Source organism: Thunnus albacares, chromosome 3, assembly GCF_914725855.1.
Source record: "Thunnus albacares chromosome 3, fThuAlb1.1, whole genome shotgun sequence".
In the NCBI taxonomy this organism is placed as follows: domain Eukaryota; kingdom Metazoa; phylum Chordata; class Actinopteri; order Scombriformes; family Scombridae; genus Thunnus; species Thunnus albacares.
Genome location: NC_058108.1, coordinates 16,305,073 through 16,377,161, shown reverse-complemented (window position 1 = coordinate 16,377,161; position 72,089 = coordinate 16,305,073). Strand labels below are relative to the sequence as shown.

At 38.9% G+C, this 72,089-nt stretch overlaps 1 long non-coding RNA gene across 1 annotated transcript; it reads left to right on the top strand.

Moving 5' to 3' along the window:
* The first annotated feature begins 28,657 nt into the window (after window positions 1–28,657).
* LOC122976490 lies at window positions 28,658–46,105 on the top strand. Its single transcript, XR_006400945.1, has 4 exons — window positions 28,658–28,754; window positions 31,205–31,213; window positions 40,837–40,842; window positions 46,094–46,105. It is a non-coding gene; the product is annotated as an uncharacterized LOC122976490 (long non-coding RNA).
* The last annotated feature ends 25,984 nt before the right edge of the window (window positions 46,106–72,089 follow it).

The window sequence follows — 72,089 nt, the reverse complement described above, 5'->3', positions numbered from 1 at the left end:
AGTTAGTGAGCGTATCGAGCCCATGGCAAGGAGGTGAGGAAGGTGGAGTGACGATGAGAAAATCGTCAAGAAGATGGAGAATGTAAGGGAACCTGTGGTTGTTAGTAAAGATCCAGCATAGGGCTTCCGACAGAGAATCAAAGATCTTAGGACTGCTTTATTCTTGTTTTTTATGTCAGCGGGCCGAGGAATGACGGGAGGTGGGGGTGTGGCAGGTGACAGGCGGTTAAAGACTGTGGTGTTGTGTGAGGAAGAGGGATGTGAGCGAGGTGGTAGAGCAGTGACAGTGCATGCTGTGGCAGGGTGGGAAAGAGCACCGCATAACTCACAGGAGAGGGACATGCGGGCTGCAAATATGCGACAGTAGAGTTCAGAGTCGAGGACGCCCCAGTATGTTCCCTGGTTAAACTGCTGTGGCGGGCAGCTGCCTGGTTAGCGAAGTGCACATGGTAACTGTAAAACCTGTCCCTCCAAAACGTAAGGCCATGTCGAATACGAAGATAATCATCCAGCTCCGCTCTCCATGTGGGAAATGCAGAACAGATAATGTCACGGTAAAGAGAAAAAGCAAAGGCAAATTCTGTGGGAGTTAGGTCTTTAGGCTGTGAGGGTAGTGAGTGACGGAGTTGCATGGAAAGACCAGTTGGAAGTGAAGTAGGAGGCTGAAGATCACCAAGTTGGTTAGCTGGTGGTGGGACCCCTTGAGTTGCTGACTGAGGCTCTCCTGCTGCTGCATTGGCTATTGAAGAAAAAGGAGGAGCAGAAGCCATGTTGCTGGGAAGGGCTGAAGGAAGGGTAAAGGATGGGATGATGGGATGAAAGGATGTATGTGTACAGGGATTTTGTGAAGCCTGCAAAGACAGGGATGAAAAGAAAGCTGAAATCATCTGAGAGAATTCAGAAACAGAGGGAGCAAGCACGGGGCGGGGGGACATACAACCTGGCCCCCACTAGAGGGGACTGATGATGATCATTGTAAACATTGTTAACTCAAATTTAAATTTCATTACACAACAAAAATGACACAAATTACTGTATAGCTGAACTTGCACTTGATAAAGTGTAAATTTGGGCATATTAACATGGGGGTCTATGGGGATTGACTTGCTTTTGGAGCCAGCCTCAAGTAGCCATTCAAGGAACTGCAGTTTTTGGCACTCTGCATTTGCTTCATTTTTCAGCCCCGGAGGTTGCTGCTTGGTGTTAGCTTGTTGTCAGCTTGTTGTCCTTTGCTATTGGTAGTAGCTAAATTATTGTTTTTGTCAAAATAAATCTGCAGCACTGAAATGCATCCTAAAAAACAGGGAATGGACATAAGGAGATTTCTTACAATGAGTCAAGAGTGTCAGTAAGAACAGTAGCTACATGCTTGTGAGCTTTCTTTAATTAACGTTAGATTAACAACAGTGCTGCTAGCTAACTCGCTAATGTTAGCCCTGAGTTTAAAGCCTTTTCATTACATTGTCTTGTTCAGTATTGCTAGTAAATGAAATATATATTAATAAGTGTCATTCAATTATAGCTGTAGATAGTTACTGATAAGGGAGTGGTTTGATCATAAACATAGGGCCAATATAATAAGGTAATGTTAATGATAATAGATAACAGAAAACAACTGAGTTTGGTGTGAACATTAACATAATTCATTGTGAAACTGTGTCCCCTCAAAGAAATTACTCAATGACACCCCTGGCCAGGAGCATATCTGTTGTTGATCTTCTGCACTCAGTGCTCGACCTGTTGAATTCCACTCTGCACTCTGATTGAGGGCTGCAGTATGATTAAGCCACTTGTTGAACTGCCTGCAGTTTTCATCCACAGATTTTGGACTCTGTTTCTTCCAGTCTCAATGCCAGGTATTCAAGCCTTGTATGCACTGTGTCCCAATGTTTGCTGGAGAACAACTTTGAATTCCCCTCACAGGCCAATACTTAATGTTAGATCTTTTTTCTAAGCTGGGTTTTGTAAAATCATCCATTGCTGATGATTGAGTTGGATGTACATATACAGCAATTTAGATGAACTGACTTTGCTGAGGAGGAGGTGCTAAGTATTATTGATATCATAGTTCTTTAAAAATTATCAAAATAAACTAAACCACCAATAGTGGTAATAATAAAAACACTATCATACAATTATACTAGAATTGTCTTTTTCTGACATGCAAAACTCCTTCAAACCAAAATAGACACTTGAGAGACTGACTTAAGATAGAAACAGAAGGATGTTCTCAAGGTCAAAATAAATAAATAAGTTCAACAAGATGTTTCTGAAAAACACAAAACACTTCAGATCTCAGCTCTGCATGTCCCCCCAAAACTTGTGGAGAAGCTCAAAACTGTGAATTTCAATAAATGTAAAATCTCTCTCTCTCTCTCTCTCTCTCTCTCTCTCTCTCTCTCTCTCTCTCTCTCTCTCTCTCTCTCTCTCTCTCTTTTGCTCTCTCTCTCTATGTGTGTGAGTGTGTGTGCACTGAAAAAGTGTCACCTCTTTTAATGGTAACAAAAATTATCATGACAGAAGTCTGCGCAAACAAGCAAACTAGGAGGGCTTCAAGATGCTTGGTTTTAACAAGCACACTTCACTATGTGTATCTGACATCTTTAGAAACAGCCTGTGTGTGTGTGTGTGTGTAATACATGTATGTGTGTGTGTGTGTGTGTGTGTGTATGACAGTATTGTGCCACCTACTGCTGTGATGCTGCATTTTAAACAGAAGCAGCATCAATAAGTAATGACAATCCCAGCAAATGGTATAATGAACACACAACCAGTACTACACACACACACACAGAAGTTTGTGCAGATTGTTAGAATGTTGCATTGACTTCCATTCATTGCGGACAGCCTAACCCAAACCCTAACCTTAACCAGGACCTCAGAAATGACGTTTTGCCTCATTAGGGCTTTGGTCCCCATGAGGACTACTGGTCCTGACAAGGTCGGTGTTTATACCAGAAAAGGTCCCAATGACGTAACACAAACACACACACACACACACACACACACACACACACACACACACACACACACACACACACAACACATTTGTTCTATCCAGAGTTGGGTTAAAGGAAATCAGCAAGATACCCTGCTTTTAGTCTTACTGTTGCTCTCTCTCCTTGTTCTCTCTCATCTCTCTCTGTCACCCTCTCTGTCATTCTCTCTTCCCGCATCTATATCCCATCTTCCCTCTGCTGGTTTCCCATGATGTCCTTCTCCTATTTCTCTTTAATTCAAAGATCAGCCTAAGATTATTTACAATATGACAAAGGTGTATGAACACAGTTTAAAGTTTAGTTTTGACAATTGTTCTTCTGTTGGCTTTTCTTCAGAACCAAATTTGAAAATGACAGTTTCCAGGAAAAGCATTTACATGACAACTAAATAAAGGCAATGCATAAAAAAGACCAGTTCTGCATGTGCATTACAACACATCAATCCACCAGCAAACTACTCAGGAAGTTAAAGTTCTTTCAGTACATTTGTTTTTGTGTTACCACTGCTTCTCAGTTTACTCTTTTAATCATTTTTTGCATGTTTGTTTTGGCCATAGCAAGTTGCATTTGGTTATACAGGGATTTAAACAAAAAAGACTTTGTTTAAAAGGTACCTTATGGAGTTTGACCACTAGTAGTGCTATAGAGCAATGTTTTCATGATCAACTACCAGAATGTATCCCTCTGCTGCAGCTCAGCGAGTAAATAAATTCCAGGGAAAGAAATAGGTGATTTTGTGCTAAATAGATTGTAAAAGGTTCAGAGCCAGTATGGAGAGTACAAAGTGTTACAGCAGCCAAGACCTATTTCCACATAGACTACATATGGGCACATCAGTATTGTAATAAGACAGACTTGAAAAAAAAAAGTTAAACCTAAAACCTGTCCCTTAACATAAGAGGAACCTTAACAAAAACAAAGCTACTCCAGGAACCCTGAATAGAAGCAGGGGCCTTCACGAAAGATACAATGTGCAAGATGCAATTTGCAGCAAGAGTTCATCTCCTCTGATTTTGACATGTTTAACTAATCAAATAGAACCCCATACTTGCTGTCCATGCATGCAATTTGCAAGTGACGATCATTTGTGAAACAGGTCATTTGTGATTTGTGTGTGAACAGTACTCACAAATTACTTTCATGAAAGAGGCCCCAGGTTCTTATATGACACGGGAGTTTCCAGTGTCAATATGGGCTACCAAAAATAAGATTACTTCTGAGGTTCAAAAAATCATTTTCAACAAGCACAACCTTAATTACAGTCTGCAGGAGAAATGTAATCACCTTCCAAACACAAAATGTAAATGTTGAGCATAAGATCTTAACACAGAAGTCCAACTGTGATATGCACGACAGATCCTTTATACAATGTGAACCCACAACCAGTCTGCAGACGGTGGGAATCATTTTCAGCTATACAAAATATTGCTTATGTTACAGGTAAATACAGTGCTGCTTGAAAGTATGTGAACCCTTTAGAAGTTGCTCTATTTCTGCATAAATATGACCCAAAAATGTGATCAGATTCCCATACAAGTCCTAAAACTAGGTAAAGAGACAAAGAGACTTTCAATCAATGGAATGACAGTCAAGCATGAGTCTGAGAGGCCCTGCCTTACTTAAAGAAGAGAAATCTGGGTCCTCACTCTCAAAGTCTGAGCTTCACAACACAGGTTTGTGGAAGTGTGTCAGGGCTCAAACAAAGGAGATTTCTGAGGACCTTAGAAGAAGATTTGTTGATGCTCACCAAGCTGGAAAGGGTTACAAAACAATTTCTAAAGAGTTTGGACTCCACCAGTCAACTGTCAGATCGTGCACAAATTGAAGATATTCAACACCATTGTTTCCCTCCGCAGGAGTGGTCGAACAACAAAAATCACCCCAAGAGCAAGGTGTGTAATAGTCCAGGAGGCCACAAGGGACCCCAGGGTAACGTCTAGGAAACTAAAGGTCTCTCATGCAGTGGTTACAGTCACTGTTCATGAATCCACCATCAGGAGAACATTGAACATCAATGGTGTGCATGGCAGGGTTGCAAGTAGAAAGGCACTTTTCCCCAATAAGAACATTGCTGCCGTCTACAGTTCGCTCAAGACCACGTGGATAAGCCAGAAGGTGATTGGAACAATGTTCTGTGGCTGGATTCTGTTTGGTGATGAGCAAACACTGCATTCCAGCATAAGAACCTTCCTTAACCTATCTGTGAAACAAGGTGGTGGTAGTATCATGGTTTGGTCTGCTTTGCTGCCTCTGAACCAGGACAGCTTGCAATAATTGATGGAGCTATGAGTTCTGAGTTGTACCAGCACATTCTACAGGAAAATATCAAGGTATCTGTCTGTGAACTGAAGCTCAACAGAAAGTGGGTCTTGCAGTAAGACAATGACCTTAAACAAGTCGTTCTACCAAAGAATGGTTAGAGCAGAAGAAAGTTAATGTTTTGGACTGGCCACGTCAAAGTCCTGACCTTAATCCTATAGAAATGCTGTGGAAGGACCTGAAGCAGGGCTGATAAACAATTACCGGAAACGTTTGGTTGAAGTTATCACTGCAAAAGCGGGTCACACCAGTTACTGAAAGCAAGGGTTCACATACTTTTGCCTCACTCAAATAAGTAAGACTGGATCATTTTCCTCAATAAATAAATGAAAAAGGTTTTTTTTTGTCTCATTTAATTGGGTTCACTTTATGTAGTTTTAGGACTTGTGTAAATATCTGATCACGTTTTAGGACATTTTTATACAGAAATACAGAAAATTCTAAAGGGTTCTCAAACAGCACTGCATATTATACATCTGTGGAAAATTGCACAAATTATGGACGGTTCTGAATCTTTAATAAAATATTCCCACATTCCATAATATCAAATAGCACATTATGCAGCCTACATATGCACAAGGGATTACCAACACTGCCAGAGCCCTTGGCACCCACTACTGTATAGATCAGATCATTATTTTGTAATAAGCCACCACCAAGCATGATCATCAGTTCTACTTGCTTTCCATGGATATGTTTCCACTGAACTGGTTTGGTTTTTTGACTACTTTAGTTTTTTGTAATGTATGTAATGGGTCTAGTCTATGGCAGAACATTGATTTGTGTTTGCTCTTTGTGTCATAAACATTATGGCACTCTTGTGCAAATTCCTAAGTTATTATTTCTTTCCACTGTAGAACTGCTGCTGTTCTTGTTTTCCTTGCATACAGAATATTTTGCATTAAGGGAGTACTCAGTGTAAATCAGAACCCTTAATGAGTCCTATCTGGTTGGGTGGCATTGGTCTAATAGTCTTACTGTAATAGCACTCTCCTATTTTGCAAAACCAAATCATGCTCTTTTTTCCAGTCAGTACAGAAGCCTCAGTATCTGTGTTGAATACACATTCTGCAGCACGGACTTATTTCTCTGGGTTTAAACAAGTCAGTATGACAAATCATCAGTTATTGTTGTTGACCCTTTTTAAATGAAAATAGTGAGAATGATAGATAATAAGTTAAAGACTGGCAAAATATCAGCAGCTTCATTGCTGAACAATCTAGTCATATCAGCCCCCAAAAACCATCAGTCAAAGCCTCATAAATTCATTTGACTACCAATTTACACACGACAGTTACTGTAGAATGATTCTAGCGATGGAAACAATGACTTTTCTTTGCAGCTGTTGTGTCCATGTTTCTCACATAATGAAATGTTGACCATGCCTCCTAGTGGGTATCCAGATAGCCATCACGGTGTATTGTCTGTTTTTACATTACACTCTCTCCAGGTAAGCCTCTGATTTGCACTGTAATCCTCTACTTGGCATGGCAGGCAGGCCGGCTACCTGCCTCTGTGCTTGTGTGTGTGTGTGTGTGTGTGTGTGAGTGAGAGAGAGTGTGTGTGTCTGGTGGAGACTGTTTGTTTCTCTGGTTGTATGTATAATAGTGTGTCAATGTGCCATTATGCATGTGCACAGGAGGACCCTCTGCATGACGATGATGATGATAATGATGATGATGATGATGATGTGTGTGTGTGTTTGGGTTTGTGTGTGTGCTTGCGTTTGTGTGTGTGTGTTTGTTTGTGTGTAGTGTGTACATGTGTTTGTGAGTGTGTGTGTGTGCTTGTGTGTGTTTGTGTGTGTGTGTGTGTGTGTGTGTGTGTGCGTGTGTGTATAGACATGCTAGGCTGCATTTCATCTCGGGGCTTAGGTCTCATCTTGGAATGGCAGGGACCCAGGTGTTATTTAGAATTAAGGCAGAGTAACACACGGTAGTGAACACTGATTATACCACTATCATTCTGTCTATACACAGACAAATACTCATATGAACACTCATACACACACAGCTTGTGGTTCTGCACAGGACAATGGTTTCTGGTGTATGTTTTAATAGAATAGCGAGCCAGCAGCATGTCAGATGACAGCTGGAAAATTTACCACTTCACACGTGTCTTCTACATCTCTCCATCTGGTGGACTGATGCAGTGTTCAAGAGGCCAGCAGGTCTTAACAATGTCAATCCATGTAGCAGAAATGTTGCTTCAGCTGCTGTCACCTATTGGTTTCATTTTCATTTCTAAAAACAAAAAAAAACAGGGTAAGATTTACTAAAAAATATGGCATTTCATTAATGTGCGCTGCAGTTGTCTGTGAGTTTGTGGCTGCAATCTGTTTGTATTCAGCGTCTGGTTTACTAAGACATCAGCTCATTACTCAGTCAGCTCCTGGACTGATTCAGGTACTGCTCTCCAGATGCACACTGAAGTGAAGGGGAGCCTCATAGAAACACATTATTGTTGTCTTGAGATGGAGTTGATATGGATGTTAATACCGAGCTAAATTCAGCCAAACACTCACTTAAATGTCTTAGCAAAAGAGAGAAAAGTTTGGTTGCAGCCTCTAGTGATTTTACAGTTCATTAATGCTCAGTTCAAATTTGAGTTTGATGAACCAAAACTACCAGGACAAAACCTATTTTCTTCATTTTTTCCCCTAATAATCAGGTTTTAGGGTATATTTATGGCATGTTTATTTTTTTCTAAAACAACTTGTGGCTCTTGTAATTCACATCTGCGCGCTGTTTCCCCTCAGAACTGACTGTAGAAAACTACATGATGTAAGTAAAGCCGGTTGAATACATAATCTGTTAACACGTCTCCTATTATTTGCACGATCCTCACTTAAATGCATATGCAATGAGGAGAGAGGCACACCTTGTAGACACACAAATGCCACTAGACTGCGACTCCAGGCTGCTGCGTCTGCTTGATAAATACATCACATGTGTCTGGGGCAGAATGTGTCACATCTGCACCTGAAAACAGGTGTAAAACCCTTAATACATCTGGCCCTGAGAATCTACAGCCACGCCAACAACTCTGTGAGGCTGTAGTCACAGTATGTAGTGCAAAGCACCACTGTGCCTAATGTCAGCATGCTTATATGCTCACAGTGATTACATGAGGATGTTTGGCATGTAACGTTTATCACCATCATAGTTAAGCATGTTAGCATGGTAACTGTGAAAAGGTTGCTCCTCTCTTTTTTTACTAGGCCCTGGTTCCCAACATTGTCAATGTTAGTGTGTTTCTTAAGGTCATGTTCTGCTGAAGGGCTCCAGTCCTTCTGTGATGTGTTGTTGTTTTTTTCTTTTTGAGTGTGTGTTTTGCAATGTTAAAGCAGATCATCTGCTCAATCAGTGATGGTAAAAAGAGGTGTGTATCATTGTTAGCAGTGAATGACTTGATGACTGAGAAAAGTTAAAACTGTTCTACAGTAAATGACATTCTGTATAATGCGGTGCATTCATTGCTGTGCAGGTGCCCATAGATAATTGTGATTGTCAGCAGTAACAGTAATCTTATATTAATGTTTGTTCTGTTATTCTGTTTTCTTTCTTTCTGAAAGCTAGAGTCTAACTCACCCCATGGTAACCTGAGCAGACTGCAGGTTCTAGTTAGGTGAGGCTTCTTCAACATCCCCTTTAAAGTTTTGCAGGCAGGTATTCGGTCATAACATGTTGGAGAAAGGGTCATTTGACAAAATGTTGACCTCATGATGGTGCAAGAGGAAAAGTCAGAAAAGAAATGGAGGAGCACAGGGAAAAAGAAAGAAAGAATGAAGAAGCAAGAAAAGAGTAAAGATGAGGAAAGAAAGATGACGGGGGAAAAAGAGAAAAGGGGGAGAAAGGGCAACAGGATTAGAATCAGGTAAGAGGAAATGAAGTCTTTCCTGCCGCTCACTCTTTTCCCACTCACTACGCCAATATACGCAATGCCGTATTCCTTAACAGAGTTACGCTACCAATAGTTTCTCAGGCAACGACACAGAGGTAGACTCACGTACCTGAACAGGGCTGCACAGAGACTTCTAAATGCTATTGATTTACGAATTAATGGATATTTGGCGTTATTTTTAACATAAAAAATATTTTTTTGGCCTGGCGGGAGTTCTTGTTGTGATAATTATAGGAGAATCACTGATTCGGTAAAAGCTCGGTAAACATTGAGTACAGTTAGACCTAGCAGTCTCCATTAGGTTGGGAGAGTTCAAAGTTGTGAAAACAACAGGGGTGTTTTGAATACACCCTCCCGCTGCAGGAAATAATGGATTAATCATGGAAGGCTGTTGATGAAGAACTTTTCTCCTTATGAAAGTAAGACGGCAATTATTCGACCAATAAGAATTTGGTCGGACAAGAGCATATCGACCAACTAATCGACCAGTTGACCAGGAGACTACAGCCCCACACATATCAGACAATAAATGATAGGGACATAAACAAGGAAAAATCACATGAAATCAGATCTTTTCTGACATGTTGTGGGCCACATTCATGTGGATATAGATCTGATAACAATCACATATCTGCAACTGTGACCTCATTATAAATACATAGATCAGAAAGCACCGTTTAGAAGTTCCCCAACCATGGGCTACTTACCCGACTGACCCACACCCGGGACTTAATCCAACCACCTCTAGCTTGAGTCCATTTACAATAGTGATATGATTGTGCTCATATAGTGGGTTTGACTCTCACTCAAGTTTATTCAAGTAATCATGTGAAAACACCCAAAGAAGACTGATAACATAAGAAATTCACAAGTAGTTGTCAAGATTCACAGTTTAAAGACTAAACATAGATTGCATACACACTGCTTTCAAACTTTGATTATATGCATGAATCTCTGGATTGCATGAGTTTGATTAATTTCTTCAGGCTAAATTGGGTAATTACAATTATTAATTGACCTATTCCTTAACTTTCATCTCAAACAGAACGACCATGTCAGTGATTTTCCTCCTCAGACTCTGTTATTAATTTGTTTTTCAGCAGCATCAAAGGTGATTTGATAATACTAGTGCTTTCTGAGGAGAAACTACCTTTGCAAATGATTTGAGTGCCAGTCGTACCACTTGACTGCAAATGAATCACACAATTTAATTTTCTGCAAAACGTACTGAAGGCCACGTGCTGGCTGGTTTTATGTAATGAGATGCAGAAATTCCCTCTTTCCCGGTGTTGCCGGCTTGTTCCATGAACCTCATTAGTGGCTGAGGTTGTGCTACATTACTTTTTCAAGCAGCTAAACAGATGAGGCTCATTTTCTTTGATGGTGCAGTGCTTTATTGTGTTGCCCTTTCCAATGCCATATTGCACTATGGAGTGCTGTCAGCAATGGAAACAACCAATTTGCGTTCAAGAACTGTTGACCAGATGACCCATCATCTCACCTTCATCTTTTGGTTTGGCTTTGGCTGAAAACTATCAGTTAACTAACAGTTATCTTAACTACCAGTTAACTGTGACTTAACTAACAATTAAGTCACAGTGTGGCAGATATTTTCTTTCCCTAAGCACTATATACTTTTAAGTCTGTCCATAAGGGTTTTGGGGGGATGATATGATGCAGTTTTGCTCTATCTGAATGCAATCTGATCACCAAGGGTGAATGTTATGTCAGTAGGAAGGCTGTCTGAGAGTCCTAATGAGAAGCTCGGCTTGGCTCTAAATGGAGCCACTGCTTTGAGAAATAACAAGGCCACTTTTGCCTGCCATCACTCAAATAAACCACTTCCCTGACGAGCAGATTGGACACCGGCTGCTTCAGCTTGATTGCTGGTGTTCAAATCCATCTTTAGTAATGGCATCTGCAGCTTGTTGTTGTTGCTTTCCATTTATTTATTTATTTTTAATTGCTTGGTTTGTTTTTTAACTTGTGAGCGGCAGGACTTATGGTCTGTCAGTCCCTCACTGCAGCCAGATTGTTTTGAAATCTGTGATGGACATTCACAAGAATGTTAAGAGGATAAATCCTTGGATATGTGTTGACTGATTTTTCAACTGGTACCACCGTCAATACCAGATTTTCCACTTGACCAACAAAAAAAAAAAAAAAAGCATGAAATAGAATTTATGGTCTCCATGAAATTTACTGTGGATACTGATGATCCTCAGTGGATGGACCTCATCTATTTGGTGACCTCTCTACATTTCTAGTAGTGCTATTCTAAGGCCAACGGCTGTATTTGTACAAAAGACAACCTTAAAATGAGTTGAATGGTGTGGTGATATTAAATACTTATTAAATATATGTTGTGGCTGCTTGCTCATTGCTTTTTCTTTCACTGTGTGGCACTATGTGTTTGTTTATGTGTGTGTGTCATATGGAAATAACAGTTTTAACTTGCCTGCTAGAGCTGTCACTTTTTTCAAAAAATCAAGTTTGAACAAATTAGAACTAACACTTAATTTGTTCAAATAAATTTGCATGCAACGTACATAGCCTAAGCCTGAAATATGTTGTAGAATCAATGCTGTTTATGTTCTTTTGCCTCATTGAAGTGAGAAGTGAACATTACTGTACAGCAGTTGTATTTTACAAGGCAGCAAACAGCTTCACCTTTTTCCACCATTTTCTGTGACGATTTATTGTTGTGTGATTATCCATTCAGCAGACCTTGCTAGTTTTCCCCATTTTGCATTGGCCAAGAGAACAACAATAGCCCAGTTTTCTGAGGGCAACAAGGTATACCAGCACAACACTGCCAAAGAGTTCTAAGAGGAATTTACAGCAAGCAGCTTAAGATGAATCATCACCACATTGTGCCTCTTTTTCCCATTTCCTCTCTCTTTCTTGAAATTCCATTTCAATTCAACCTGCTTCACTTTTATGACTGACTAATGAACAGCTTTAAAAAAAGAAAAAAAAGAAAAACATCAGTGTGTGTGTGTGTGTGTGTGTTTGTGTGTGTGTGTGTGTGCATGTGTGTATGCCTGTGCATACCGAGAAACTCCAATCCTGCTGCTGCAACAGTTGGTTGGACTGACAAATGACTGATCTTTCTAAAGGTCCTAATTACTGATTATTATAGCACATATAGAGGGGGCTGTGTGTCTTACCACACGTGTGTGCGTGTGCACTTGCATGTTATGTTTGTGTGTCTTTTTCGCTGCATGTATATACTGTACCTCACAATGTATACATATGTGTGAGAGCTCATGGTGGACTATGTGTGTGTGTGCAGCAGTGTGAGTACAGAGAATTATTGCTGGTATAAATCAAGCCCTCTAATTGGTCAGGAGCTATAACCGCAGCAGGAGGTCCCGCCTTGGGCTGCTGCTAATTGGCCACCTGCAGCGTAGCATGGCGCACCGTTGTTCCAAACTAGGAGTCACTCAACACCAGAGCATCAACAGGTGTCAAGTTTGTGTGTGTGTAAAAGTGTGTGTTTTTCTTCTGTATTTCTTCATATGTATGTGTATTGTGTATCCTTGTTTCACCTGTGTTTAGTGCTATGCAGTGTGTCTGTGTGTGTTCTTAACAGAGGCTAATTAAAGGTTATTTACAACACACTCTGTATTGTAAACTAACCTTGGTTTCTTAGGCCTTTTGCTCCTACAGAGCTGAGACAGACAGTGTGAAATTTAACTTGTAGTGAGTATGTGTGTGTATGTCTGAATCCTCAGATAAAACAAAATAATGAATATATAATAACTGTCAGACTTTAAAGTTCTTCATTTGAAGAAACAAATAATTCCATTTGTCAACTAGTGAAACTATAGACTCAATACTAGATATACTGCTCATTCTCAGCCAATGAGAATGTAGGAATGCCTGTCTATCAATATCAAAATTGGCAGTTAATCTTTAAAATGTTCCAGTGAGGAATTTGCATGATTTCCACTTTCAGTTTATTTACTACCTCTGTAAGCATTGGTAGGTTGTCAGTAATTACAGTAATTCTGGTATAAAGGTTCAAAGTTCATTTTTGGAAACAGCAGTTGACAATCTCAGCAATCTCACCTCAAGGTACATTTAATAACTGTTCTGAGGAGGACTTTTTGATCAAACTACTACATCATCCTCATCAGCAAGAATGAACTTTCAACTTTTCACTTTACATATTGCCTGTATGTCAAATTAAATTAAGGTTGATTTTATCCCAAAAGCCATAAGAAAATGGTGAGCCAAATCTGACTAAAATATTTGCCCCTCTAACAAAAGCTTTCAAAAGTTTTCCCTTTTATAGGTTATATCAAATCTTTTACATCATTCTTCATAAATCTGCATGAAATAATAATGTAAACACAAGGATCATGTAAATCCCAATGAATATGACCTTGTGAGATCTTATAAATTTAAGAGAAGAAGAACACAGATACATAACATCATTTGGCTGATGTCACCAGAGCAGATTTGTGTTAGCCTTAAAAGAAGCAGGCCACTGTTTATTGTGTGTGGGTAAGCTTTACATTTCAATCTGGTAGTGTATAGATGATATTTTCATCTGATGTTATATTTTTTGCCAAATGAAGCAGCATAATTAATTTAAGCTCCTATAGCTGTTTGCTCTCACTTACTAATGGGAATCATCACATCTGCTCCTAAATACAACTTTAAAACTGTTGCATAAATCAGTTTTATTCTTGAATGAAATAAAAGAAATAAACAAACAAAATTATGAAAAACATATTGAGCTGTATAATATCAGACCCTCAATAAACAGCTAAGATAAAATAAATGGTCAGTTTAAAGTCGATAAATTGCACTTGGACTTGTTGACATAATATTCCTCTGTAGTACTGGATTTCAGCTGTGGATTGGCTATTGCCTTCAACTATTGTGTCTTTTAACTTTTATAATAATAATAATAATAATAATAATGAAGTTAAAACAAAGACGACGCAACACAGCAGAGAGAAGACAGAAGGATGATGAAAGATAAAAACAGTAAAAGAAATAAAAAAACATAAAAAAAATGTAAATGTAAATAAATACAAATAAAAAGACAACATCACATAAAAGTCTATAAAAATGGGTTCTAATAAGTGATCTAAAAGAAGTCACTTATTCTGGGAGCCCTACTTCCTCAGGTAGGTCATTCCAAGGTGCCCTGATGGCAAAAGCATGGTCACCTTTAGATTTAAGCCTCAACTTTGAAACGGCCAGAAGGGCCCCCCTGAGGTTCTAAGGCTGTAAACTGGCTCATATGGGGTCAAAATGTAAGTTATTTAGCTTGGGGCCAGACCCAGGCGTGCTTTAAAAGAGATCAGTTAAATCCTGAAGTCAATTCTAAATCAAACAGGGAGCCAGTGGAGAGAAGCCAGGATTGAGATGATGTGATGTTGTCTGTTAAAACCAGTAAGAAGCTTAGTTGCTGCACGCTGAACTAGCAGGAGGCAAAGGAGTGACTTTTGGTGTATGCCAGAAAGGACAGAGTTACAGTAGTCAAGTCTAGAGAAAATAAGTGTGTGAAAGACTTTTTCCAGGTCAGAGTATAAGAGCATTGGTTTAATTCTGGAGTTTTTTTCTTATTTGAAGGAAGCAGGACTGGACAACTTTTTTGATCTGTGGTTCAAAGCTTAAATCTGAATCAAATAGTACTCCCAAATTTCTGGCAGCAGGCTTCACATTAGCAGACAAGGGACCAAAGCCACTCTCAGTGAAACTGATAGGGTTTAGGGGACTGAACAGTAAGAGTTCTGATTTTGAGTTGTTGAGTTAAAGAAAATGTTGTTTTTTTGGATCACTAGGTCTCAGGGGAAGGTATATCTGTGTGTCGTCTGCATAGCAATGGAAAGAGACAATGTGATGTTGGATGATTTGGCCAAATGGAAGTATGTAGATAGAAAATAAAATGCACCTAAAATTGAGCCTTGCAGTACATCACAGGTAATGTGAGTTGTAGAAGATGAGTAATTACCTATGGTAACTGACTAGGTTCTTTCTAAAAGGTAAGAATAAAACCGAGTGCAGTATCCTTGATGCCAACCCAGGTGCAGCCGACAGGACACACACCTCCCCTGCTCTCTTACCTACCACACACACATTTTTTTGTCAAACAACTAACTGATTAAGCAATGAATTGTTTCAATAGTAATTACAATGACCCTACATATTGACATACATACCCTACATATTCTGCCAGTCATCTGTGTGAATCTACAAGCAGCACTGATGAGATGAAAGCGATGAAGACAGAAAGTGAAAAGCTTGATGAGGCTGCCATGACAAGACCAACAGGATGTTGGACTAAGGCTCAAGCCCTTTAAGAGAAATTACATTTAATCAGTTTCAAATCTTGGGCTGAAAAAGTTGTATATACCCCCTGAACCAATTATGTATTTACTGCAATCTAATCAGTTAACAAAAGGCCATTCTCACCTTCCCACAGAGCAGTTAATAAAATCTAATCAATCATTTTCACTGCCTTCATTAAGCATTAATGGATGTTTAAACTGTGATGTATCTCAAGGCTCCAGTGTGTGTTTTCTCACATCTGTATGATTAATCTGTGTGTGTATGACAAAAATAATGTCAAAAAGGTGACAGAAAGAAAGGAAAGGAAGAAGTACAGATGTTATGTATTATCTATGGACAATCAGAAATACATTAAAACCAGGAAATACGATGGCTTATTAGTTGTGTGTTTAAAGGTGTGTGTGTGCCTGTGTGTGCCTGTGTGTGCGTGTGTGTGTGTAGCTCAGATCAATGCCTCCAGTCAATTAGTGGTGTAATGATTTAATCAATGTGCTGCTCTTCGTTAGGACCACCATTACATCTCAGGCAATTTACAGTACCACCATATGTGTGTGTGCGTTGGAGTTTGACACAGCTCATTCATGTAGACAGTGTGTAGCATGTGTGTGCACAGACTATATGATGAAGTACGAGAAGTGAGGTGGATCAATGACATTGATCTGACATTAACCAACAAAGAAAAGTGGACCCTGGATGTGTGTGTTTTTCCTGTAAATAGATTTATGTGGTTATGTCATAGGAAGACGTAAGATTAATAATCTTTAATAATACTGAGTGTTTATAACAGCATGATTGCAATGCCCATATTCTGAGAAAATCAATTTGTCAAATCTGTCTTAAAACAACAGTCAGGTATCCAAATGAACACTGACACATGTTTTTCTTGTTGTAATCATTCCTCCTGTTCCTACTGACCATTAGAAGATCCCTTCATAATGCACTTACAATGTAAGTGATGGGGGACAAAATCCACAGTCGTCCCTCTGTGTAAAAATGTATTTAAAAGTTTACTTGAGGTTTAAGTTGTCCAAATTCGTCATAATTAGTCTTTTTAGTGCCAAAGTCCCTCTTTTTGTAATTATTCTGTAGCTGTAGCTGAACAGAAAAACATTGCCACAAAGAAGGATTTTTGTATTAAAAAGACTAACTGTGGAAGACATTGACTTTATAAGACTAATTCAGGCGGCTGAGGCCTCATATCTTCAGATAAACTTTTAAATATATTTTTGTCACTAACATTGAAAGCACACAGGGGAGAGGTCAGTATAAACAGGAGGAATGATTACAACAAGAAAAACATGTTCATTTGGGCACCTGAATGTAATTTTAAGACACACTCAAAACATTTTGAACATATCCTTTAATGGTGGTTGTCTTACATATAGTTCACCAACAAAGTAAAACTGAGCCTGGCTTATGTCTGTGGACCAGCCTAATATTATCTATGTGAAACCAAGGTCTGGTCTAATGCAAATGAAGCTGCACAAAAATATAGACTGACTGACTCTGACAGACATGAGCATCCCGTGCCCCAGGCCACCTCACACCTATGAGTTGTCTTTCCACAGTGACAGTTAAAGACAGAGTCATCTGCTGATGATGAAAGATTTCAAAAAATTTCAAGATTTCAAAACAATTTCTAGTTTGCTGATAATGTTGCAAATCAAGCGATGAGAAGGCTGTACATTCAAAAATGAATAAACAGATAGGAGAGTGAGAAGAGCAAAAGAAAACAAAGGAGATGATAAGGTATTGTTATTGTTTCAATTTCAATGTATGACCAGCTGCTGGAAACTGAGAAATTGATTTTCCTGAAAGTTTCAATGTATCTGAGTTACAGAAGTGCCTGAAAAGGCATGTAATGCCTCACACCAGCCAGTCAATTTTATTTATATAGTCCAATATCACAAATTCGCCTCAAGGTGCTATATTATATGTACAGCACACAACACCAAACAAACCAGATCCCCAGGTCCATGGTTCAATGTAAATAAACCTTAATTTAATGGATACTGTATTGTGTTATACTGTCAATGTACAGTATTTAAAACCCTCACTCCACCAGCTCTGCAAGCACACAAGCATTGTGAGTTGTCTAATCAAGTTCATGTCAATTGTTAGGTGGTAGAAATTGTGGAGTCTTCAAAGTACTTTGGTACTATAATAGACAAGTTGATAGTCGGCTGCACCTGGGTTGGCATCAAGGATACTGCACTCAGTTGGTTTTATTCTTACCTTTTAGAAAGAACCTAGTCAGTTACCATAGGTAATTATTCATCTTCTACAACTCACATTACCTGTGATGTACTGCAAGGCTCAATTTTAGGTGCATTTTATTTTCTATCTACATACTTCCATTTGGCCAAATCATCCAACATCACATTGTCTCTTTCCATTGCTATGCAGACGACACACAGATATACCTTCCCCTGAGACCTAGTGATCCAAAAAAACAACATTTTCTTTAACTCAACAACTCAAAATCAGAACTCTTACTGTTCAGTCCCCTAAACCCTATCAGTTTCACTGAGAGTGGCTCCTTAATCCCCTCTGCCATCTCTCTATTTAAGGTGACATGAGCAAGAAATCTTAACATTTTACATTATGTATATATTTGTTTAACTGTTTGAGACAAATAGTTTTAACATACTCTTTTTTTTTTTTTTTTTCTTTTTTTTACTACCGTGCAGTGTTTTTCTGATCAGCCTTTAAATGCAATAATCTGTTACTCCAACCGGACTGCTGGATCATATTTCATCGTCTCACTTTAAATAACACGCACCAACACAGCCCCTTGTATTGTTTTACACAGCACTGTTTTCAGCCAGGGCGATCCATGGCTACTTTATTACAAACAATTCCACCATGTAAACCTGGAATCAATGTGTAACGGCTGACCTCTTTATATACAGTCAATGGTTTAGATGTGTAGCACACCACAGAACATTCATTACCGTCAGTAATAGTTTTAACATACTCAGTTTATATTCTTTTTGTATCAATAGGATGTGTCCATGTGCTTTGTGTTTTTATCTTCATGTTAAAATCCATGTGTAAGCAGCAGAGGAGGCTGGTCCATAGAGGCAGAGGAGGTTGCTCCTCTTGTATTTTTGAGAGGCAAAAGAGGGATCAAAATATAAAAAAGAGTAATTGGTTTGAAATAAACCATTACCAAATCTCAGCATCATTTGTGAATATTTTTTCTCTCTTCTTTGGAAAAAATCCATTATTGAAATGAGTAAAATGCTCAACGGTGACACGTGCAGGGCAGGCAAGAGGGGAAAGGGTAGTGTGTATGGTGATGAGAGGAGAGGAGAGGACAGGCTCCTGCTGCCCTCATTACATGTAAAATGAAAATAACAAACCTTGATCTGTATGTTCCCAGTGTCTACAGGCCTATATCCAAGCTGCCTTTTATTTCAAAAATTTTATAGAAAGTTGGTGCCAGCAGCTCACTGCTGTCTTGACTACACACATTTTAGACAAGTTCCAATCAGGTTTCCGTCAGAAGCATTCCATTGCAACTGCTCTTCTAAGAGTGTCCAATGACATAATGGACACTCAATAATGATAGAAAGGCTTAAACAGTGGGTGTGTGTCTCAGGGAGCACCCTGGACTGGTTTTCCTCCTACCTCTCAGATAGGAGTTTTTCTGTCACTCGGACTTGATGCTCTTTCCTGTGGTGCGCCTCAAGGTTCCATCTTGGGTCCTTTTTATTTGCTTTATATATGCTTCCCTTTGGTCATGTTATTAGCAAATTTAGAGATATATTCTATCACTGTTACGCTGACGATTTTCAGCTCTATGCCTCTTTTAAGCCTGATAACTTCAACAAACTGTCTGTGTTGCACAACTGTCTGACTGCAGTATTTCCGCTGATAACATTTTGGAGTTTGCCACCACAGCAAAAAAAAAAACAACAACAAACACACAAACACACAAAAGAAAAATTCCTGCCTCTGCGGACACATTACAGAATTCAGCGCATGCATTACGGGTCCAACTAACTATCTTAAATTAAAGAAAAGAAAATGAGCTTACTTAAGTATTTTCTAAGGAAAAGAAAAGCATGAGGTAGGTAAACAGAGCAGACATTTAGGAGGAGACAAATTATTTCTCTCTAATACTGATAACATACATGGTTTCATCGCTGCTGCTCTTATCCCAGATGACTCCATGTACGCTATCAGTGTTAGCGGTTGCTAAATAAAGTCCTCCCAGATTAACTGGCGTTCAACACGCGAGATGCTGCACAGTGGGCAAGATACTCCAGAGCTGCCGGACTGGACCCAGGCAGCCACCCAACATTCAATACACACACATCAAAGTTTAAAGCAAGAAGGGCCTAGCCTCATAAAAAAGGAAAAACGTGAACATAGCGCAGTTGTGGCGGTTTCTTGCCATTCCCCACTGTTGGCTTGTCTGTAGTGCGGTACTGCAAAATTGTGCTTATTGCGACAGCCCTAGTTATAGTAATAGTTACTGAAAGCACAGCCTTTCAGTAACTATTATATTACAACCTGAGCTTATCTACACACTACACACTCATTCTGCAGTCTTCTACTTCTACACAGTCCCACAGTAACAGTGCACAGCATCAACATGCACATTAAGCACCTCTGTGTTTATTAACACAACAGCTATTGGTGTAACCTAGCTTGTAAAAAAAAAAAAGTAGTTATTACTGTCACTGAAAAATAACTATATTAATTCATATAATTATTAAGTGTTTGTTTACCTTGATAGACAGAGAGGGAACATGGATTGAATATAGGGATGGAAGAGAACAGGAGAACTCAAGGAGTGACAGATGAGGAGAGAGAGGAGAGGAAGCAAGGAGAGGAAAATGTACAGGCAAGGGGAGCAGGAGAGGAGTAGGCAGAGGAAAGAGAGAAAGATGAGACAAGCTTCCAAAAAACCTCTAAACACAGGAAGTCTGGATGGGAACCAGATTGGCCTAATATACCAAGATACAAGCCTTGGTTGTACCATACTTCAAATGGTAAGTTTCAAATACAAAATTAGTGTGTAAAATAAATAAATTAAAAGATATGACTGAAAATATTCTTAATGAATCTATCCATCATTTTATAGGAATGTTCTGCCACTTATGTAGGCAACATAGACATGCTGCCAAGAGGGGAGTGTCAAAGCGGCCATTTATTGAAGAGGGCTCAATGGTTTACCGCCTAGACTGTTTAGACAGACACATGATAAGTGAATATCGAAGGGACAGTGTTAAACCCCATGCCATGCTGGGGTATTATGTTTCTTTTTATATGTTACAAATCCAGCACTGTTGAACTTGGCAGAGCTACTTGGTTGTGATTATTTTGAAAAGCTCAAAGTAAAAAGTTCTATACAATATTGAGCTATTTTGATGCTTTCATTATAACCTTATATGAAAATATTGCAAAAATAATACATGCTCTGTTTCATTTATAGATTGGAAGAAACACAAACTACAGATCTCATTTCATAATCGATGAAATGGTGGAGGTCCTTGCTGTGGCGGTGGAGGAGCCCGTCCTCAAAGCAATACAGGCATCTGTGGCCATAGGACTTGAGGCTGATGAGAGCACAGACGTTGCCATCATGGGCCAGTTGGATCTGCGAGACAGCTACTAAAAGCAAAAAATTGATGTAATTATCAACCGGTATTGCGGTAATCCCTAATTTAATAGTCTTCTATGAAAATGCTTTAATCATTTTCAGATACATGGACCAAGAGGGGAAACTGTGGAGTGTGTTCCTAGACCTCGTCACGGTGCCAGATGGGAGGTCAAACACAATAGTGGTTGCATTCAAGGGGGTTCTCCAGAAAAAGAACTTCCCCACACACAAACTGTTTGGGCTGGGGACTTATGGAGCAGCTGTGATGACACATCAAAAAATCTATTTACATACCTGGATTCTTACTAGTAGGCTATATTATGTGATACAAATATGTATTTACTCGATTAAAGCAGAACAGCATACTGGGGTTGCCAAACAGCTGCAGGACGAATTCCCATGGATGGTGTCTGTTGCATGTAAAGATGCATCCAGCACCGTGCCATACAGGGATACATTTAATGAGCACCTGCAGCAGCTTCAGATTTATTTCAAAAATAGCTGCAACAGGACTGCTGTCCTTCAAGCAGCATCAAAGGCCTGATTTGACTGTGTAGGTAATAGAAAATTTTAATAGTAATTTAATAGAAAATGACAAATGTCAATAATCATTATAAATAAGATTACATCTGTAATACAACTCCAGAACTGTTTGACCTAATCAATCTACCTTTATTGTTATCTCCTTAATTTACGCTTTAAGAGGTCAAAGACACTCGCTGGCTGTCCAAGCACCAGGCCATCACCAATTTACAACAGAACCTCAGCACTATGTTGGCAGCATTAGCTGAGGAGGTGGAGGTAAACCAGTGCCTGCTGGCAAAAGGGCTGTACAATTTTTGTGCCACATACTGATTTGTGGCAGCTGTATACATGTAAGCGGATGTGCTGCCCCACCTGTCAAGGCTCTCAAAGATCTTCCAAAAAAAGAGCAATTCAACTTTCTGGCTATTGGACAGCAGGGATGCCTACAACTACTGTACATTGTACATACAAGTACAGTCACCAATAATTAAACTATTCTTCAACTCAATATTGAAATTATGTAAGTTTCAAGCAAAAAAACTACAACAAAAAAACAGAAACATCTTGTTTTAGGTCCCTGTGACTATGGCTTCTAGAAAAGCCATTAAAAATGCCGGTGATTCCCAGCCCCCTGGTTCTTTCTTGGGAAAGTTACACCAGGACCTAGATGACCCCAGAGGTCTTGGTGTCTTCAGCATTAGGAATGAAGAGGAGAGGAGGAGCAGAGGAAAATAACAAAGACAGGGAGGGATGACTAGGGAGCAACTCTGGGCAAGGTTCAGGGAGCAAGTAAGATATTCATATTTATATTACTTTAAAGATTTATGTTAATGTGTGGATAAATTAAAATAAACTTGACCTATTGCTTATTTTGAATTACGTTTTCTGTCTATTCATTTCCTTGAAATCAGATCATGGATGCCGACATGATGCCCAAAATGATGAGTGGGGCCAGCTCTACCCATGCCTCAGCCAACTAGCAGCCATTGTGCTCACGGTGCCTGTTTCCTCTATGAATTGTGAGAGGGACTTTTCCACCATGAATAGAGTTGAAGCAATTGAATACGTGATTTATAATACTCTTTGTCCCTCCACCTTCTCTCATTATACTCCCTCTGCTTGCAGGTGAAGACAAACCTAAGGAACAGACTGCAAGGAGAGCACCTAGCAGCCTGCATTCGGCTGTCTATTAATGGGCCTCCCCTCAAGGACTTCCCATATCAAAGGGCCATGGAAGCATTCGATGAGAAGCCCCTAAGAGCAAAATGCTCCAACAAATCCTGCAATCTTTGTGTCAATAAACAATAATAAATAAAACATATCAAACAATGACATCTACCAGCGAGTACAGTGTGGTTTTCACCAAAAATTTGCGAATCCTTTTGTTTCATATTTTTGGCAAATGACCATGGTATAAGCGGGATAATCAACTTGTAGGTGTGCGTTTTAAGGCACTTCACAGGGGCCTTTGCTTCACATCAGGTGGTTCTGCACCTCCACGTTGTGCCTCAAAACCGTAAAAAGCACACCTGCTTGTTGATCCCTTACACACACACACACACACACACACACACACACTCACACACACACATATATATATATATATATATATATATATATGTACACACACACACACATATATATGTATATATATGTATATATGTAAGTGAACAAAGTGTCATTCCTTTCTAACCACTTGTTGCTTGGCAGCAGAATTGTTTCCACCGTAATTATGAGTAAAAACATTTCTTTTGACATAACTAGGGCTCTGATAATCCTTCACCCTGGGAATTTTTGAATTTGAGACTTCCGTTGGGCTCAGACTCCGTTAAATATGTAACAAGCCATTTTTGGGAACACACACATACACATACAGATATACTGTTTATTGAGTATACATATGTGTTAGTGGTCTTCAAAGCAGAGAAAGTTAAGCAACTACCTCTGTGGATCTTGGGGGTTGGGACACAACACCACAGAGAGTCTTGGCAAATCAACAGCCTCCTGGAGGGAAAGGGATCCAATGACAAAGCGCCTAGGGACACAGCGGGCCAATGAGAAACCACCTAGTGAGCTACACAGGAATGATGCTGTCATGGAGGGTTTGGTTTCACGGTTGGTGGGACATTTGAGCACCAAGAGACCAGATACAGACAGAGAAGCAGCATGGACCACAAATCCCAGTGAAACTTGGACAACTATATACTTTTGTTACTTATGTCCAGAATATCAGCAGTGTCCAAGTAACTGGTAAAACTGTAGGTGTGTGTAGAATATTTAAAACTGCAATGTCCTCGGTCATTAGATCATCCCATCACTCATGGTTCTCATTCATATGAGATGATTTTTAAAATTATCATATTTTTGCATGAAGTACATTTGTTGAAGGCAGTGTTTCTATTCTAATGCACCTCTGCAGACATTTAAAACATCACGCTTCTCCAACCAAGCATCCACTTGCAGGCTCTCAGTCTAGTTATTGTAGTCACTCCCCAGTCTCTGCGGTGTTGAGCTTGGTGTATCCTTGTGGAGAGTGAAAAGGTCAGATAATGCCAAATATTTTTAACCCTGAAATAACCATTCAACTCTAGGTAACACTACTTTATTCACTGTGCAAATCATCTCTAAATTTCTCACATGAACGTAACAATACACATAACACTATTACTGTCACCAGAGGGCAGACAATTGCCAGTACAAGGTCACAAGGAAGTTCTATTCAGTGAAACATACACAGGTAAAGGACATTCCCAGCATTTCTTATTCTTTGAATTCCTGTCCAACTGCTAAAGGTTGATACTCCAGGATTTACAGAAAGAATTTAAATGAGGTGCTAGTACTAGCATAGCAGTGTGTGGTTGAGTGCAGAAAAGTGATTGTGGATGCAAGCAGAGCAGAGGAAATGGTTAGCAGTAAGTTGTCAATCTGGCAGTAAATGTACAGTACAAACTACAGTGTGTCAGTTACTAAATGCTGCAGCTTCTCAAGACCAAGAAAATTCACATCTGTTATTTCCCTAACTGCTGGAAAAGTGGAGGGGGTTAGCTCCAAAGTTAGCAACAATGGGTTAGCCTGACCTGACAATGCTATACAGAGAATGGAGAAATGTGTGGCTGCTGACTCTTCTGAGTATTGCTCAGTGCACTCCATTAGGCCGGCCCTTACTGAGCTCAGGAAACTTTGTCTTTATTTTATCTTAGTTTTTCTTAAATGTCTCTCTTTAATTTTCTTTTGCTCGCCTAAAGTACGTGCTTTTAACCTTCTTCTAGTGTGGAGGGAGGAACTGAGGGAACTGTTTTCTTTTTGTGTTTTTATATTTCTGTACCAAGAAGTTTTTCATCCTGCCTATGGAATTACCCAAGTCTAAGGGGAAGAAGTTAGTGTAGCTAGATTAAATTTGTATTTGACACTCAGCCAAAATCACAAGAACTCAACAGAAGCCACAACTAAATGTGAGCCCACATCTGACTGCCTCAGAGAACCTCAGGCAGTGACGCATCAACCTGGACCTTCACCCACCGGCTCTAAAGCAAGCCACCAGAGCAACTGGTAGGCCCTGCTGTTCAGACCTCATCTCGGCGAAACACTGCATCTGAAGTCGCCTGGCAACTAAGCCTGAAGTGAAGGCTCCTTCACGGCGTAGCCCTGCAAGCAGACTGGCCTGCACCTTGCTTGTGACTCAACACTGCAGCAACCCTGGAACTGTTGAAACAGTCTGCACCGAAGTGCTCCATCAAGTAGGCACAATCTGCACCTTTCTGTGATTATGAATTGATATTGAATCACAATTATCATATCTTAGAGAAGTTGATGCTGCCCTAGCACCCCTCCTTTCTCTTATAACTTTAAAATCACATACTTCCATCATTATGGTCAACTCAGTGACACATTTATCTCATCATTTAAATCTTTTCTATTCATTTGCTTGATTATTTTCTTCATCATATATTCTTTAGATGTATAATTATTAATTAATGTCTTCATTTTATCAGCAAGAAGTTGCCTGTTTGTGTTCGTTGAAGCAGGAGATGGAGGTCAGAGGGGAGTGAGTAGAGGGGTTTTTGTTACCTTTGGCTTTTGTTTGTTATTTCTTCAGTTTATCTAAATTTGATTTAATCTGTGTTAGCCAAGAATGATGTGTATTTTCTGTATGTAAATATCAGTAAGGGCAAATTGTAAATATGTATTCTAAATGTATGGTGGGAGTGTTCAGGGGCCCTTCACTGTGTAATGGTAGAGTGTCGGGGGGGGGGGGGGGTTCAGGTTGAGTGTCACCTCTGCCGATGCAATCCACTTCAACCTGCTGCACCTGCAAAAATGCTTTTGTTGTTAACTAGTCTGCTACATGTGTGTAAGAGCTGTTGGACTTTTTGAAATTTGCTTATGGTCACAAGTAAAAGAACAATCCCTGTTTGACTGATGCTGTTAATTTTTCCATCACACTTTACACCCCAGTCCTGCTGGTTTTCATCCTGGCTGTAAGGGTTCACCACCATCAAAACCTTACAGTTCTTTTCTAATTGAAGAGTGGTGCCCTTTCTTAACAAGTGCAAACATTTCATTTCTAAAGGTAGACTTAACCCTATGTGAGTTAACTAAAGATAAGACCATTTGAGGGGAATTTAAACATGTAGTCAAATCCTAATGACACCTGAAACTTTGTACTTGGGACTCTGTTTTTCACTATTTACATTTTTCTAAAATGTTGCCATAAACTGAAAGGGCTACAGTTTAAGCATCTGTGTAAAAATGCCATAGCTGCAGAACACTGCTTTCCGTAAACTATAAAGTTGCAGCTCATAAATCTCTCACCTACAGGGGATGGAAGTAATTGCAAATGCCTTACTACAGCTGTACTTGGCTGTTTACAGCATGCTGTCATAGATAGTGACGATTAAAGACTAACAGCGTGTGGGAGAGAATGTGGTAAGAGTCTTATGGAAAGTGATCTAGCAGTGACTGAGTAAGCTATAATCATTAATTACACTAGTAATCATGATAGTAGCTAGTCTAAAGATTTTTTAAGCAGGTTTTCAAGCTGTATGTAAATGAGGAGGCGTGGCCCAAAGGCCGGAGGGAGGGTTTGAAACGTCTAGGGCATAGAGGCACCTTATGGACAGCAGGGGGAGCTGAGTGCAGTCAGCTCAACTTAATTCTTTTGACATTTTGAGATTATGGTTTTGAATTTTCAACTTTACTGGGCAGTTTTACGGTTATGATAGAGACAGAAAACAAAGAAAGAGAGGTCACTGACCACACTCAAAACCAGGACAATGGGGTGCATCTGAACCACTAAGACTCCAGGACATGGCTCTAATTTGTCCATTTGTACACACTCACCAACCATGGAAAACCAACATTTGACCAGCATGATCCAGTCTGACAGTATCCAGAGTGCACAATATAGGCAAAAGGGCAATGGAATGGCAGCTACTGGTTGAATCAACAGTATCCTGGCCTCCCCACAAGTTATGGTGTTGCCAAAGTGATTACTACTTGGAAAGTCTATTATGCCTAGCCAAAAAGTATAGGGATAAAAAAAAACCCTTTTCTCTAAATGTCTTGTAATCACAAAAGCCATGAAGCAAAAATTATACAGCAGGTTGTCTGGTCTTAAGGTAAAACCACACTTTCTCAAAGTACAGCTCTAAGTTATTTCAGGTATGGTAGATGGAGGGAAAACAGTACCCTGGTCATTCTACATGGGGTCAGATTGTTTGCTAGAGTAATAATTACAATTAGTAGACCTGCTAGTGGCATCTGGAGAGAGGTGTGCATGATGTGCATGAGAGGTATGAGAGGGAACACAATCATGCTACATCTGTTTTAAAAAAAGGCATTTGAACACAGCAGAACATAATGCTATATAATGGATGGTACAGTGTGTCTGATGTGGAGGCACTGCTGTAATTCAAGTGCTTTTGTAAATCTCACAGACGTGCTTTTAACGGAGTGGCCGTCCTTACCCTGTATAGTCACCCTTTTCCATCTCCATTTGTCTTCACAACTACACACACTTGAACGCATCTTTTCACTTCGCCCTGTGCTGATCAAAAGATGATCTGCCACAAGGATTTCCACTTCTTGTGCTACATCTGTTAGAACAGGTAACACATACACAATTTCCACTTCATGGATGCAAAGCCCTTACCTTGCTTATTTTCAGGCTGATGTCTTATATCTCCACTAATCTTTTTTTTTCTTTTGATTGACAATGAATCGAGTTATGACATGTACACAATGTGAAAGCTGTCACACAGATAAATCCACAGAGAATAATTGCCCATCTCTGAAACTCTATGCAGCTGTGTAGTCCATTTGAGATTAGTATTGTAGTTTTACATTTACTTACACTGAAAAACACAATGAATCCACCATATGCAGGTATACAATTTTACTAGCAAGTGAATAAAATGGAACATCTAGCAGCTAAGACACAGATATTGTGCATTGTTTCAAGATGTAAGTAAGCACACTCAGGCTTCTCTAGAATAGAAAGTTGAGATTCTGATAAGAGAAGGTGACGGGAGGAAGACCAGATATTGTGAAGATTTTTCTTCCCTCTTGTTTGAAGAGAAAAGTAATCTGTGAACTGTAATCCTAATATTGATTTGTGTTTTTGATGGCCACATCAGACAAACAAACACACATGGACAAATGGACAAATGCTTGCTCTGTCTTCAGTTTTGCTCATCTCTGACTTTAAATGCACAATATGTAATTTCAGCCGCTAGGGGTCTCTAAATCAAAACAATAACAAAAGACGGAGTGTGATGACGGTGTGCAGTAGCAAGGGATCATGGGAGTTGTTGTCTTCGTTGTTAAATAACCAGCTTCACCAGGATTTGGATTACTCCAGTGTTCATCGTTCAGGATGCTTTTACCGGGAGCTGAATTGCCCATTGAGGTCTCGTCTTCTCTAGAACAAACAGACCCGGGAATTACAGGAAAAAACACTGAATAAAGCTGTGTCACCTAAAAAATCAGTGTTTCTCCAACGATGTACAATGACGACCGGACGTCCGGTACGGGCTGTTAGTCGAGCTGCCGCTAACACTTGTTCGGCTTATTTTTCTTATAACGTAAGTTATGAGAACAAATTAAATATGTCCAATTAAGAGATTGTTCCATAAAAAATATTGGAGAATAATTTAGTTGGAGAAAAATCGATTTGAAGAATGGACAACTTGTTGAATGACTTCAGAATTAAATCAGTAACTTTACTGTTTTTGTATCTTGACTGAGACAACACAAAAGCAGCATTCTCGAAAATAAAAACATGTCTTTGAAGAAGAATTGGCTTTCTTGTCGAGCTCATTGACTCAGTGCTACCATGGTGAAGACATGGAAAGCATCAAAGCAACATGGCTGTAATGCCAGTCTGACTGTGAGACAGATGAATTAAAAAAAAGCCTTGGCACAGCATCAGAAATCTCCCACGTCAGGCTGCAAATGTCAAGTGGACTTTCAATACGCTGCTCCATTTCCAATTTATTTCCATGTCATTAACTTAAATGCCAGACTGTAACATGTATGTGTGTATATTAGTGTGTGTGTGTGTGTGTGTGTGTGTGTGCTGTCAGCTCAAAGACTGACTCTCTGTCTCTTCCCATCATTCACCCTCAGCATGTCAGGTGCTTCTTCTGTACTTAAGTGTACTGACCTGAACTTTTACAAGAAGGATCAAAGAATGTCCTTCTTGTCAAAGAATGTCTTGGAAAACCAGGGATTACTTCAAGAGGCGTCTCAGTGACCATGCTCTCATATACACCTGCATTCACTATTGAAACACAATGCACATTCCAACCCGGTCAATGCACATTCCAACCCGGTATCACACCAAGACATATAATACACCCATCGGTCCACCATGTCAATGTCACATTTTGTCTCACTTAGGTGTGAAAAGTACACATGTGTATGTCAGGAACATTGTCTAATATGGCGCCTCTATCGGCAGTAATTGGCAGGACAATATAATTTGTCTGTGCTTTCCAAAACCGTTACACATCACTGTTAAAAAATAATGATTTTATGGTGTGACAGCACTGTGGTTAAGGTCTGGTTAGGTTTGGACAAAAAAACACTTGGTTAGAGTTTGGAAAAAATCATTGGATGGGGTTAAAATTATCACTTGAAACGTGACAACCGTCATCGTCATGGCCACAATAAACACCACAGCAATTATAATATTTAAAAAACTGTCCCAACTTGCGGTTGGAAGAGTAACACTCGTGGTTGGAAACAGGAAGTGAACAGCGGTCTCCTGCAGCTAAGTCCACTTATTGCCATCTATCTATCGAGCCATCAGCCCAGCCCACGTCCTCCTAATAAGGAAGTCACCTTATACAGTATAGACGTCATCTGAAGTGCTTCACTTCTCCGGGTCATAATTACTACAGCTGTTAGATGGAGTTGTTGGCATTGAGTTGACACACGTGTACTTTTCATGCTTGGGCGAGACAAAATGACACTGACACGGTATCCTCTAGTGGATCAGCGGGTGTAATTCATGCTTTGGCATGATACTGGGCTGGACATTCTCATATTCAATAAAATGTTTTATTTTATTTTATTCTATTTTAATGTAAAACATTCTGATGCATCAAAACCATATAAATAGTAATCCTTAACATTTTTATGAAATCAAATTCCTTTAGAGTTTTTTGAAAATTGTTTTCAGCATTTATTCTGCAAAAGCTATTCAATGTATTTACATTCAGCAATTATCTCTCTATATAATAATTTTATTTGTAGAGTGGATTCCACCATTCCGGACTGATTTTAGATCACCTAGCAAAGAGCGAAGGATTTTATCTTATTGATAACAGCCTCACAGTTTACTGTTCACTCTCTTTACAACATGTTAGAGCTGCTAATGCAAACAGAACATTCTACTACTGCTGCTTCACATTAAAAGTGTTCAGCTAGCGTAACACATCGCAACCTTTATTTCAAAGCAGCCACAGGAAATGCTATGTTTTGGTCAACGCGGTAAGCCCTGACTGTAATCCTCAGTTCATCAAAGATGAGTCTACAAACAACAGTGATTTTCTGTATTTCTTGCTTCAACAGAACAGTTTCAACTTTTGCAAAGTAGTAAAGAAACAAGAAGGAACAACAGTGAGCTGTCAGATGTAGAGCTGCCATTGTGGAAAACTGCTCGCCCCGTGTGCAGCCCTAGTTCAGGGTCTACACATGTTGTATTCTTAAAGGCAATACACAGTGGTGGAAGAAGTATCTAGAGCCTTTATATAACTAAAAGTACAAACATAACCATATAAAAATACTTTATTACAAGTAAAAGTCCTGCATGAAAAATTCTACTACAGTAAAAGTAAATAAGTATTATGAGCTTGATGTAGTTAAAGTATTGCAGTAAAGGTAGTGATTTGGTCCCTCTGACTGATATATTATTATAAATGACATCATTAGATTATTAATAGTGAAGCATCAGTGTTAGAGCAGCATGTTACTGTTGTAGCTGCTGGAGGTGGAGCTAGTTTCAACTACTTTATATACAATTAGCTAGTTTAGTCCAGTGGTTCCCAACCTAGGGATCGGGCCCTTCCAAAGGTCCACCAGATAAATCTGAGGGGTCATGAGATGATTAATGGGAGAGGAAAGAGGAAAAAACAAAGTTCTGATACACAAATCTTTTTTCAGTTTTTGGACTTTTTCTCTAATCTTTGATTTTTGCTGAAATATTGGATCATTTGAACATTTATTGAAATGAAAGCATGTGAGAAGTTTAGAGGGAAAAATTACTATTTGGTGGAGCTGCTAACAACTCATAGACATGTGAAATGTGACCCTGACTACACACTGCTTTTTGTAAGACATCAAAAGCCAAAAAGGTTGGAAACCACTGGTTTCATCTTTAACAATGTGTTGTATTTCAAAAGCTTGTTATATTATCCATTGTGTCAAATCTTCATCTGAAAAGTAACTAAAGCTGTCAAATAAATGTAGTGGAGTAGAAAATACAATATTTCCCTCTGAATGTAGTGGAGTGGAAGTATAAAGTAGCATCACATGGAAACACAAGTACCTCTAAATTGTACTTAAGTACAGTATTTGAGTAAATGTACTTAGTTACTTTACACCACTGGCAATAAACACTGTGCTGTCCTAGTGACCTACAAGCACTTTATGTTCCAGTCAGGCTTTGGTTGTCAGATCTGGATTTAGGTTTTAATTGGTCATTTTAATGCCTGATGGTTCCTTTATCTGTAAGTATTAGAAAAGTATGACTTATTGCAACCTATGACATGAGGAAAACACACATGGAAATAGTTAGGCTCTGTCAAAAGAAAAATGGAAATAATGCTTCTAACAACAAAGCTGTGTTATTTATTGTACATGTTATACCTTGTTTGCTAGTCAGCTAGTCACCAAGACATCCATTCTTTTAATTCTAGAGATCAAAGAGAGCATTCTAACTTTTACCATAATTACAGCTCATCTTCAATGACTGCATAGAGAAAGCAGCACGTTAGTAACAGCTGCATTCTCCAGCAGTGTTCAGTCATAGTACTGCCGTGCACTAAGATGCCTATTAAAAGCATTTACAGTCAAATACTAAATCAACGTAGTTATGTGTGTTAGTCAAAGGAGAATAGACTTGAAGCCTAAAAAGACACTTTGGGTGGCAGCTACACATCAGCCAAATCTCTGTCACACAGACAGCTTCACTGATTAAAATAGATGTTGACCAAAGGTTTTGGTCAAGGTCTCATTGATTTGAAAAAACACACTGGATGAGTCCACACAGGCCACAGTATTTTGCACATGCAGTGATGGCCTTTACAGACAAACATGTTTGACATGGGATAAATCATTACTGTTGTGATACAGTAATGTGTTGCTATGAGTTGTGGGTTTGGATGTCTTGTACTTAGCCTTGTGATTATTTAATCTTGTGAAAAAATGTGTGATAAATTCCTAGAGGACAGAAAACAAAATGTTTCATCTGCATCAAACTAAGCAGTGTTATCACTTAAACCCTGGTGTCACATCCTCTGTCATATGATTGACACAGAGGTCTGTGGGTGTGAAGGACAACTAAGATTAACAGTCCCTCTTTCTCTCTCACCTCTCACTGGTTTACTCAGATTGACTGTCCATCTTTTCTCCCCTCTCACCATCCCTTTCTGTTTCTTCTATGCACCATCTCTTTATTCCTCTCTTTCTTTGCCCTCCACTCGCCACGACTAGCTCAGGTGGATTAAGCCACCAAGGCCTGGATGGTTTAATTTCTTTTTCCTTTCTATTCTACTTCTCTTTCTTTTAATCTTTTTCCTGTTTCTTTCTGTCTGTATCTAGGCAGACTCACCCTTAAACCTCTGGCTGGTAGAGAGGAATTACAAGTCTTCCTCTCTTCACGTTCATCATCCCGAAACAACACAGGATTACGCTGCTCATTCATATGGACATAAAGGCCTATGCACATATCAAAGCCAAAACATATAATGCTCCTTTAAATACAAATTTAACTGTCCGCTCCAAGACGGCTAATCCCTACCTTCAGTCTTTGACTTCTTCTCTCGCTACTTGGCTCTTCCTCTGTCCAGGTTTAGCCAGGTGATTAAAAGGTCACATGACAGGCTTTTGCTTCTGTTTTTCCATGAAAAAGATTTAGAATAGTCTCACAAGTCAGCTGAATCTCTCAAGGTGATGGACAGGGAGAATGCTACTAGACAGGTCTTTGTGAAATCCAGGAAATATAGTAGTGTGGTAGTTTTGACCATAACCAGTCAGATAAAACAAATTACACTAATTAAATGCAAAGCCTCAATTTAATTCCTTAGTTAAGTCATATAAAGAGAGTTCTCACACACAAAATATGAAAGTTGCAACATAGTAATTTATATCTGACATAACTGATTTCACACAGCTCCCTCTGGAGACATTAAAAGCTTTGTACAGCTTTTTCATATATGTAGTAGTACTCCCCAGCACTAGTGAAATTGGTGGAGTTCCCATTTAATGTGTTTGAAAGTTCAGAAAGTACCAGCATAAAGCTGTTGCTCATTTCACAAAGAAAATGAAAAGTGTTAACACAGTTACTGGGGACAGGTAATTGCTTTTCAATATGATCTGATCATGTACAAGGCATCTGGGTAGTGTTGTGGTGGTGATATCAGTGGATGACATCCAACAGTGATCTATATTTCAAAACCTATGCCATAGCCGCTAACCCCTTGTGTCTGGTATAAATCCAGCTTAAGGTGTAGCCATAGACATAACTCTCCACATAGCATCAACAAGTAAAGAAGATTCAGTCCGATTAGATCTCCTACCTTCTATATGTGACCAATGATTTCCATTTATTATAGCATGCCTTCCAATCAATTTGCAGAAATTTGGAACTTGCTAAATATGCATAACAGCAAACATTGTTGCTTTTATTTTTGTGCAGTTATTACAGTGCATGGTGATACCCTCGCATTTAGGAACCTTTTAAACTTTGAAAGATTTTTAAAAAGTGAACACACATCACCTAATAACACTGAACATTTTGAATGGCATTTCTAGAGCAGGGAATAAAAATAATAATAATATATATACACTCTATCATGTCAAAGCCATCACAGCTCTGTCACACATTATTCCTCTGTCCAGTCTTTGTGTGTCAGTGGTTAGCTTATGAATTAAAAGCAGAAAAATAGACAGGAAAAATGCATCGGCCCTGTATGTGTTTGCAGTGTGTGTGTGTCTGTGTGTCTGTGTGAAACCACAGAGAGCATAAGGGCGCGAGAAAGCAAGAGGGAAAGAAAGATCACTAGTATTGATTTTCTTACTTTTAGTGTAGGTGAGAAGGCAGGCAGGGATTTACCTGGTGGGGAGAGAGCGAGAGAAAATGTTGTTAGAAAACAATGAACACACACTCATACAGAGGCAGGGCTTGTTGTGGGGTAAGGCAGTGACAGCTGAATTATGGATTTCTGTATTGTGGAGGACAGAGAGAGGGGGCAAGAGTCAGCTGGGCTTAGCTTTACAACCGCACTGTCAAACTGACACACACACACACACACACACACATACACACACACACACACACATACACCACAGAATTCCCTTTAAAGTCCCTACAATGTGTCAGTGTGTTTGTATCAGAGAGACAGAGGACCAGAGAGAGAGACCAGGAGCTTCTGAATATTTTCACTATCCCGGCTGAAAAGTGATGTATATGCAGATGCTTCTTGTCAGGCAGTAAACCACTAGGTGTCATGATGAATGGCAGACCGGAGTTATAAGGTGCTATCAAATAGTCATTATTTATTAAGAAGATTCCTAACTGAGCGAACTGACCTCAAATTGTCAGAGGGGCAGCCGTGATACGAGCTGATAGACTCCTCTAAAGGCTAAGAAAAAAATAAAAACAACAACTCCCATCCATCCTTTCATTTTCTAAAATGCTCAGCCTCCTTCGGGTTACAGGGGGCTAAGGCCTATCCCAGCATGCAGTGTGTGAGAGGCTAACACATACAGTACACATTCACTCTTGCATTCACACCTAAAGGCAATTTAGAATTTCCAATTCACCTGCATGTATGGATGAAACCCAGACACACATGGACAGAACATGGAAACTCCACTGAGGCCAGTGAGTTCAAGCCCTCTCCCCTCTACCCTTTTAAAAAGAAATGAGATACTGCAGTCCCACAATTCCTTGCTCCAAGTTTTGTCAATTTGCACATTTTATTCATCCAGTGAGTTTTATTTTATTTTATTTTTTTTAATTTAAGTAACATAAAATTCTATATTTAAGGATGTCTGGTGGCCTAGTGGTTCAGTTGCATACCATGTAACCATAACATACATGTAGACAGTGTGTATGAAAATGAAATCATGTGAAAGAAAAGGTTGATATCCTGCACTGAGTTTATAAGAGACACGTTTCAGTCCTTCCTCAGGCATGAGCTTTAAAGTTAAAATGTATGTAAAGCACTTTGAAACTGCTTTATGTATGAGTTGTGCTATATAAACAAATTTAACTGTCAGGGTGGTAGTGTTACACAATACTGTCAGATAGACTTAAATACAGAAATTAATACAGAAATTAAATGTGTACCTTGCCCTACTTAAAGTACTGTAATAAATTTATCAGCCATATCACACAATCATCTTTTATTCACAAAGAAAAAATTGTCACAATCAATGATTTAACAATCAATGAAATACTGCAAAGGAGGGCTAAGGCCAGTTTTAAATGGTTGAGGATATTCTTTTCATGGCACATCAGTCTATCAAAATGTTTATTTTTCTATCTGTAATTCATGCCAACTGCAGAACTTTTCTTCTTTGATGTCATTACTTTTCAATTCTCCACTGCTCTCCAGCAGTGACAGCACTTCCTCTTGCTCACCAGATGCCTAATATGACACAAGCATTGTGGCGGTCCTGTCAGAAACCTGTGTTTGAAATGTAAGAAGCCATCATTTTAAAGGGGAACTCCACTGATTTTACACATCAGCATGTGTTTCCAGGTGTTGGGGAGCGCTACTGCATATGTGAAAAAGTTGTATGAAGCCTTTTGTGTCTCCAGAGGGACCTGTGTGAAAGCTAATAAATTGTCTGATGTCATTTGAGTCAACGTCTGTTGGGGCTGAAAACTACAAGTTTGAAAAAAAATCTGGGGGTGTGGAGTTAGAAAGAAGTGAGGTTGTCATGAGCCGCTCCTAGCATTACACAACAGAACCTGTGCAGTCCATGGCTGTATTAAGAGAACTGGATATGACACTGCCACTCAGCCTTGCTCACAATTTCTCTCAGTGGCCACTCACGGTATTGCAGTGAAACAAGCCCATTTCCCCATAGATTCCCATTATAAAAGAGATGTCTAAAAAACTGTAGACAGGGCATGTCAAACTGCAAATAAGGTCAATTATTACTCCTTGTATTATGATTTTTTTTATTTTTATTTGTAAAGCTTTCTTCGAGCCTAGAAAAATGATTTTAAAATCAGTGAATGCAATGGTTAATAGGTGGAGTACTCCAGTGTTTCCCCTAGGTTGAGTGGTTTGGCCTGGTGGGGGGTGTTGTGGTTGTCAATATCGATTATTTATCTGTTTAGTGTCATCAGGTTAGGCTAACCCCCTTCACTTTTCCAGCTGTTGGGGAAACAACAGGCGTGACTTTTCATGGTCTTAACAAGCTGCAGCATTTATTAACTGACACACTGTAGTCTGTACTGTACATTTACCGCCAGACTGACAACTTACTGCTAACCTTTTCCTCTGCTCCACTCACATTCACATTTTTCTGCCACTCACTCTATCGCTTAACCACTCACTCACTTACGCTCTGCCCTATTCCTTAAAAGGAGTTATGCTACCTGCAGTTTCCCAGGCAACGACACAGATGTAAACTCACGTTTCGAGACAGCACTGCTCAGTGGCTCCCAAATGCTATTGATTTGCGAATGAACGGACATTTGGCGTTATTTTTGACATTTTAAAAAAATAGTTTTTGGCCTTGCAGGGGTTCTCGGTGGCCTGGCAGCCGACCAGCCCTGTACTATTATAGGGGAAACACTGTACTCTTTTAACAGATGGATGAAGCCAACAATGTAACATGTTCCATGTCTGAAAAGGGTTTAGCATATCAACCTTGCCTCATCTTCCACCATCAAAAACAGTGTTTCCCCTATAATAGTACAAGCCTTGCGGGCCCCCTAGGCCAGTGAGAACCCCCACCAAAAAAAATATTTTTTTTAATGCCACATATCCATTCATTCAGAAATCATTCGCTCTGTGCACCACTGTTCCGAAACATGAGTCAACCTCTGTGTTGTTGCCTGGGAAACTCTTGGTAGCGTAGCTCCTTTTAAGGAATAGGGCAGTGCATAATGTGTGTGCGTAGTGAGTGAGCGGTTAAGTGAGTGAGCAAGCAGCAGAAAAGTGATTGTGGATGAGAGCGGAGCAGAGGAAAAGGTTAGCAGTAAGTTGTCAATCGGGCAGTAAATGTACAGTACAAACTACAGTGTGTCAGTTAATAAATGCTGCAGCCTCTTAAGACCAAGAAAAGTCACATCTGTTATTTCCCCAACTGCTGGAAAAGTGAAGGGGGTTAGCTCCAAAGTTAGCAACAATGGGTTAGCCTGACCTGACAACTCTAAACAAAGTAACAGAGAATAGAGAAATGTGTGGCTGCTGAGTTTCCAGAGTTTTGCTCATTGCATCCATGCTTCCCATATTAAATTAGGAAAAAAGTGCATATAGAGTGCATATATAAAAGTGCATATAGATAGCGCATATAGTCTTTGTAAATTAAGTCAACCAATCAGAGATGTTTTGTTGGATGCAATTTAGAAATACAAAGTAACATAAAAACAACCTAAAATATACTGTTGTCACTTCTGAAAAATACTTCAGGGGCAACTTGAGACTGTTTATGACACCATCATCTTATTCAGAGTACAGTGCATATGTGTTTTTTGACCTACAGGCTATTGTCTTTAATTTGTCTTTTGTCCACTTTCTCTGTTGTAGCAACAATAATGTCTTAAAGAGCATTGCATTTCCATCTACTGTTAAATCTGTAAGAAAGGTGTTTGTATATATTTATCCACCTGTGTGTGTAAGTGTGTGTGTGTGTGTAGAGCAGCAGGATAGCAGTCTAAGTAGCCTAGGGATAAAGTGTGTGAGAAGAGATAAGGATAACACACAAACATTCTGTTGGATTAGACATATTACTCTGTTACCTTTAAACACACACGCAGCCACAAACACACACACATAAATACACAGCATGCCTGCACACCATGGAATTAGGCACAGCACACAATAAAATACACAAGTATATATACACACTTTTCAACTCTGCATTCAATTACCTTCAAACACTTGCACGTGCACGAACAAACGCACACACAGAAAATAATCTACAATATCCAACACTTTGCTTGATACTCCACAGAATCGTGTGTGTGTGTGTGAGTGAGTGAGTGAGTGAGCGAGAGAGAGAAAGAGAGAGCGAGCAGGTGTGTGAGTGTCCATGTAATTAATTCAGTGCATCTGCACATTAAGAAGCATGTGACAGTGCATGTGAGTGTATTTGAGGTAGACCTGGTGAGAGTATTGTGTGCATTTCTGTGTCTTTAGTTCTGTGTGTGTATGTATATGTGTGTAGTCCAACACTTATGTACTTGTATACATGTAACTTTACGTGGTTCACAAAGATGCAAAGACAAGGGGAGAGGAAAATAACACCAAACCTGAAGAGTCTAGCAAATAATGAGGTAAATATTGGACTGCAGGGCTGTTTGGAGGGTGCTGTTGTTTTGCAGAAGGTTGAAATGAAGCTGTGTTAGTTAAAGGTCCGATAAATGACATTGAGCCTCACTGGATGTCAGCAAACTACTATTTGAGTAATGGCGACCTGAGCAGTGAATGAAGTCACACTCCCTCTGTGTGTTGTTGTCTGAGCTTCTCTGTTCTTTGTTTTGGTAGCTGGTCCGGCTGCATGTGCATGTTAGTGCAAGTGAGTCCCTCCGTGTCCTTCACGTCCGTTTCCAAGATGGCAGCTGCGTCACAAACTTTCTCAAATTACAGCTAAACAGTAATATATTTCTGAAAACATTTAAGGTGAGAAATAGGAATTGCACTAACAGAATCTTGATCCATATTTGATCAGCACTGCCTAGTTTGACAATTTGATCTGAGTTTCGTGAGCTGTCAGTTGTTCTTTTTTTCCCCCAACTTTATTGAGTAAAAAACACACACATTTGTTTTATTCTGAGATGTTGGTGCTATAGTGCGACATCTAGTGGCTGAATGTCATATGTTGCAACTTTAACTCACTGTAGGAACACATCCAGGACGTAATTCCCATTGGTGAGGGGGGTGACATATCCCCCCTCACTTTTCAAATTCCTATTTTCTTGGAGTCCAGCCACCATAATCCACTTTACTTTTGGTAAATGACCAAGCAGTCAAATAAAAAAAAACAAACATTAAACTGGATCAAAACAACCCCTTGTCTTGAGTGGCTTACTGGGTAACATTAACCCAGTGTTTTCTAGTGTGTGTCTGATTATATGTAATTTTGAGTTACTAATATAATATGTTTTTAAAATACCATATTCATAACATTTATATACTTATTTATTGGTAGAATGTTGGGGTAATAGGTCATGTCTGTGATTGGCTGGTGTAAAGTGATTTGTGGCAGAGCTGTGACTAGCTTGTTGTTGCTGTATCATGTGAGTCATGCCATAGCTCTGATTGGCTGGTGATTAAACAGTTGTATCTCAGGTTGAAGTTGTGATTGGCTGGTTGTTGGTGCAGCTCTCCTGACTGTAGACCAAATGAGGTGTCACATACATCCAACACCAGTAACACCCAGTCTCAAGAATGTGGGTTTGGTTTCAGAATTGGGGTAACAGGGGGACAATGAGGTTAGAGCTTAGATTAATCTAGCAAAAAACAAATTATTAGAAAATCAGTTATTGTGCTGAAAGTAGCAAGAAAAATATTATATTATAAAAAATATTGCACTAACCCTACTTAAAATTGTATTTAATTTCCTTGATCTGATAATTTATGAAAAATAATGTTGTATTTCCATCTTAACTAAAAAGAGCACTGTCCTTCATTGCCTTATCTTATGTTGATATTTAATAAGCATCTTTCTTTTTCTTCTTTAAGGCTGTATACAAACCAAAGGACCTTTCCCCTGTACTTGCCAAGGTCTCTGTTTTTTGTAGCATGTACACATGCGTCACACCATTACAGTGATCACACATTTGCAGGACAACTTGTTTGTTTTTCAAAGACAGTTGTGAGCTATAGTAGATGACGTTGTCAAGGTCAACACTGGTACCAATTCAACAATGTGTTACGAGATGGGCTGACAACATCACGAACTGTAAAAGAATCAAGCCAGTCTACTTGTACTCAACAAAATATCCATTTTGCTGTCTCAAGGTCAAAACCATGCTCACAATATTGTGTTTGAAAGAAACGAGACTGAGACTAAAGCTTACTAGTGGCCCCTAGAGGCTGCAGTTTTTATTACATCCACACTATACAAAGGAGTCATAAAAATAAACTGCATAATGACAAATTTGCTTTCATAGCCTCATCAGCAGTGGGGCTAAATGTAGTAACTTATCTTCTCATGAGACAAAGTATCTCTTGCATTGTCTACTTGGAAGAGGACTTTGTCATGGACCAAAGTGTTGTTAGTAAGAAATTCTGTCCTGACTGTAGTGCTAGAAGAAAGGTCATTGGGTCACGAATATCATTGTGTATAATCTTCTGGAGACCACAAATATCTAAATGACATTTCATGGTCGGCAGTTGTAGAGATATTTTGCTGTGGACCAAAGTGCTGAACAAATGGGTCAATAAGTTGACCAAAGCCTGAAAGCATGTTTAAGGCGGATTTTTCTACCACAGAAGCTGGACATCATGCAGTCAACCATCCTTCTATTTATCCATTCTCTAAATGGCTTATTCTACTGAGGGTGGCAGGGGGCTGAAGCCTATCCCCGATCACATTGGGCAAGAGGCAGGGTACACCATGGACAGGTCACCAGCCTATCATAGAACCAACATGTATGGACAAACGCAGTCACACTTGGGGACAATTTGGAGTTACCAATCCACCTGACCTGCATGACCTGCTTGGATTGTGGGAGGAAACCTGGAGGAAGCCCAAACAAACTAGGGGATAACATGTTAACTCCACACAAAGAGGCTGCAACGGGTTCAAACCCAGGACTTTCTTGCTGTGAGGCAACCGTTCTAACCACTGAGCCACCATGACCCCATTCAGGGACTAATGAATATCAAGAAAGTATCAAGGTTCATTGTTTGTGATCTGGAACTTGGAGGTTGATAACACAGCATGACGGTGGTACTGATTGAAAAAGTAATTCTACAACAGAAAGGCTCAAATGGGTGATTTAGATTCTAAAGATTTACATAACTTTTCCATCAGTGATGAAAGGCTTAAAACAGTCTTCAGTAAAGAGAGGAACGATTATCATAGTATTATATGTTTAGATTGCATTTATGTCTAATTATGAATATTACCACAAAACTCCAGCAGAAAAAACAGAAGCAATATTTGTGTATGATCAGATGTTTTGCCAGTTTTTTTTCTGCACTACAGGTGAAGTAAAGAAAATCAAAATTTTAGTGTATCTATGGATTCTCTAAGAAAGGACAAAGAAAACCTATACGTTATTACTTCTACCTATATATTATTACTACAGTAAAACTAAAGCCGAAAAGGGACCAAGCTCCAACAAACCATTTTACAGACTAATGCAGACAGCTGTGACTAAATACATTACACTTGGTGTTCAGCGCGGGTTAAAATCATCACATATTGGCCTGTCGATTGCTTATGTGTGTGTGTGTGTGTGTGTGTGTGTGTGTGTGTGTGTGTGTGTGTGTGTAAAGCAGACAGAGACATCTCCCCGTCGGCTCATTGTTGTGTGTGTGACAGCACCTTTTGTACAGAATGGCGTCGGACGCTACTCACAAAATAAAAGGGTCAGGCAGGGAGTGGAGAAAGAGAGAAAGATTAGAGTCCGAATAATTTCCACAGGCAGGGAGAAAAGAGAATATGAAGACAATAACAACTAGGTGGAAAAGAGTGAACTGCACTGAGTAAGACACACACACACACACACACACACACACACACACACACAGACAGCCAGTATGATGCCTTCTTTTGATGAAGAATAGAGTGAGAGAGATGTTTATATGAATAGATGGTGATATAATCACAGCATCTATTACTGGACACTATTCTTCTGTGCTCCTGAAAATATCAGTGTTTTCAATACACCTTTTACTGTAATTGAGTCAGTTTAGCTGTGAAACACAACAAATACAATTTGTTAAAGAACCTTCTTTATACAACAGCTGTTAAGACAAATTTCCGCTCTCATATTTGATCTCACTTCTATTGTGTGAGATGTTTTTAGGTTGCAGCCTCAGATCCCTGTTCATGAATGAGTGTGTGTTCTAGAGAATTTGCATAATTGGCCCTCAATGATTATATAACTCTAGCCATCCTCTTGCTCCTGATCGATGAGTTCACAAACTGAAGCCCTGCTTTCAGAGATCAATACACCAAAGCTCACTTAACAGTGCCAATAGTGGAATTACAGCTCCTGCTATGGGGATAGAATCATTTAGACAAGAGGGGATAAAATGATCTGTAATTCAAGATACACATGAATATAAAAAAGAGGTAGGAGGAGATACAAATCCCTCAACCTGAAGTAAAAGGTACATCTATTACAGTCAGTATAGAGTACAGTCACCATATTGGGGCGGCCTGATTGTACAGGGAAAAAAACTCACCCACCGCCACAGGGAGCTAGGTTTGATTCCTGGCAGCAGAGATTCCTTGGCCTGAATGGACACTATTGGTGTTCACAGATGACAAGCTGGTCAGGGATCATGTCCTTGTCAAAGAACTAATGACACCAACTGGTCTGTATATACTCTGCCCAGGTCTATAGTGTGAGTTACCAGCAATAAAGAGTAGAAATGCGGTAGAAGTTTGACATTCAACATCAGGAAAAAAAATAGAAAAATAAAAAAGTAAACATACTGACTTCCTTGCTCTCTCTTACCTATTTGATTATACCATTGTTTCTATGTATATTTTGGTCACTTTTGAGATAACAAATAGTACAAAACATTTATGTGCAGAGAAAGCTAGGTAGGGTAAGGTAATAAAGTTAAGTGCTTCTATTGTGTACTGCCTCACCAACAAGCTTTTGTACTCCAAACAATTGGAGTGGTACAATTCCACTTTTTTAAAGAAAAAAAGACTACATTAAATAAAGTGTACCGACCTACATTAGTGCCTTATTTCTATGGATGTTGGACATTTTTATGAGACAAAAACTGAAGATACCCTGTGCACAGCAGTGCTTCTCTCCTGGGTGCCAATTGTGCAGGGTAAATCATAGTAACAAAAAAACAATATTTCAGCACACACCAGGATACTAGAGTGAACATTTTATTATTTTATTAATGGATTACATCAAAACAAAAGGAGCGAACTATGCGTTTCGCATGTTGCTTCATAAGATTTGCTCTGTGCTTGATTGCCATCAGGTGTGCCTTTAAAAGAATTGATTCTCAGCTAATAAGCACCTGATTATTTAAAGGCACAGAGCGAATCTGATGAAGCAAAATGCAAAACACGTAGTTCACTCCTTTTGTTTTAATGTAATCCATTAATATAATACTTATCTGACACAGGGCAGATAGTGTCCAAGCTACTTGTCTGAACTTCTGTGTTGAAGTGACTATCAATAGTTTTATTTCAACATTGCACACAGCAAGGCCTTTATTTTTTTAAGAGCAAGCAGTACAATGAGTTTCCACCAGGTTTTGGGGTTCAATTAAATGGAACACTAACCCCAAATATGCTGACTGGCACCATGTCCAATGGGATTTTAACAGTGATGAGTGGTGTAAAAAATGGCTGAAAATATCAGTGGTACTATGTTAGAAAATAAAATTATGACTATTTACACAGTATCCAAGTTAACTGCTTTGTGTGATACTGTCCTGCTCTAATTTTGTGCTTTACTTCATAGCAAACTATTTCCTTGTGTACATTTGGTCTGAAAAACAGAGAGGAGGGTGGTGAAAACTGTTGAGATAAAACCTGATAAAACAGATCAAAAAAGTGAACTAAAAACAGTTAACAACTATTTACAGATTCAGAGGTGGGTGTTGATTCTCAGTGGGATCGACATCACTAGAGACCCATTCACATTGTAGGGTATCATTTGATTCAGTTAGTGTTAATATGAAAAATATCCAGTAATAAGATTTAAACTCAAATGTGAACAGAAAAGATACATTTTTTTTCTGAAAATGTTAACATATTTTTTAGGGAATTAATTGCATGTTTATAGTGACATTCCACAACAAAAAAATAAACCAAATTCCAAATACATATATTCACAGAGAAGGCCATGGAGGATTTTTCTTAAAACTTTTTATGCTTTTAAGAGCAAATAGTTTTCCAAAAGACAAAGGTGCAACGAACATGCCACACACCATTTACACCATAAAAGCTTGTTTGTTCCCTCAGCACTGTGACACAGGGTCACAGCAGTTAAAAAAGACAGGATAGGCCAACAGGGGATTGATAGAGTTTCCTCACAATATCACCGAACCAAACTGTATGTGCTAATGAATTCTTGTTTAAGTGAATATCTTTTATTTTCATCTTCACTGTGGTGCAGACACCTTTGCAAATTTCTCTCTTAGGTTTCACCTGTACACACACACACAAACATTCAGTACCAAGGTAAGCTTCAAATAAGTGAATTGTTTTGTGGTGGAAAGGTATTTCTTAAGTCATCTCTCTGAAGTAGACATAAGAGGAAGCTTGTAATATTCCTCAAAGATGTGCAGCAAAGGAGAATCAGTTGACTGCCATGCTGTGTGTGTGCGGGTGTGTGTGTGAGCAGGAGAGGTGTCCTTGAATGGCTGGATGGTGAGATAGAGGGCATTTGTTTGAACAGCCAAGAAACAGAGGAGGTGACACAGAGGGGGGTTGGATACACCGGGGCCAGTAATAGGGGAGGTGTTTGTGTGTAATGTAAGTAGACTCCAGATGATGAGGCATGATGTGTATATTAGAGACTGTAAGGGAGTGAAAGATGATGATGAAGAGAGAGATAAAAGAGGTTGAAAGAAAGGAAAAAAGTGGGAGGAGGGAAGAGAGAGTGTGAGAGATAAACATGTGGAGGGGGGCAGAGAGACAAAGAGAGAGATGAAAGCAGAGATGGAGGGCAGATGATGAGGCCCCTTCGATGAAGATGACATACCCGAACAGATGCCAGCTGTTCCACTGTGCGTGTGTGTGTGAGACAGAGTGTGTGTGTGAGTGTATGCAATCATCCTCATGCTGTTATGAGCTCATTACAGGAACAGATCTGGAAAGATTGGTGATGATGATAGAGATGATGGAAATGATGATGATAATAATGATGATGGTAACATGATGATCATAACAACAATATCTGCCAATCTCAGCCTGGATTCACTCTGATGCAGTAGACTTTTTTAGATTAAAAGACTGCAGTACAGATGATGCAGCACTGATCTTGTGTATTAATAAACACTAATGAATCAATTTCAAATTTGTTTCAGATTCTTGGTACTATTAGAGTAAACAAATTAGACCATGGCTCTAACAATATGTAGACCACAGTTGGGTTAGTGTTACTCCTGATTACAAGGTTTATATTTCCCATTAACCTTGTTGCTTCTCTGCTATCCTCAGCTTTAATTAAGAAGATAAACATGTTGAAAGTGATCTAGCATCTACAATACGCGTTTTTAACATGTGAAACACCATTGCATACGTAAAAATCATAGACTGTATAAAAATATGGACGTAGTTACCGTGATGCCAGCCGTTGGTTTCTGAAGAGCGGTTTTGAAGCTCAAAGTGAGCCACTGCGGCTGTTGCCATCTTGGCAGTACATGATGCTGCCTAACTCCCAGCCAATCAAAAATGGGCAAACAGGCGGGCCGCATGGCTGAAACAAGCCACCTAGCGGCTGGCAGACCTGTCACTCAACGAAGCCATGTCCTTTATTATGCATAACTTTATGGCTTAAAAAAATTTAAATGGGTGAGTTATAAAAAAATTCACCCCCCGTACAGTTGTCATGAAAGGGGAACTTAGCTAGAGACCAAAACCGTTTTTTTTGTTCAAGGAACTGCAGTTTTTGGCACTTCCATATTGGCTTCATTTTACAGCCCCAGAGGTTGCCGCTAGGTAAAAATTAAAATATAATGAGTTTCTTGGTAACATGGGTTTCTCAAGCACTCTTAGCTCTCTCCTTCTTTTAGCGACTTTTCTCACTAATCCCACAGTTGTTAGTTAGCAATGGCTTCTCTCTCTCCCTCTCACTATCCTGCTCTCTGTTGCTTGGTGTGTCACGTTCAGCTATTCCTCTGCCTCCTCTAGTGATAATAGTACGTGTAATAAATATAGTTTATTTGCAGTGTTAGAGGCGAGGCTCAGTGAATTGGAAGTGCGGCTTCACACCATGGAAAACCAATCCTTAGCTAATGTAGTTAGCCAGCCCCCAGTAGCCGGTGCAGGCCGGCGTAGCTCCTTCTCCCCCAGTAGTTCCTGAACAGCTGGGAAGCCAGGATGGCTGGGTGAGTGTCCGAAGGAAGCACAACCCTAAGCAGAAGTCCACGGTTCACCACCAACTAGTTCATGTTTCTAACGGGTTCTCCCCACTCAGTGACACACTCCATAGTGAGAAACGTTAGCGACAGCGACACCAGTGGACACAGTCTAATGTATTCCTGGGGCCAGAGCAGGTGACACTGAATGAAATTTAAAACTGCTGGCTAAGGATAAGCATAAATATGGTACAATCGTTATTCACATTGGCGGGAATGACTCCCAATTACACCAATCGGAGGTCACTAAAATTAATGTTAAGTCAGTGTGTACATATGCAAGACATATGTTTGACATGTGTAGCCACATGTCATCATTCAATGGCTGTAGAGGTGGTGTCCAGCAAATGATGTGGGCTTTATAGACAATTGACAGACTTTCTGGGGAATACCTGGTCTGATTAGGAGAGACGGCATACATCCCACTTTGGATGGAGCTGCTCTCATATCTAGAAATATGGCTGAGTTTATTTGCAGACCAAAACCATGACCACCCAGAGTTGAGACTAGGAGGCAGAGCTGCAGTCCTACATGCAACAGAACAGTTACCCACCCAAAGTAAACAGCAGAGGATTCATTCATAAAAATCTAATAAAAATTAATACCACCACTGCAATAGTACAACAAAATAGGAGAATTAAATATGGACTCTTAAACATTAGATCTCTGTCATCTAAAGCCTTATTAATAAATGATCTAATCTCAGATTATCATCTTGATTTATTTTGTTTTACTGAAACCTGGCTGTGTCATGAAGAATATGTTAGCTTCAGTGTTTCCTCTAGGTTGACTGCTTTGGAGCAGCGGCAGCAGGGGGATATGCGAGGTCATATGAAAAACTCACAACACTCATCAGCCAGACATTTCTCCGTTCTCTGTTAAAGAGCAGCTTAGATTGACACTAAAATGAGAATTGTTGGTCCACCTTAAAAATCAGTCAACCTTAAGTGAGCCTGGTCAAGTTAGGCTAATGTGTTGTTCCTAACTTCGGGGCTAACCCCCTTTAATAGACGAGTATTTTCTTTGTCTTGAGGAGCTACAGCATTTATTAGTTGAAACACTGTAGCCTATATTATACATTTACTGCCAGATTGAAACCTTACTGCGAACCTTTTCCTCTGCTTTGCTCGCGTTCATGTCACATTTCTGCCACTCACTCTCTGTGCTCACTCAACTCCACATGGTCATTCACACACACACACACACACACACGTGTGCGCACTACCCTATTCCTTAATGGCACTACGCTACTCTCGTACCTTTCACATAGATGTCCTTTGAAGAACGAAGAGAGGGAGGATGACTCAAAACAATTCCACAATAACGTAGAGTGTTATTGTGCTCGCACAGTGTGTGAGTGAAAATCATTAGTAGCCTGTTGATATTAATGATCGTCTGAAATTTTAGCAGCAGCGCTCTTTAATTTTGCAGTGGTGGTGCGCCACAGCTGAATGAATATAGGGGAAACACTGAACCTAAATGAATCCACTTCCCCCAGTCATATTAATACTCACATTCCTCGAGACACTGGTTGAGGAGGTGGAGTTGCACTTGTCTTAGTCTCTCTCACCTAACCTCGAAAACTTTACAGCCAATTCTATTTGTTATAGTGTACCGTCCTCCTGTACTCAGAATTTTTATCTGAATTCTCAGATTTTTTATCAAACTTAGTCCTTAGTACAGATAAAGTAATTATAGTAGGTGACTTTAATATTCATGTGGACGTTGATAGTGACAGTCTCAGCACTGCGTTTATCTCATTATTAGACTCAACTGGCTTCTCTCAGTGTGTAAATAAACCCACTCACTGTCTTAACCACACCCTTGACCTTGCTCTGACGTATGGCATCAAAATTGAACATTTAATAGTTTTTCCACAAAATTCTATTCTATCAGATCATTACTTAATAACTTTTGAATTCCTATTACTGGATTACATGCCATTAGAGAAATACGTCATCACTAGATGTCTATCTGATAGTACTGTGGCTAAATTTAAGGAAGCAATTCCATCAGCACTGAATTCAGTGCCATGTCTCAATACTACAGAGGACTCTAATGCTAACTTTAGTCCCTCCAAAATCGATAATCTTGTTGATAGTGCTGCAGGCTCATTGTGAATGACACTCAACTCCATCGCTCCTTTAAAAAAGAAGACAGTAAAACAAAAGAAATCCCTAGTATAACTCCCAAACCCACAAATTAAAGCAAACATTGCAAAAAGGATGTGGTGTTCCACCAAACTAGATGAGTCTTGCTAGGGACCATATTATGAAATCTCACTTTTTCAGTGCTTGTTTGTATGTATATGGGTCTCTGATGTGCTTGTGAAATAAGACCACCCAGTCAGTTTGGTGTGGGCTGGTTTGTTCTGTACTCTGATTCAACAAGCCATTCAGATTTGATGCCCCTTCTTATGTCACATAGGGTAAAACTAGGCTAAATTAAGCTTAGGGTGAAAAATTTGTGCGTATCGTGGAGCGACTGGGGGACAGAGCCACTGCTTGGTGACAGGCGGCTGCTGAGCCCCTGGCGAGCTCTGCAGGAAAGAGCCAGCTGGTGAGCAGAGCTGAAGAGTCCTGCGTCGCTGTTGCTGCAGCTGCTGTCTCATCTTCTGGAGGAATAAACACATGATCCTGCTCTGATCCAGAGCAGTTTACCAGCAGCAGAAAACTTTTGGGATTAAGTTGATTTGTCTTCAGTCTTGCCTCTCAACCTAACTGGAGCTAAGCTAACACTGTAGTCACACATCACTTCAGCTGCTGTCATCAATAATAAACACCTTAAATGCTGTTGAGTTTATATAATTTTAAAGTTACACCATATGTAGATATCCATTTTTATGAACAATAATGCCACTGCTGTATTTATGTCTTTAGATGACGTTATTTTGAGTGTGGATGGAGCAGCTACAATGTTAGCATAGCTCTGATCAATCTAAACTCCATTCAGCTTGTTGTCTTGCAGACAGACCTGACAAAGAATGAATTCAGGCTTTTTACAAATCGACTTCATGATATAGTTATTTCAGCATCCTTTTGATCTGTTTATTGCAATTAAATTACGACAAAATCTAAGTTTATTTACACTCAAACTGGCTGCTCTGACCAGGGCTATTTAGACAGGATGAGAAGACTGCTGTAGTGCTTGATCCTTGTGGCATTTTAACCAAAGCATGTCAGATACATTTTATAAGACCCCAGGGAACTGTGTTGACATGTGGAAAAGGGGTATAATATAGCTCCTTTAAAACATATAGGAAGGCCATCTATAATGCCAGTGCTGCCTATTACTCATCATTAATAGAGGACAATAAAAACAGCCCTAGGTTCCTTTTCAGCACTTTGGCCACGCTGACAGCGTCATAACTCTATTGATCCATGTATTCCTATAGGTCTCAGTAGTAACAACTTCATGAGCTTTTTTAATGATAAAATTATAGGTATTAGAGACAAATTCATCACCTCCTGCCCTCAACAGGCACTGGTTTATCCACAAACAGTGTAACCTTAGAAACAGCTGTAAAACCTGATATATATTTAGACTGTTTTTCTCAGATCAATCTTCCTGAAACTACAATGATTTGTTCATCTAAACCACCAACGTGTATCTTAGACCCCATCCCAACTAGGCTGCTTAAGGAAGTCTTACCCTTAGTTAGCACTTCTTTACTAGATATGATCAATCTGTCTTTAGTAACAGGCTATGTACCACAGTCCTTTAAAGTAGCTGTAATTAAACCTCCTTAAAAAGCCTACTCTTGATTTATGCATTTTAGCCAACTACAGACCTATATCTAATCTTCCCTTTCTCTCTAAAATTCTTGAGAAAGCAGTCGCCAATCAGTTGTGTGACTTTCTACATAACAATAGTTTATGTGAGGTGCATCATAGCACTGGACTTTAAGTCCTATTTATCAGATCAATTTCAGTTTGTACACGTTAACAATGAATCTTCCATATACGCAAAAGTTAGACATGGAGTTCCACAAGGTTCTGTGCTTGGACCAATACTATTCAGCTAATAAATGCTTCATTTAGGTAATATTATTTATTAGGAAACATTGTTATGCAGATGATATCCAGCTATATTTATCAATGAAGCCAGATGAAACCAATCAGTTAACTAAACTCCAAGCATGCTTTAAGGATATAAAGACCTAGATGCAATTTTCTGCTAATAAACTCAGACAAAACTGTTGTCTATTGCGCATCTCAGAAACACATTATCTAATGATATAGCTACTCTGGATGGCATTTACTTGGCCTCCAGCACCACCGTAAGGATTCTGGGAGTTATCTTTGATCAAGATATGTCCTTCAACTCCCACATAAAACAAATTTCAAGGACTGCATTTTTTCACCTACATAAAGTTGCAAAAAACTAGTGCATGCATCTGTTACTTCTAGGCTAGATTATTGCACTTCCTTATTATCAGGCTGTCCCAACAAGTCTCTAAAGACTCTCCAGCTGCTCCAGAATGCAGCTGCTTGCATACTGACAAAAACTAGGAAAAGAGATCATATCTCTCTCATTTTAGCTTCTCTGCATTGGCTCCCTGTGAAATCTAGAATAGAATTTAAAATCCTTCTCACCTACAAAGTCCTTGAAGGTCAGACACCATCTTATCTTAAAGAGCTCATAGTACTCTATTATCACATATGTGCCTATATGTCTGAATGTCTGAAAAGTCTGACAGCCACATGTGCCTATATGTGAATTTATCATGTGAGTGGCAATTTCAATGTGTGTGCTTTTTCCAAACAAGATGGCAGTTTTGAGCTTTCACATTATTGTTGAGTGAGAGCAATACAAATTCAGCCAGAGTCTAAACAGAATCCTAAAACCGACTTCAACAATGAAACTTTGATTGATTTGAAATTTTAAGCAACTAAACACTTATGACATAATTCATTAATCTGACCATCCTCTATAGTTGCACAAGTAAAACATCTTCAAAGCATGCAGACTTTGATATTTTTTCTTTTCCCTGGATCAAAGAGTCTTGTTCATTTTGCCTTCTTTATTTTTACAAATTCTACAAATATATGATTGACATAAGTGTAATACAAGATGACTTAATTATACCTTTCCTGGATTCCTTTGATTAGCTCCCATGAAACGTAATCTCTGATACCGTGGAGAAGTGACGTTAATTGGATGGGAATGCATCTCACATCTGAGAGGTTTACTCAGTAGAAAACTGAACTGATGAACTTAATCAGTGGGAATGTATTCTTGTTATCTGACAACTTTTTGATTAACTTTTTCTCAAACAAAACCTAAAGTATACTGCTTGGTTTGCTTTGTCACTCTAAAGTGTGAATTCTTTGTGATGGTCTAGATTGCAAATTCAGTTTTCAAAAAAAAAAGAAGAAAAAAAGAGTCTATAACCAAGCAAGTGGCTCTGTGAGGCTGTACTGAGCTTAATGCTAATGTTATCATCCTACCATACTCACATGGTATTTGTCAGTGTTTCCGCTGGTAACATTTTGGCGTTTTATCGCAAATGTAATTTCATCCCAAAATGAGCGCCAAAATTGCACTGCGCTGCCTAATATGCATAAATACAGCCTCAGCTGCGCCTCTCTTCCCATGTCAGCACAAATGCGCTCATGGTGCCAGAAAATGACCAAACAGGCACAGACACACAAAAAGTTGACTTGTGCCTCAGGAAAACTGCATAAAGACTGCGTTTGGACCAGTGCTGGCCTTGCACATGCAGGAAAATAGGGCCCTTAATGTGCAGTTTAGTTTGCAGCATCTACTTCATCCACAGAAACATGTTTTTCACTTTGTAATAAGTACAAAACTATTCAAAATAATCCCATTTCACAACAGAGGTTACCCTATTGAATGTATTGAATCTGATTTACTAAATTCAAGGCCTTCCATGTGGCTGTGTTGATAAATATATAAAATACAGTCTTTACTGCTGCTGTGTTATTTTCCTGGCTAAAAGTCTCACTCATGCTGTTTTATGTTACCTCATTTTCACAAACTCTTCAGTATCAAAATTGGTTTTCTATGTCATTATAACTGGCCTTAAAAACTGTCGGACTCAACTTGATGCAACTTGCCGACACCCTGAAGCCAACAGGTGAGCTTATTGACCCGTGAAAAGCTGCCTGTCAATACCAACAAACACCAGAGGCTCACAGGCTAGAGGGGTGAGATTAGATGAAAACCTAACAAGTGACTTTCTTGTAGCTGACATGTCTAACTCTGCCCATACTTGGGATTTAAACAAAGGGGGAGATGGGAAGGAGAGACATAAGATAGTGAAGATAATGACAGTCTCTCAAGCTCACACATCTCCTAGGACACAGTAGGACAAACAGAAAGATAAGCAGACTGACAAGTGAGTATAACAACCTCACCAACATGACAAGCCTCTGCTTGTCTTCTCTCTCAGGATTTAGATACAAACAGAGATAGACAGAAGAGCAGAACGACAGAGGGAAGAGCACTGTGGGCCTTGAGAAAAGCCACACTGCAGTGTCTGTTGATGCACTATAACATTTTATCATAAGCTTTTAGAGCGTAAAATGAAAACAAGACTAACACTTTAAAGCTACACTAGTATCCCCTAGATGCTGCAATATTCATTACATCCAACATTACAAAAGTGTTAGACAGAACAAATAACATTGTAACATTCCTCTATTCTTGGAGCGTTGCCAATAGTGGAGCTAAAAACATTGTATGTCGTATGTCCCAAGGATGGTAGAGGAAAGGCTATGAGACCTTTAAAATCAGGGTTTATCCTCTTAGGAACATGAATATGCTCACTTTATTTCCTGGTAATCTGTCCATTGGATTAAGAGAGTAGGAATTTTAGTTTGGGGGTGAAAGGATGGGTCAACAAGTGTGCCACTTTGACGTGAGTTTTCCCTTTTGTGTATATGTAGTCTGTCCTCTTTCCAGGTCTCCATGATGATGGAGGTGGTGTGGCTGAGGTCCTACCTGTTTTGTCTGTTTGTTTGTTTTTGTCGGCACCTGAAAGTTGCTTGACGTCCTCCTGATCAGACTCTTATGGTATCAATCAATCTATAATTTTGTCATCCTGTCTGTCCATACTGTATATCTGTAATTTTGATTTCTTGGTCTTTTGTGTACACACACACTCTATTGCACATCTGTCTGTCCTGGAAGAGTGATCCCTCCAGTGTGTGTGTTGTGTGTGTGTGTGATATTTTCCTATTCAAATCAAGGATCTAAAGATAGAGGATGTTGTATTGTTGCACAGATTGGAAAGCCACCTGAGGCAAATTTTTGATTTGTGATTTTGGGCTATACCATAGACTGTATAAAAATAATGGACATAACCAGTGTGATGTCCCTGGTTTGTGGACTTCCATTTTGAAGCCTCAAGTTTGGCATTTTGACCATCACCATCTTGGATTTTTGGAGCCAGAAGACCTGACCATATTTGGACGAGAGGGTGGAGCTGACCACTAGCTGGTTGTTTGGTTAGCACAGTGCATTTACAGTCTATGGTTAACTGTGATAATGCTAATGCTAATAATACTTTTTGCTAGTGAAAAACAGGCTTAAGACCATTAAAACAAAATATACTTACCAGAAAAACTGAACATCTGACTCCTTAGAGGGTGTTTTAGTACAACCAAACACTGAACAAGACTTTTTTTTTTAAGGTGTCCAAGAATGTTACAATTAACTTTCATAAACTGAAAACACACCTACACTATACCTATACTACACCTATACTCTGTGAATCTGGGGTTACACCATGTTTACGTTACCTAACCAACACTGATGCCATATTAGCAACTGCTGGTAGCAACAATCACAATGTAGCCACGCCCTAAAGTATACCCTGCTTTATCCTCTAATTTAAATGAACATCATGCTGTATTGAAGAAGACTTGAAACTCGCGACCGAGACCAAAAACTCATTAGGAGGTAATAAATCAAGTGAGAAGTAGCGCCATTTCCCAGTAGACTTCTATATAAGCAGACTTCTTTTTGGAGCAAATTGCCCCCTGCTGCTCATTAGAGAGTATGCAGGTCTAAGGCTAAAATTGACTTTACTTGACTTGACTTGACACAGGAGACCACTGTCCACAACCTGTTTCCAACCAACCACCAATGTAATTTTTTTTAATGATGACTTTGATTGTTTCTTAACCATGATGTTTCTTTAAGCTTAACCAAGGTGTTTTTGTGACTGAACCTCACCAAACCTTAACCATAGCTGTAGCAAATCAGTAAACAGTCATGAATCTTTTTTTCTGACATTCAGAAGGCAAACGATGTCTTTCAGCTGACAGAGATGTCAGATCAGAAAACACATATGAGTCATTGCGGAAAGCAATATTAAAAGAATTATTCTCTTAGTTTAGATAACTTGTTAATTGAGCAACCCTATCACCAAAAACATCCAACGATTCTGCGAAAGAATTATGTTCGATGACAAAATTCTTTCTGCATTGCTTCATAATCAGTGGTAGAAAGCAGAAGCTTTGGCCTGATTGTGGTGCAAAATCAGAAAATATCGGTGGGTCACCAAAACTATTGGGGTTTATGAATATCCGCAATCATTTTAAAATGGAAGTCCAAAAGGTTGGTATCACCAAAAAGAAAAGACACCATGAATATCTTAATCAAATTTCAGTGTGATCTGAACAGTAGCAACAACATCTTAAAATCTTTGATGAACATGCAGGATGGCAGATAAAACTACTAATAAAACTCAGAGTAGCATGGTGAAAAAGGGTAATTGAGATATTTTGTTTGCATTTGAGCAAAAAATTCCTTGATAAAAGAGTTACATTTGTATATAACACAATAGGAAATTTTTACCTGTGGCTAGCCTTAGAGGAAATGTCAGGGGCGTCATTGGCATTGTGACTATTCAAATGTGATGCAGTAAGGCCAGAGGTGGTCAAGATATCTTACCCTGGAACCAAAACATTCGACCAATTGAACAACTTATCATTGGACATCACCATCCAAGAGAAAAATATAAAAAGATGGATGTTGTTTTTGGTCTGGGGAAACAATGCAATTAACTAGACTGAAAGCCCCTCTGTCAGCCAGCACCCTCTACACAGACTTGAAACATCTGCCTGCCATCATAGCACTGCTGCAAAACACCGACCGTAGATCAACTTTACAACAGACTGTAAATTGTACCACCCTCCATAGTAACATTAAATCACCAAATCCTATTGCCCGTGAACTTAGCAGATTAACACAGCCGCTCTGACACACACATTTGTCTTTCAGAGCAAAAGGCAAATATTTGTCATAAAACAGGGGGTGTTAGTTGTGGCAGGTTAATGGGACACCCACTGCTGGTTAATGTGAAGCATTTTGGCCACATGCACCGTGTGATGCTATTCTTGTATTTGCATCTTGGACAGATCTGTGGGAACAAAAAAATAAATAAAATAAAGAATTAAAAATACAACACTATAAAATGGTTTTTGTACTTGACGTTTTTTTTTATTTTAATCATTTTCTGACTCCTGTTTAGTTCCTGTGAAAAGGTTGGAGTTTTTTTCACTTTTAACAAACACCTTTTTTTTTCAATTTTATGTGTGAAAGTGGATATTTTGTTACTTTTCATATTTAAATCAAGAAATGTTGGATTAAACATGCATTACATGTAGTAGATTCAATTTTGTACCCACATTGAGTATTCTTTTTGTATCATAATGATCAAATAACTAGGAACCAACAAACATTATAGTTTATTTTAGGGTTGTTGTATTAAAACTAATATTTAGAAGAGTATATGATTAGATTTTTTACCCAAACATGGACGTGTTCAGCATATTTTACTGTAAAAAAATAATTTTGTCTTTTGTGAAATCTCTGTTGTTGCTTCTTTTTATCTACAGTATCTGCTGAAAAAAACACACACTTAAAAAGACACAAGGGCTTTACAAGGAGACTGGCTATAAAAAACTAAAACTAAAATTAAATTGAACTATTTATCAAACTCTAGCACACATACAAACACAAAATGCCAGTTCACAATTTTTTTTTATTATTAGCCCCACCACTAGTGGGGTTAATAATGTATAGTTTATGGGTATCTGCCCATTAGAGTACAATATATCCTGTTTGGAAGATGATAGTGTGACCTGATGCTGGTGACAGAGGAAAGGTCACTGGTATTGTTTGTATGTTGTAGGGATGTGCAGAAAGCTCAGTATTTGTATTTTCTATCTGTATTTGTTGAGGCAGGAAAATTATTTATATTTGTATTTGTATAAAAATGGAAATAGGTGTTTAAATCCAGTTTTTGTTTTTATTATGCTTTCAATTTTAGGATATTAAAGTGTTAAAAGTGTTTATGAATAAACTATCTTAAGAAAGAGCTCCCTATACCAGGTCTTGAACTTGAGTCTCCCAGATCATAGACAACTGTGCTGACTAGTGAGCTAAACCAAGTGCATCACAAATCTGCAGACAGACCTTTACTTATTTGTACACCCATCACACAGAGACAGTACAGTATGTAATGTGAAGAGAAGAACTTCAAGGACGATAATTGCTTTACACTTTTAATTTATCGTCCATTTTTTGCAACCCAACTTTGTGGAAGGGAGAAGGGGAACAACAGGTTATGGAGAGACCATTGAAAGCAATTGGCTTGTGTCAGTAGCTCAGTTTTATCTTTCGGGAACACCCCCAACAGAGAGCACCGCCTACATCGCTATCTCAGTCTCTGTCCACTCACGTTTCAGATTAGATTTGGGCTTGAACAGATGTATTTGAGAAGTTTCAATTTCAAGTAAACAATGAGAAAAAGAAGTGAAATCCTGCTACTATAATTTGCTTACGTAGCTTCCGGAACTGCTGGAAGTCTTTCGAGGGGTAGCTTCCAGAATCTTACTAATCAGAACAGAATGGGCTCATCGGGAGGGGGGCCTTAAAAAGACAGGTTGGCCTGTTTCAGACAGAGGCTGAAATGAGTGGCTGCATAAAGGGTCAGTATGTGTTAACCAAGGGTTTTTTTCTTGAACTGTAAATCATGCAGAGATATTCAGTATATTTATATAGAAGTATATAAATATCATTTTAGGAGACAAACAACGGACAAACCAATTACTATCACCATCAGGCCTTTTAACTTGTGGAGTACTAATGTGTAAGAATGCCTAAAGTGGCAATCTCGAAGCTCTCCAAAGATTTTCATTTAAATAAATTTTAGTTAAGTCACTATCTATCTTGTGTTACCGAATGAGGTAAGAGTACATTAGGGGAGTAAGTATTCTCAGAAAAGGTAGGTCTTAAAGTGATTTTTGAAGAAAGAAAGGGATTCTGCTGATGCAGTCTTTAAACCACAGGATGTGCCATTTCAAACATTTAGTTTTGGATAACTTACTTACTCTACATTATGTGTTATATGTACACTAGTACACAAGTATTGATTAATTTTCTGAAGATGTTACTGTTATCTGGTCATAATTTTGGAATGTACTTTAATACAAAACATTTCTTGTGAGAGGATGTTTCTGAATGAGACCATCAGAAACATTTATCAGGCTTATCAAAAGCCTACTGTGTCATTTTTTGTGGTGTCTTCACTTTGGACATTATTAAGGAAATGTCATTTTTCATTTAAATGCAATTTTTTTTACATTATAATCATTCAATCAATTCAATGAAACACTTGGATGGAAACTGAGAAACAAAGAGGTTAAAATGAAACACCCCTGCTAAGATGTCACACATAGACATAAAGGATTCCATGTACTAGGGTCAAAATGTCCCTGTTTTATAAATCTTGAAGAGACAGACAGGGGGCAGAGGGCAAGTAAGAGGGCATGAAAAAGAATATAAGTTTAAAGTGAAAGCAGATACGTTTAAATTTCCTGGTGGCTTGGTGATCCCCTCAAAGACAGTAAAATTTCCAACCTTTGCATGAAATGTAGCCCTATGTGAAACAGAAAAAATGTGCTTTTGTATAGCTCATACTCATAGTTAGAAAAAAACACAACTAGTCAAAAAAAAAAAAAAAAGTCAACAGCCATGCTAGCAGTTTTAGGCTGTACTTAGCTACTTAGCATAGCTGTGCTTTGAGCTAAATTCTAAGGTCAGCAGTTAGCATGTTGATGTTTGGCAGGTATGATGTTAATCATGTTTACCATGGCTTTGTGCTAAATTGCTCCCTATTCACTATATGAATGAATGAAGCACATTGAAATGGCTCCTGTGTACTTTTCCATTACTTCTGCTGTATATCTTTAGTTTTCTGCATCATTAAGCGTGTTCCTCAGAAATATTTTCAGTTCGGAAAAATGTATGATCAAAAGGTTTCATGCGCGTTTACACAAGTTTTATTCACAAGAATACCGAAGACTTTTGAACTTCAGAGGACGCTCGTTTTGTCAGCTCAGTTTTTCTGCTCAGACTTTAATAAAACAAACAGATGGTAGGAATAATAGAGATGAAAAGAACTGATGTATCTTTCCTGATTGGAAGCTACATAGTGTTAGTACTTCTTTTATGTGAACAATGAAAATGTCAAGTCTGCATAACAAGTACTTTTAAACTTACATATTTGATTTGAGGGAAATTAAACGTTCTAACAATAGCAAGCGAAAAGAAATTATCACTTTGAAGTAACAAATTATAATAATTTCCATTTCTTTCAGTGTGCATTCAGTTTGATGACATATTATTAACATTTAGTCGTATCATCACTGAAGCCATCCTGCTAATCAGACTCATGTTTATTTTCACTATTTGGTACTCCCAGTAAAAAGCTGCTCTGCAAATTGCCCCACAGTCAGAAAAAATATACCCTTACTCCAAACACACAAGACCTCCATGAACATCTGCTCAAAGAGGTCATCATCATTATCTCTGACCCATTCAGCCCCTGACTGTTGCAAACTACTAACATCCAACTTTAAACCTTTAATAGCACCTGTGACTCAAAACCCACTAGAATGTTGTTCATCTCCTATAACTATGTGGAATATTCTTCTGGTCATGGTTTGTTGCTCTATGTCAAGCTGTTTCTGGATGAATATATCTATATCTGGATGTGGAAATGAGCTTCCTTCCTGATATTTAAGCTCTGGAAAACAGTTTTGAAGATAGGAGGTTAATGCAGGATGGTGAAGCTCAGGGGTATCAATAAAAGCTAAACCCACAAGGATTGCTGTATTGTAATCACTGTTGGACAGTTCTGTGTAGGGCTGCATGATATACTGTTTCAGCATCGACATTGCAATGTGTATGTACAATAGTCACATTGCAGGACGCACAATGTCAAGTAAGGCAAATTCACTCAATATGTCATGCTACAACTTTTGATGTGCTCTGGTGAAAGGGTGCACTTCAATCAATTATCAATCATCAATTTATCAAACAACCAACACAGGCCCCACTAGTCTACTAGCCTTACAACCTGAAAATGAGCGCTGCCTGCTTTGATTGTTTGATAAACTGATCAAGTGCACCCCTTCACCAGAGCACAAAGTGAACTGATTACGGTGCATGCAAAGTCTGCATATCACCTACCTGTAAACATGCACACGACACGGCTACTGTCACAGATAATGTTGCCTGGATGCTAGAGGCAGCCACGAGGCAGCTTTTAAATGAATAAATGCTAGACCCAAGCCAAGTTCCCGTGTCTTACTTGCCACCTATTAAAGTGAAAGGGGTTAGCCCCAAAGTTAGCAAGTGAAGTTAGCCTCTTGTAATGGAGCATAAATTAGCTACACCTGGTGCCTACTGGAACCTGACCAAGCACACTTAAGGTGGACCAGCTATTTAATGACAATCTAAGCCACTCCTAAACAGAGAACGGAGACATTTCTGGCCTCTCCAGGTTCAAGATTTCACTGAAGTCTCTCTCATGAAATATGTAAACTTTGTGGACAATGTCTGTCTCTCTTTATTGCTTCTTATCACTCGTCTTTCTGTCTCTCCCTCTATCTGTGTAGACAGCTATAGTATGGAAGCGCTCTATTTGTCATATCTAAGTAACTAATTATGTCTCTCTCACTACCACACACACATAGACACACACACATGATGTAAGACACGTGTAATAATGAAACTTGGTTGTCATAATCCTCTCACACACTGCAAATCCATGTAAAAGAAAGGAAGAGGAAACATGTTGCCAGTCAATAGATAGCACATCCAGTCCAGTGGACTTTCCAATTAACAGACATTTTTTACAATTGATTGTACTGATGGTGGTTTAGACACCAAAATTGAGTATTGGTTGAAATCAGTGTTGGCATGTCATGATTGTTGCTCTTAAGGCAATATGAGGACCTGTGTTGCATTGTGGTGTGCTACTGACGTAGCATAATCATAGTCATATCCAACAAATGTAGATTTTTTTATTGTGTTTTTTATCAAGGTCACATAGTGTCTGTTATCTACCACAATTTAAGACATCTGTTCCTTTACAGCATTCAACATCTGAGAGAACCCACCGTGTTGTTAAGTTTGTATTTCACTTATAAAGTGGGAGGTATCAAGCTAGGCCAACCAGCTTCTACTCACAAACTAAAAGCGAGGAGGCCTAGCTTGCTATGGTTAGCAGTGATTCCCCGTCAATGTCACTTTATGGTCATGATATTTCAACACCTGCCCACAATCTATAAAGGAGGGGGGCTCTACGGTGGCTGACAAGGGAGCTGCAACTTAAGAAAACATGCAAATAGACAAAATACAAGCAAATTAAGAAAACATCCTCATCAATTTGACAATACATGTGCAGCATTTAGAAAACGCCCTGTAAATACCACAACACAACACATTACAGAAACGACAACGGAAGTGTTTCCAGAGGACATGTAAGATTGATGAACATATCAATAACTCATGACTGAAATGTAGTTAAAATGCAAATGACACCTCTTTCCAAACATAGCAAGATAGAAAACAAGTTACAACCTTATTTTTACCAAAACGAGTTGTCCTCCGAGCTGGACATATAACATTGTTCTCTATGTACAGCTGGCTGTGAGACGAGTGTGCAGGGACCATCCAAAAAGTGCAACACTGAAAAGAGATACTTCAAACAATATTCAATAACCCCCTAACCCTTTTTCCTAAACTAAGGGCCAAATCCACAAAAGGATTGTGCGGCTTTTGCAGCTGCTAAACCTATGCAAATAAGACAAAAAGATAGTGTGTAATTCACAATGCACCTGCGAAGGGCGAAATGCACTGCAAATAGCGTCATGGTGCGCCTGGCCATTTGCATGTATGTAAATTAGGTAATATTCATACATTCAGTGCAAAACTTGCCCCTTTCTATGCAAATAAGCCATGTTGCAAAAACAGTCTAATTCACAAATACCAGCGCTAAAAGCCAAATGCAATTAGAGTGGCGTTATCAGTGTCTTCAGATAGTTGGTGGTAACTGTAACTCAGTCCTCACTCACTCTCTCTCTCTCTTCAAATTTTCAAGCTTGTGAGGCCTGAATGATATTGAATTGATGTTGAATGATATCAAGGGCAAAATCATCACTCAGTGATTGGTTGTGGGGGTGATCACGTGGGTATGGGGTAGTAGGTTTATCTTGGACTTTCAGCTACTTAAAAACAAAAATGTCCTAACAGCTCTGGAGCTCATAATTCATCCATAAGGGCTGCTTTATTACAAACTATTCCACTGTATAAACTGGAATCCATGTGTAACAACTGACCTGTGTAGATATGTAGCAGAACACAGATCGTTAATTACTGTCAGATCCTGACTGATCCGGTGTTAATGAAGTTACCACTGCTGTGATAGGTACAGCCTCTTTCTCAGTTTGGAGACGCACTTATCGTTTCAGCTGCTGTGTGATGCTGCAGCCACCAAACAGAACATAAGTACTGATGTTTCTGTGAAATCCTGAATACATTCAGTGACACCTGAACAACATTATTGTAAGATTCAGACATTAATCTAACATGTTTCAGACCTGCCTGAGTCACATTAGTAGTTGTATTCTGACATTTCAGTAGGTTGTTATAGATGTGAAATACTGGAGAAGTAAAAGAAGCAAAATACATGAAAGTTGGCTTGTGATTTTGGAGAGCCCTGTGTGTGCACACCTCTGCTAATTAAAGACATGGAATTTGAGGCTTTTCACTATGGACCAATCTGTGTGCTGAAATATGGCGAAAAGCTCAAAATACTGGAAACGGCTCAGTTCTCTCAAACAGATGCAAAACAAGGGCAAATTGCACTCAGCTGCAAAACTTTATGGGCATGTTTGTGCTGGCATATCATTGGTGCAAAATTTTTTGTGAATACGATCTTATAATGGGCCATATTGTAGGTGCAATCCATCCTTTGTGGATTTGGCCATAAGTGTTGTAGTATAACCAACATGAGACCATTGATGTGTTATGTGATTTTGAGGACACTACATTGAATAAGAGTGAAGTTATTATTATTGTATAAGTAGCTTGTTGTCTACCTTACTGTGGTTGGACAGAGGCGTCATTTATGTTTTAACATTTCGCTTATGAGTTATTGATGTGTTCATCAATCTTAAGTGTCCTCTGGAAACACTTCCATTGTCGTTTCTGTAATGTGTTGTGTTGTGATGTTTGCAGCACATTTTTTAAAATGCTGTGCATGTGTTGTCAAATAGATGATATTTTCTGAATTTGCTTGTGGTTTGTCTAGTTGCATGTGTTTTAAGTTGCAGCGCATTTGCCTTTGTCGGCCACCGTAGGTCTAGCTAGTGTTAGCAGTCTCTCTTTAATGGGTCGAGTTGTGTGATGGCAAATTACCAGACTGTCAAAACTCAAAGCAATGGTTAGTTCTGAAACTTAAGCAGTGCATATTGACTTGAATTATAACAAAGTAATATACTGAGTCATAAGGAAAAGCTCTCAAAACAGAGATGGGACTAAGCCACAGCTAACAATGTTGCCCCTGCCCAGTTGATTATTTACCTTTGAGGCTGTTGGTATTTAAATGATAATGCAAATCTTTTACCATTACCGTCAAATTAACAGTACCACCAACAAAGTTAATATTTAATTCTAAGCAAAAAATTATTTTAATTTAAGTTTGACTTTAAACATAATGGCGACACTTGGATGTTACTACATTGTTTAAAAAGTAGCAGCGTTTTCCTGGCTGTAGAATATAATGACCCATAACACTGACTTACATACTATGTACACTACAAAATGTTGTTGCAATAGTTATATTGAATTGATGTTACCATGATGTAATTCTGACAACAGGAAACAAAACAATGCTGAACACCACTCAAACACTGCTTTAGAAAGATGTGAATGTAACAGGGTAGGCTAGAAATTATGAAAATCTTACCACTACACTGACATTTTATACCATTTTAGCATGCTTTCCACTTTTTGGTGTGCTTTCAACTTTGTAGCAACAGTTTGGGGAAGGCCGACTCCATAAAGATATTTCCCTGATCTCTACCCTGTCCAACACCTTTTGGATAAACTGGAAGGTCAGGCCTTATTGCTCAACATCAATGTTGGACTTGGTTCTTCTGAATGGAAGCAAATCCCTACAGCCAGGTTCTAAAATATTATGGAAACCTTCCCAGAAGAGTGGAGGCTGTTAGTACAGCATTACTGCCCATGGTTTTGGAATGACATATTTTATCATGTTTTTTTGTTTTCTTTTTTGTGTGTGTGCACCCCAGGGACTATCAATCAAACAGGTGTTTCTTTATTCATTTTTGAGAATGCCTTTTATCTGTTTTTGCAAATGAACTCTTCACATGTTTAGTCACATGTGGGTGGACTGTTCCGTTGTCAACATACCTTTGTATACTAATACTAGTTGTATACTAGAGGAAGAATGTGAATGCAATCATTTGCATATTCCTTGACTATAATGTGTGTTCAGACCAAACATAAAGCAAATTAAAGCTGCAAGCAGGGATGATCGGGCCCTTGCACCTTTGCGCATGTTGGGGTGCGCTGCAGTCAAAGGGTTTTATTGTGATTATGTAGATGGTTTCAGGCCTGGACTCTTATCTGACGTTGCACGGAGGAGATTAATATCACTCCATGGGTCCACTATGTGGCGCTAGAGAATACCCACTAACTATACAACATGTTGTTGTATGTCATGTGTAGACCACACCATGTAAATTTTATGTAAATCAGACGATGTTTGTCATATAAGACTGACTTCCTGTTGTCAGCAGGTGGCGCTATGATTATGACTCAGTATTGGCATTTAGATGTGTTCAGGCCTAGACTCTTATCAAGCATGAGAAATTTGGTGCAGGTTGGACGATATACATTCAAGTGACAACTTCCTGTTTCAGTGCAAAACATCGAAGTTCGCTGTATCATCACGGCAACGATGTTCAGTGAAAACTCAAGATTTTGATAACTTTTCATCATAAAAGTCTTTCGATGACACAGACCAAATTTGAAGTTGGTCGAATTAATCTCCAGGAGGAGTTCATTAAAATACAACACTTGTAAATTGCAAAAAACAGCGCTTAAATTGCAATGTAAATTTAAAATGGCTGACTTCCTGCATCTTTTTTGTGCATCTGGACACAATACATATACCTACCAAATTTCATCCATATACGTCAAATTTAAAGGTGGGGGCTTCAACTTTGAAATATTCTAGGGGGTGCCCTCAAGTCATTTTGCCACACCCAAGTCCAAAAACCATATCAGACAACAAAATACACACCCTCTGATGCATGTGCCAAGTCTTGTGAGTTTTCGAGCACCCCTAGCCCCTCAAATACGCCATGGCCATGGCATCATCAACATCTTACAACTTAGCTGACCAAATTTTGGGTGGATCTGTTTAACCTGTTAGGAGTAGTTAGTAAAAGTATGGGGCCTACAACTTCCTGTTGCCAGTAGGTGGCGCTATTACTTTGATTCAGTATGGGCCTGTACATGTCTTCAGACCAGGACTCTTATCAAACATGTGAAGTTACAACAGTTTGTTTTGCAATTAAAAACATAGAAATTCACTGCATCGCTACAGCGATGTCTTTCAATAAAAACTCAGACTCTTCAAAATATAGCATCATCAAGGTCTTAAGGCTTTTCTGACCAAATTTGAGGTGGATCTGTTCATCCTGCTAGGCACAGGTCATTAAAGTACAGACCATGTAACTTCCTGTTGCCAGTAGGTGGCGCTATGACTATGACACAGTATTGACACATAGATGTGTTCAGATCAGTACCCTTATCAAGCATGAGAAAGTTTGGGCAGATTTAACGATGTACTTTTGAGTTACAACAACTTCCTGTTTCATGGCATAACATTGAAATTTGCTGCATCACCAAGGCAACTCAAAATTTTAACATTTCATTACAAAGGTCTTTAGATGACGCTGACCAAATATGAAGTCAGGGGGATTAAATCCCTATGAGGAGTTCGTTAAAATACAATGTCTGGAAATGGCAAAATCTTTGCAAAAATTGATGCATCTGGACATGTTACATGTGCCTACCAAATTCCGTTAATCTACATGAAATTGAAAGGAGGGGCTTCAAAATAGAAATTTTGTAGGGGCCATTTGGGCATGGCCATTTTGCCATGCCCATCCCCAAGACCCATAAAATATTAAATATTTCACCACTTCTGACATATGTGCAAAGTTTCATAAGTTTTGGAGCATGTTTAGGCCCTCAAAAATGTGTTTCTTTTAGAAGAAGAATAATAGAGAAGAATTCCTTCAATTACAAGAGGGCCTTCGCACCGTTCTGTGCTTGGGCCCTAATTATAGAAGTGCACGATTGCATTCAAAGTCATTTGAAAGACATTAACAAACATAAAGACAGTATGAGTTTGTGGCCCCTTCAGAAATGCACAGAGAGAGGAGGAAATGGTAGAGAGTCTGAGTTAAGTAACAGAAAAAAACATTGGATTCAATTACTTGTTAATTTGGACATTTCTTACGTGTAGAGCCAAGCTAAGTGTACTTGTTCCTGGTGCTGATTATGTAAGACTGCAGACACATGAGCCAACCTGAAGCATGTTCTTATTTTATTTTTGTCAGATAAGTAGACTGGAGACATGAAGTGTATCCTTGTGGAAAGCAGATAGTTATGCTGACAGTAAGCTCTGTAAAGCTTGTTCTCTTGCTCTACTTTTCTCCCTTACACATATTTCTGGATAATGGTAAGCTTTTTAAAGCCGGAGGAACACTTCTAAAAACACTAGTATCTTAGAGTTACACCCACAAAGTTGTCTTCCAATATATGAGGGGCCAGTACTGCACTTTTAGATGAATCTGATCTCAAAACTTACCAGAAACTCCAGTTTGATTTAGTTAAAGGAAGTGAAATAGTCTGCCAGGAGGGTGAGAAAATGCCACTTGTCTTGCAAGTGAAATAGTCTGAAAACAAGGCAGAGTACGGCAGAGTTGTGATGTTGCTTCAATGAGGAAATTGTCACAAAAATAAGTGAAATGGCATTGGAAATGGCAATATTTCACCCCTCTTGACATATTTTTCCATTTGTTTTGCAGAATCAGATGCAATCAGATGATTACACAGTATAAAATGACACAATTTAAAGATTGGCTGTCTAGTGTATAAATGCACACATGTCTCAGTCAATTCAGCCTAACTGAAGAGTCAGAATTTAACTCTAAAGTTACCTCTATGAAGTGGTTGTCAAAGTTGTCGAAGTAAGGTTCCTTGGCAGGGTTCTAGGAGGTCATCAGCAAAGAAGAAATAAACTTGATTTTACTATTTTATTCCACCTAAAATACTTCAAATTGATTGTGGTGTAAGGACAAGTGAATAGCTGTCCTTCTCTTTCAATGCCAAATCAGGAAATTCATAAACATTTTTTGTACTGCTTTTGGTGGAAACCGATCATTTGAGGTGTAAGCCAAAATCCATATAAGCACCACACCTGGTTGACCAATCAAACAAGCAACTATCAGCAGTTCCTATTATGTACTGTCAATCAAGTGGAAAAAAGCAACAGAAATAACCTTGACAGATTGACATGAGGGCAAAAGAAAAGAGTGTGATTGCCTGCAAGGGGTATGCTCACACAACAAACGAGCACATCTTAAAATAGGTTCTTGCAACAAGCTTGTGTTGCTGCAGGCAGGTTATATAATAGTCAATATTAACAACAGAAAATAGCAGTGAGAAGTATTGATTGAAGGTAATTACAGTAACTTATGTTATTAGTTATGTAATAAAACAAATAATTTATTCTTTCCCCTCATGACTGTATTGAACACTATAAATCAATACAAGATATTATGCATAGTGCAGTTGGGTAGACTTAGAATATATGGGATATTGTTGCAAATGTGTAAATGAGATGGTAAATAGTTTGAAAACTGGTTTAAAGTACCAGTTTAAAGTGTTCATACCAGATGTTCTCTGTTTCATTTGAAGCTGTGAACAGCTGTTTATGTTTAAGCAAATAAAAATAATGTGTAGCTGTTGATCTTTTGTGTAAGACAACAGTTGGATCTGGTACCAAAAATATTATATTAGGAATTAGGAATTATATTAGGAATAAACTGTTCATTTAGCAGAATGTAAAGAAATGTCATAAAAAAAATATATATTAGACATCTGCTAAACATAACTTTCAATCGGAACCAACAAAAAATAAAATGTTGGTACATGAAATTACTTCATTATATTATGTATAATATTGAGAAATATGTATTAGCATGAAATGTTATCATGATCTGACATAACCCTGAGTTCCCCGGGACTCAGTAGGTCACTCTCAACACAGTTCAACACAGTTCAACACAGGTAGTGCTACAACTTCCCAAAACAAACAAACAAACAAAAAAAGAGCCTTAACTTTACCTTCTGCTGAACCAATTCGTCAGTAAAGAATATTTTGACTTAATTTCAACACTGAGACTTCAGTTTATCTTCCAAAGGGAATTATTAGATTGGGGGATAAAAATGATTAATACATGATATTATATATAATATATGATTATGAATTTGATTAATTCATTAAACAATGGTATATAATGTTCCATTCATTTGTTTCGTATGAGGCATAGACACAACTGGAGGACATAGGTAAATCTGCTTGCCAGTGAGTGTGTGTGTGTGTGTGTGTGTAGCATATAGACCTCTACGGGTTTCAGCTGAGAATGGAGTGATTAGCACAACAAAGATTTCCCACCCTACTCATCTCATCACTCACTTGCACACACACACACACACACACACACTAACCTCGATTTTCTCATCGAGAGTACAGCTCAGCATGGTTTCTACCTCCTGACAGGTGAGGAGGTGAGATGAGGGAGGCTAAAAAGCTTTGCCATGTGTTATGTATCTGTGCTGCGTTTCTACATGTACATGTGTGTGCATCAGTCCTGACATTTTTTGCTATTGCTGACATTCTTCTTGTTCATCAATGAAGAAGTTTACAAAAAAAAAACTTTGTTATGACTGTGTGTTGCATATTTATAAGAGCACGTGCATGTTAAGTGCGTGTGAATGTGAACCAGTAAGGTTGAACGGCAGGTATTGCTGACAATGGGAAGTACATAAAAGCTCTTATTCCTCAGTGAACTCCACTGGTTGGTTGCTGCAGTGGAGTTGTTGAGTGACTGTTAGTCTAAACAGGATTCTGATGTGAATTTCTGAAGGACTGATGTTGACTTTTAGACTGAAAAAGCTGTTTGTGATCAGCAGAGTATTTCTTATAAAAACAGAAAAGTCTTTGAAACAAGATAATTTTTATGACCATTGAAGTACGAGGTAAATGTCACAAGATTTGGATGAATTAAATGCACTTGCATGTACTGAACATTACATGCTTCTGGAGTTTTTAACACATACATGGATCCATGTGGTGCAGATGGCTGCTTTAACAATCAGAGTTTCTGCAGGGCTCACTAAATTAAAGACATTTTAATACATTTTAATGCCACATAGAATGATAATGTAGCAGTAGCAGTACTGTAGCAGTTAACAGTTTATGCTACAGGTCTGGTGGTGTTGACTTGGAAGCTTCCTGCAGCACAATCCACTGTCACACCAGTCTCACTTGTGGTTCAAACATCTAAAAAAACATCTTGCAACAGCCAACACACAACACAACACATACAGAAAAAGACATTATAACTGATGTTACTGTCTACAGCAGGAAAGAGGAAATATTCAAGACCAAGGAAACAGTAAGACCATTAAAGACTTTTTAATACCTTCTAGGGATGTGCAGAGGGCCCAATATTTGTATTTGTATCTGTATTTGTTGAGGCAGCAAAAATATTTGTATTTGTATTTGAATAAAAGTGGAAAGAGGCTTAAAAATCCTGTTTTAATTATGCTTTTAATTTTAGAAAATTAAGTGTCAAGTGCTAAGCTTTATCTCTGGGGAACACCCCCAACTCCAGGAGTGATGTCCAAATTAGGAAATGTGCGACTCCCCTCATTGAGACCTGCTGATAGACGTAACAGTGGAGCAGAGGAGAGACACTGAGATAGAGATGTAACTGACCTGCGTGCTGGTATTTGACATGTTTTTTTTTCTTCCCAAAAACAAATATTTTTTTAAAATATTTGTATGAAACAAATATTTGAAAGAAACCCCCTATTTGTGCTTTGCCGAATAACGTATTTGTATTCGGGCACACCCCTAATACCTTCTAAGGTTTCAAAGGAACTGAATTCAGGGTATCTGCAGGTTAAATTCTCTCTCAAAACCTGCAGATACCCTGAAAAATGTAACCCCATGCATCAGCTTGCTGTCACATTGAACCAATGTCAGTCAAAAAACAGAACAAACAGACTGCAGTGTGATAGTAGAGTGTGTCCCAGTATGTGGTTTCCAAAGACTTTACTTCTCCAGTACCCAAACTCATATGCAATTTCTCTGTGTGTATTTTGTATAAAGCTGGACTTAGCATTATCTATAAACTGTGATCATACTCTGTTTCTAGTTAGGATCTTACCCATTTGTGTTTTTATTACTTATTTCTTATCTACCTCTGTTTTGTGATTGCAATGTGTGCCTTGCCTGCAGTAATGCTGCAATTTCCCTTTAGGATTAATACATTTTTTTCTGTCTCAGTCTCTCTCTCCTGGCTGGAAAATATAGTAAAACAGTTCATTGCTAAAAAGCCACATATTTTTCTTAGGAACTGGTGGAAACTATAGCTAAAAGGAGAATCAATATTGGACTTGCATTCGTCAGATGGCCTGAAACATGAATCCAACTGTGTCTGCTGACTGTTTAAATAAATAAGCAATTATTTATACAATCACACACAATCTAAGTATAAACTTTTATAAGGTGGTACCATATCGGTGTTGTGAGTACAGCTTGTTGCACTGAACCCAAGTGGCCAAATAAATCTATTAATGTAGGTTTTTCACTTCAGATCTCCATAGGAGACCAATAATTCTGAGAATTGCCTAGGACTAATATTAGAAGAAGTGAAATTAATTACTGACATGTTTATTCACTGACTTGAATACAGTCTGGGTTTTCTTGGAGTCTCCATCCAGTGGTCATTAGAGGAACTGAAAACTGTTTTGGGACTTTTGGGAGCAGCGGAACAAGTGTAACAGTATCATCACCTTATAAACATGATTGCAAACAGTTGCCTATTTCATCCAGCAGAGATGGAACAACATTAGCATTTATTTGGAATTCACTCTCTTTTTATCCCAGTTTTGGTCTCCACCCACTCCTGCTGAGTGAGTGCTGTGAGTTGACAGACCAGGAAACCACAACAGAAAAGCAAGTGAATTAATGCAATTAAATGTACTATAATTGTTTTGATCATGCAACATCTCAATGGACTGCAAGCTGCAATATATGGACCAGCAACATAAAGGAATACCCCATTAATACCAGTCAGTAAAGTCTTGAAACTAGTCTGTGAACCTGACAGAATAATCTTCAGATCTTCAGATAATAAAGCTTCCTCCCCCCCTTGTCCTCTCAAACTTTCTTTCTCAATTTATCTCTCCCTCCTCTATCTCTCTGCATGTCTCTTTCTCCTGTCGTCTTTCTTCTCCTCATCCCCTGTCTCGCTTGGTCTTTTAGTGTCTAACCTGTTGTATGCCCTTACTGTTTGCTCTAACATCTTACATGTCTGGCTGACAAAAAAAGAGGAAAGGTCAGAGAGGGAGAGAGGACACACAAGGACAAGTGGTCACGGCAACAAAATGAAATGAGAAATGAGCGAGGGAGTCAGAGAAGAAAAGTTAGTAAAGAGAGGGCAATTAAACAATGGGACAACATGCAGGAATTTACTGGAAAGACTGAGA